Source organism: Callospermophilus lateralis, chromosome 11 (genome assembly GCF_048772815.1).
Source record: "Callospermophilus lateralis isolate mCalLat2 chromosome 11, mCalLat2.hap1, whole genome shotgun sequence".
In the NCBI taxonomy this organism is placed as follows: domain Eukaryota; kingdom Metazoa; phylum Chordata; class Mammalia; order Rodentia; family Sciuridae; genus Callospermophilus; species Callospermophilus lateralis.
Genome location: NC_135315.1, coordinates 24597123 through 24666887, shown reverse-complemented (window position 1 = coordinate 24666887; position 69765 = coordinate 24597123). Strand labels below are relative to the sequence as shown.

The 69765-nt window shown below is 43.0% G+C and overlaps 4 protein-coding genes across 9 annotated transcripts; 2 read left to right on the top strand and 2 right to left on the bottom strand.

Annotated features, from left to right (window-relative positions):
- Positions 1 to 769: 769 nt before the first annotated feature.
- Positions 770 to 5960, top strand: Gip (gastric inhibitory polypeptide). The gene is made up of 4 exons (XM_076871655.1): positions 770 to 855; positions 2608 to 2754; positions 3821 to 3910; positions 5855 to 5960. The coding sequence occupies exons 1-4, from the start codon at positions 770 to 772 to the stop codon at positions 5958 to 5960; spliced, it is 429 nt and encodes a 142-aa protein (XP_076727770.1).
- A 10105-nt stretch (positions 5961 to 16065) lies between these two features.
- Snf8 (SNF8 subunit of ESCRT-II) lies at positions 16066 to 27583 on the top strand. 2 transcript variants are annotated; one of them, XM_076870928.2, is made up of 8 exons: positions 16066 to 16214; positions 16582 to 16632; positions 19822 to 19960; positions 21532 to 21636; positions 22694 to 22766; positions 25325 to 25466; positions 26310 to 26384; positions 27356 to 27582. In XM_076870928.2, exons 1-8 carry the CDS (start codon positions 16161 to 16163, stop codon positions 27491 to 27493), a joined length of 777 nt encoding a protein of 258 aa, XP_076727043.1. In that variant the 5' UTR covers positions 16066 to 16160; the 3' UTR covers positions 27494 to 27582. The 2 variants fall into 2 exon arrangements, with proteins under 2 accessions (XP_076727043.1, XP_076727044.1); XM_076870929.1 differs by lacking the exon at positions 21532 to 21636 and having other exon boundaries at positions 27356 to 27583.
- Positions 27584 to 28861: 1278 nt separating this feature from the next.
- Positions 28862 to 46259, bottom strand: Ube2z (ubiquitin conjugating enzyme E2 Z). Of its 2 annotated transcripts, XM_076870927.2 has the most exons (8): positions 45841 to 46259; positions 43816 to 43888; positions 41423 to 41610; positions 38811 to 38922; positions 34394 to 34506; positions 33269 to 33359; positions 33070 to 33175; positions 30874 to 32345 (listed from the first exon to the last, which is right to left on the bottom strand). In XM_076870927.2, the coding sequence occupies exons 1-7, from the start codon at positions 46161 to 46163 to the stop codon at positions 33083 to 33085; spliced, it is 993 nt and encodes a 330-aa protein (XP_076727042.1). In that variant the 5' UTR covers positions 46164 to 46259; the 3' UTR covers positions 30874 to 32345; positions 33070 to 33082. The 2 variants fall into 2 exon arrangements, with proteins under 2 accessions (XP_076727041.1, XP_076727042.1); XM_076870926.2 differs by lacking the exons at positions 30874 to 32345; positions 33070 to 33175 and adding an exon at positions 28862 to 30866.
- Positions 46260 to 54827: 8568 nt separating this feature from the next.
- Atp5mc1 (ATP synthase membrane subunit c locus 1) lies at positions 54828 to 57866 on the bottom strand. Of its 4 annotated transcripts, none has more exons than XM_076870350.2 (5): positions 57622 to 57866; positions 56985 to 57032; positions 55917 to 55991; positions 55378 to 55559; positions 54828 to 55039 (listed from the first exon to the last, which is right to left on the bottom strand). In XM_076870350.2, exons 2-5 carry the CDS (start codon positions 57021 to 57023, stop codon positions 54925 to 54927), a joined length of 411 nt encoding a protein of 136 aa, XP_076726465.1. In that variant the 5' UTR covers positions 57024 to 57032; positions 57622 to 57866; the 3' UTR covers positions 54828 to 54924. The 4 variants fall into 4 exon arrangements, with proteins under 4 accessions (XP_076726465.1, XP_076726464.1, XP_076726466.1 ...); XM_076870349.2 differs by having other exon boundaries at positions 57552 to 57631; XM_076870351.2 differs by lacking the exon at positions 57622 to 57866 and adding an exon at positions 57392 to 57539.
- Positions 57867 to 69765: the final 11899 nt, after the last annotated feature.

The following is a 69765-nucleotide window of genomic DNA, read 5'->3' as shown; positions in this document are numbered from 1 at the left end:
GTAAGAGAGAGGCTGGAATGGGGATGGAAGATGGAATGACCTGAGAGGAGGTGGATTCTGGCTACTTGAAATGCAGGGCTACCGGGCATCTCACTCTCCTCCTCTGAGAAATAGGAAGGCAGCTCCTATGGTTTCTAAGGAAGGTCAGCTCTTGCAGTCCACACCTCTCCAGATCTAGCTTTGGTTTTCAGGCCATGGGAGAGTGTGACAAGTTCCTCATTGTTCATTCTCTCAACTGAAGAACCACCATAAAATGAATCAAACCCCTACAAGAAGGGGACAGGTCAGATTGACTTTAGGATGAGGTTTTTTGAGTCACAATAGTTAAGCCTGAGAAGGGAGATGGTTCTGTGCATGGTTTTCATTTAGGGCAAGGGGGCCACAATGATTTGGGTGGCTGTTAATTAGAACTCAGGAACTCTGGCTCTCATGAACTTGGGAGGTTCTAAGCAAAGAAACTTGACTAACCCCACATTTGTGATGACTGGCCCCTGGAGCCAGGGAAGAGAGGTATCCAGGCACACAGGCCTCCACTGCTTTACTCTGCCAAGGTTTCTCTACCATTGCTCTTCTCCACCCCTTTCAGAGTCCACTTAAGACTGAGCATATTCATCTCTTGGTCAGGCCCCAAGGACCCTTCTTGTCACTACCTCTAATCCCCAGCAACTCCTAGCACCTGCCCAGGCCCTGGCATTTCATGGCCTCCTGGCTGTACCCTCATTCTCTTGTCCTGGCCCTTTTCTTTCTCAGAGTGGAAACCCCTTGGAAGATGATGGCCATGAAGACCTGCTCTCTGCTGTTGGTGCTCTTGTTCCTGGCAGTGGGGCTGGGAGAGAAGGAAGAGGCTTTCTCCAGGTAGGAAGGTAGAAGCCTGAGGGATAACCACATTCAGGACTTGGTTCAAGGGGAAGGTGAGAAAGGGAGGAACCCCAAACTAAGAGGAAAGAAGTTAGGAGAAAAGTCTGCCAGAAACCCGAGTGCAGAATAAGAATGGAACCAGAGATTAATGAGTTACAGCTGCAGTGGGAAAGCCCAGTTAGACGGTTAGATTTCTGGAAGGATTTCTCAATGTCTGAGTTCTCAAGAAGATGGCATCATCTCCTGTTTTTGTTTTTGTTTTTTGTTGTTGTTATCAGGGATTAAACCCTAGAGTGGAGAAGAGCAATGGTAGATTGACTACTGAGCTATATCCCCAGTCCTTTTTATTTTTATCTTTATTTTGAGACAGGTCTCACTGAGTTGCTTAGGACCTCACTAAGTTGCTGAAGTTGACCTTGAACTTGCAATCCTCCTGCCTCAGCCTCCAGAGTTGCTGGGATGACAGGCATGCACCACCTCACCCAGCCATCTTCTTCCTTTCTGATAAAAGCTTCAGCCACTCACTGATGCATGCCTTCACTCAGCTCTTACAGAGAGCCTCCAGTGCTCAGGCACAGGGGGTATGTGAACAGGGACCCACCATTGCCTCCTGTCTTCCAGGAGACAGAAAAGAAGCCCTTAGGTCTATTGCAGATTGTCTTGAGAACTGGGATGAAGAGCCAACAATATGGTGAATATAGCAGGAGGCTCTGGTGGTCTTTCAAGGACTAAGAGAGATTATTCTAAGTAGAGTTGGATCTTCTCAGATGCAAGGACACACCATGAGTCCCTGTCAATTTGGCAAATGTAAAGTTGTCAATGTGAGGGAAGCTGTCAGAAACACATATAAGGAGAATGGCATCATGTAGATGTTAAGACAATAGACCAGGGCTCAGGTTGCCTGTGGTGAGTCCTGGATCTCACACCTTGGTTTCTTCACTCACACAATGCGGGTAGGGGTTGGGGTGTAGCCCAGTAGTAGAGCACATGCCTACCATGTGCAAGACCCTGGGTTCCATCCCCAGTACTGAATGAATAAAAAAAGGGGGGGCAGGAAGGGGGGATATTTCCTAGAAATGTTGTAAAGGTTAGATGATTTTATGTGCTAAAGTGCTTATAGAGAACCTGAGTCATAGTAAGTGATCTTCTGTGAGTTGTTGTTGTTGTTGTTATTATTATAAAATGTGAGCCAAAGACCTGAATCAGACAGGGTCAGGGCAAGAGAAAGAAATCAGAGAACTGAGCTGGGTGGGTAGTGCATGCCTATAATACCAACAACTCTGGAGGCTGAGGTGGGAGGATGCAAGTTTGAGTCCAGCCTCAGCAATTTAGCAAGACGCTGTTTCCAAAGGAAAAGAAAAAGAGTCAGAGATGTAGCTCAATGGTAGAGTGAACTCTTTGGTTCAATCACCAGTACCAAAAAAAAGAAAGAAAGAAAACGTGTGATTCAGTCCTTTGCCCAGAATTTAAACACACACACACACACACACACACACACACACACACAATGTAGGAAGAAGGTCCTTGAACTGGGCAAAAAGCCCCAGGGAGCCGAGGACTTTATCTTCAGTTGTCAATGAATGAATTGACAACAGGGTGTCTCCATTAAAAACTGGCTCCCAAGAAATGGGGCTGGCTTGTTTTCATGTCTGCCTTTTGTTAGTAGCAATGCAATCCTTTACCTCTAAATTATGACCTCTGGTCCCTGTCCCTTCCCTGGCATCCTGGCTTCCATCTCTCCTCCCTCAGATCCCATGCAAAGGTTCCTGGCTCCCGACCTCTAGGACCAAGGTATGCAGAGGGAACTTTCATCAGTGACTACAGCATTGCCATGGACAAGATCCACCAGCAAGACTTTGTGAACTGGCTGCTGGCCCAGAAGGGGAAGAAGAACAAGTGAGTCATTTTGTACACCCACTCCTCTTCTGCCTGCCCGGGCCCTTCTGTGTTCAGATCAGGTCACCATATGTAGTAACATAGGCAGGAGGTCACAAATCCAGTGGCACCTTTCACTAGATAAGGGTGGGGAGTTGGAAATGGAGATTCCCGACTTTGGCAGAAGTCCAGTCTAGGGGCTGATAAGAGGCAGGGCCGGTCACCAATCCTTTACAACTACTCCTTTTTCCCCTTCCTCCTCCTCCTCCTCCTTCTCCTCCTCCTCCTCCTCCTCCTCCTCCTCCTCTTCTCCTCCTCCTCCTCTTCTCCTCCTCCTCCTCTTCTCCTCCTCCTCCTCTTCTCCTCCTCTTTCTTTTTCTTCTTCCAACCCTTTACTATTACTACTTCCTGTTCTTTCTCTTTCTCCTCTTCTTTTTCCAATCCTTGTCTTCTTCCTTCTCCTCCTCTTCTTCTTTTCCTCTGCCTCCTCCTTTTTTCTTCTTCCTCCTCCTCTTCCTTTTCTTCTTTTTCCTTCTTTCTGTCTCCTTCTCCTCCTCCTCCTCCTTCTCCCTCCACCTCTTCTTCCTTCTCCTCCTTTTCCTTCTTTCTCCTCTGCCTCCTCCTATGTCTTCTTCCTTTTTGTTAGAAGGATAATTTGTGGCATTGATTACTATAGCAAGGTGGCTACCCCATAGGCAGAGTTCCAACCCTTTACTTCCAAGAGAAGGAACTGGGGAAATATGTGGAAGCTCAGAGAGGATCCCCAGGGGGCCAGGGATGCAGTCAGGAGGCTGAAAGGCTGCCAATGACTGTCTGGTGGTGACCACTTCAGACTTTGGAAATAAGCCGCCCTGTACTTTCTTACTACAACAAATCTCTTTCCATGCTCTTGCTGTTTGGTCAGCCTGGTAAATTTTGAAGAGGTGCCACTGGTGGAAGCAACTAAACATGAATGGTGGGGAGGCTGAGCGGAGAAAGAGGTACCCTTGCTCCCAGGACTGAGGTGCCAAAAGATTCAAGTGTCCTTGGGTCGGGAGCAACTGCAGTCTCCCCTAGCCTATCCACTTCCTAATCTTCTGCTTACTAGCTGGAAACACAACATCACCCAGAGGGAGGCCCAGGCCCTGGAACTGGCTGGGCAATCTCAAGGGAATAAGGAGGCACCAGAGCAGCAGAGGTGAGTCTCCATGTGGAAAGGGAGGGAATAGAACCTCCCGGGCCACCCCACCTCACTTTTAACTCTCCCACACTCCAGAGCATAAGAATTCTCTTCCTCCCAGAGTTCAAAGAGGAATCTCCATCCAGGCACAGTGGTACACACATGTAATTCCAGTGATTCAGGAGGCTGAGGCAGGAGGATTGCAAGCTGGAGGCCACCCTGGGAAAATAAGTGAGACCCTGTCTCAAAATGAAAAATAAAAAGGGTGGACAGGGGTTATAGCTTAGTGGCAAAGTACTTGCCTAGCATGTATGAGGCACTGGGTTCAATCCTTAGCACTACATAAAAATAAACTAGTAAAATAAAGACATTCTATCCAAACACAACTACAAAAAAGTTTAAAAATGCATAATGTTAAAGTAAAAGACATTGTCTTCAAAAATAAAAATAAATAAAAGGGCTAAGGAGGACTGGGGTTGTGGCTCAGTGGTAGAGCACTTGCCTCATATGTGTGAGGCACTGGGTTTAATCTCAGCATCACATATAAATAAATGAATAAAAAATATAAAAGTCCATCAACAACTAAAAAAAAAAATTTAAAGGGCTAGGGATGTAGTTCAGCAGTAAAGCACCTCTGGGTTCAATCCTCAGTACCACAAAAAACTCCTGGGGTCAGGGCACAGTACTTCATGCCTCCAGAGGCTGAGGCAGGAGGATTGTGAGTTCAAAGCCAGCCTCAGCAAAAGTGAGACACTAAGCAACTCAGTGAGACCTTGTTTCTAAATAAAATAGAAAATAGGACTAGGGATGTGACTCAGTTGTCGAGTACCCTTGTGTTCAATCCCTGGTACAAAACAAACAAACAAACAAACAACAAACTCCTGGGGTCAGACCAAATTCACAGAGGAGAGAGGTTCTGCAAGTTTTGGGGCTAGAATTTCTTTTTCTTTCTTTCTTTCTTTTTTTTTTTTTTTTTTTTTGTAGTGCTAGAGATCAAATCAAGGGTCTTGTGCATACTAGATCAGTGTTCTACCACTGGGCTATACTCCCAGCTCCTGGGCACAGTTTCTAAACATTGATGGGCCTTTATTTTGTTCATTTATTTATATGCAGTGTTGAAAATTGAACCCAGTGCCTCACACACGCTAGGCAAGCCCTCTACCACTGAGCCACAACCCCAGCTCCTCTTTCTTTCTTTTTTAGTACCAGGGATGCTTATCCAGACAGGGTCTTGCTAAGTTGCCTAGGATCTTGCTAAATTGCTAAAATTGGCTTTGAACTTGAAATCATCCGGCCTCTGCCTCAGCCTCCTGAGCCACTGGGATTACAGGGGTTCACCACCATGCCTGGTTTGCACCAGCAAGTTTCTTCTCTTGGTACTGGGAATTAAACTCAGGGATGCTTTACCACCAAGCTACATCCCATCTTTTTATATTTTATTTTCAGACAGGGTCTTGCTAAATTGCTGAGGCTGTTCTTTTTTTTTTTTTTTTTTTTTTTTTGAGTAAGAAAAACTTTAAATGATAGGGCAGATGGTAAGAAAAATGGGGCAAATACCTTGAAAGTCTTAGGAACTAAGGTAGATTAAAAGAGGAAATCGCGGTGGAAACGTGACAATGGAACACACCCGCTCCGCCCCGCTTCGCCCCGCTCCGCCCCCGGCTCGAGGTCCCATCATTGAGGCTGTTCTTGAGTTTGGGATTCTCCTGCCTCAGCCTTCCAAGTAGCTAGGATTACAAGCATGCACCGCCATGCCTGGCCTTGTAGTAGATTCCTGTTTGACCTTGCCTGTACTGAAGAGTGAAAAGGAAGCTCAGGATCTGAGAGCAGAGATAACCAAGAGGCAGCTGTGTTGGCTCTGTCCCCACTTCAAGGGCTCCTTCTGAGTCCTAGGTCCTGTATTTGCTTTCTCTGGGTGAGGCCCAAACTAAAGCAGGCTCCCACAGGATGTATTCTTTGCAGCTCCCTACCCAAGAACCCTGGTGATGAAGATCTACTAAAGGAGTTGTTGATTCAAAAGCTGCTGGCCTGGATGGTGGACCAGACAGAGCTTTGCACACTCAGGTGAGGGAGTACAGTGGTTTTGGGCATGTTGCACAAAGGTTAGAAGCTTGAGCTTCTGGGTTATACATGAATTCAGATCTCCCCACCCCACAGTGCTAGGGATGGAATCCGGGGCCTGGGGCAGGCTAAGCAAGCTGAACTATACCCCAGCCCTTATTCAAATCTCTGCCCCAATATACACTGGCAAGTTACTTAGCCTTTCTGGACCTCGGTGTTTTCATTAAAATGAGACCTATTTAAACCATTTCATGGCGGGCTGATGTGTACCTCTGTGGTAGAGCACTTTGCCTAGCATGTCATTCTCAGCATAGGTTTGGGGAGTGGAATGGGAGGATCATTTAATGGCATGGTGATGAAGTTTATATAAGATAATGCAAGTAATGAGCTGAGGGCCACACCTGTGGAGGAATAAGAGCTGAGAAGTATCAAGTATCAGCAGTTGTCATTACTACTGGGATTTCCCTCTCATCCTCCTCAAGTCGAAATTCTCTTACCGAGCTCAGCTGCCCATCCCTATTCTCAGATTTCCCTCTGGACCCTGGGGCTATGACACCTTCCAGTGATGGAAACTTCTGTAGTTGGAGGCTGTTTGCCCTGTTGTGTAGACACTGATGATCTCAGTGATTACCAGCTAGAAAATCTTTCAGTCTATGTATTGGGTCCTAGAGAAAGGGACTAAAGATTATGGACTCAGGCACCTAAGGATGAGACAGGACACCTATCCGATAGGCAGACACCAAGCTAGATACAGAAACTGAATCACATCCAGACTTTAATACTGGGAAACTGGGAAGGAATGGAAGGGACAAATCTGGGAAGGCGTCTGCCAGAGAGTAAAAAGGGAAAAGGGAATGTATCCAAGCTAATAGAAAAGAGATAGGAGAGAATCTCCATAGGAAGGTGGGTAACTGTCTCTGTAGTTTAGTGAATTATTTTGATTATTTATAATTAAAACGGTCATTTGAAGGTAGGAGCAGTTTGGCTCCTGCTGGGCAATAGGATAAATAAACTTGCTGAGCTGACTCCCAGTTGATAACAACCCCACCCCACCGCACCCGCCTCCTCTTGTTTCTCCACTTTCCCAGGTCTCAGTGACTGACCAAACCCAGTTTCAAGATTGGACTCTGCCCTTCACTTACTCAGCTCTTGCCTCCGCCCTACTCCAGAGTCCCCAAGAGAAACCAAACCAATAAAGTATAAGCTGAAATAAATCATTGTGCACATTGTGAAAATTTATTCAAATGTCAACTGAGGGCTGAGGATATAGCTTGGTTGGTAGAGTGCTTGCCTCGAATGCACAAAGCCCTGGGTTCAATCCCCAGCACCACAAAAAGGGGGGAGAAAAAAGTCAACTGAGCACTAACAGGTTGTGTTTGTGGGTATCTGTGTGTTTATGCCTCCCAATGAAAAGGGACACACATCTGTTCATTCATTCATTCATTCTATATACATTTATTAGAAACAAGGTGAGGACTATGCTAAGTACTATGTACTAAGTACTACTATGCAGCAGTGAAGAAAACAGACACAATACTTGTTCCTGAGGATTTTCAAGTCTAGCAACAGACAGATGCCTTAATCCCCATCCCCACACACCCACCCCATAAGGTGATAGAATCCAGGAGTGTTCTACCATTGAACTACATCCCCAGTCCTTTTATTCTGAGACAGAGTCTAGTTAAATTTCCAAGGCTGGTCTTAAACGTGGGATCCTTCTTCCTTAGCCTCCCCTAGTTGCTGAGATCTTGGAATTCTGCCATGGTGCCTGGGTTTGTTGTTGTTGTTTTTGTTTGTAGTGGGGAATTCAATAAACCAGGGGTGCTTTACCATTGAGCCACATCCCCTGTACTTTTTATTGTCTTGCTAAAATTTCTTAGGGCCTTGCTAAATGGCTGAGGCTGCCTTTGAACTTGTGATTCTCCTGCTTCAGCCTCCCAAGTCACCGAGATTACAGGTATGTGCCACCGTACCTGGCACCCAGTACTTTTTTTTTTTTTTTAAGAGAGAGACAGAGAGAATTTTTAATATTTATTTTTTAGTTTTTTGGTGGATACAATATCTTTATTTTACTTTTATGTGGTGCTAAGGATCGAACCCAGTGCCCTGCGCATGCCAGGCGAGCACACTACCGCTTGAGCCACATCCCCAGCCCCAGTACTTTTTATTTATTTTTTATTCTGAGTCAGGGTCTTGCTAAATTGTCTAAGCCAGCCTCAAACTTGTGATCCTCCTGTCTCAGTATCCTGAGTCACTGAGATTACAGGTGTTCACCACCATACTTGGCTCTGGTATTTTAGGGTCTCCCTATGTTGCTTGGGTGGGCCTAGATCTCCTGGGTTCAAGTGATCCTCCTGCCTCAGTCTTCAGAGCAACTGGAACTACAGGCATGTGCCACCACACCCAACAGACCTTGACTTTCTTTTTTCTTTTTGGTAGTAATACTAGGAATTGAACCCAGAAGCTCTACTGTGCTAGCTAGGCAAGCATTCTACCACCAAACTACATGCCCCCTTCCTCAACCCTCTGTATTTTGAGACAGGGTCTGGCTAAAATTGTCCAGGCAAGCCTTAAGTTTGGGATCCTCCCACCTTAGCCCAAATTGCTGGGATTATAGGTGGTGCCATCATGCCCAGCAAATTTAAAGTTCTTGAAAGATTTCAAGGAAAGGAATGTCAAGTCAAAGAGGACCATTTACATTATAGAATAATCACTCCTAAAACAAAGAGGATTATATTGAGATGAGTGGGGAATGAAGTGGAAGAGGAAGAAAAATTCAGAAGCTTTTGCACATTTTCGGGAAGAAATGATAATGGCACAGATCATGGTAGTGGTAGTCAAGGTGAAGGGAAGTGGCCAAATTGTTAAGAATTCATAAGGAGGGACTGGGTTCCTGGCTCAGTGGTAGAGCGCTTGCCTAGCATGTCATGTGTGAGACACTGGGTTTGATTCTTAGCATTGCATATAAATAAATAAATAAAATAAGGGTCCATCAACATCTAAAAAAATTAAAAAGAAAAAAGAATCCACACACTTATCCTCCAGCAGTTAAAGCTTTCCCCATTGCAGTCCACTGCCCTCTCTCAATGCTTTCCACTCACAAAGGGCAGGAAATTCTCCTTTTCTCCTTTGGTTAATCTTGGGACTAGAGAGGAAGAGGAGAGGGAAGGATTGCTTACATTGCCTGGAATCCCTCCCCTTTCCTCTTACTCTAGTCCAATGTTAGCCTGCTAGAATAAAACATACCTAGAGATTCCAATCATTTCATAGGTCTCAAATTCTTTTTATGAACATTAATCTCCATCTGTGGTGGCACATTCCTGTAATCCCAGCAACTAGGGAGGCTAAGGCAGAGAATCACAAGTTTGAGGCCCAGCTCAGCAATTTAGTGAGATCTTGTCTCAAGATTTAAAAACAGGGCTGGGATTATAGCTAACTGGTAAAGGACCTCTGGGTTTAATCCTCCAGTACTGGGGGGAAAATCCTGTCTGTAAAAACATGAATATGTTCCAACATATAGCTGGAATTACAGTGGCACACACCTGTAATTCCAGCTATTTGTGAGGCTGAGGCAGGAGGATTGCATCCTCAGCAATTTAGCAAGGCTCTGAGCAATTTAGCAAGATCCTCTCTCAAAATAAAAAAAAATAAAAATAAAAAGGAGGTCTGAGAATGTAGTTCAGATGTAATACATACCTGTGTTTAATACCCAGTATAAAAAAAATAGTAATCTTCTTCATAGGGTTGAAATCAAAGATAAAGCCCTGCACAATGTATAACAAGGGTTCACTTGATGCTTTGACTATATCCCTGTGGCTTTGGAACTTACAAGTTTTTTCTTTTTTCCAGTCCTTTTTTTATTTTAAAATATATATATTTTTTAGTTGTAGTTGGACACGATACCTTTATTTATTTTTACTTGGTACTGAGCATCGAACCCGGTGCCTCACACATGCTAGTCGAGCTCTCTACTGAGTCACAACCCCAGCCCTCCAATCTCTTTTTCCATGAACTTCTCCCTGATCTTCTTTTCCTTGATCTCCTGATCTAATTTTCTCTGAATCACCTCTTTAAATGCCCCCTGTGCCCCATGATGGGCAGAATCACAGACTGGGATAGGATCCCCTGTTTCTCCTTTGCTAGCAAAGCAATAAAACCTCTTTTTCCGTTTTCTCAAAACCATGTCCTCATTAATTAATTGGCATTGGGGAAAAGGATCTAGTTTTCGGCAACAAAAGCAGCACAAAGTAAAAAAATAAAGTAGTCAATAACATTGTTTGGTTATTATAATCCTCACAATTTGGCTTGTTTCCTCATTTAAAAAAATAAGAGCAGAGTCAGGCATGGTGGTGCCTGCCTTGTAATCCTAGTGGCTCAGGAAGGTGAGGCTGGAGAATCTCAAGTTCAAAGCCAGCCTCAGCCAAAGTGGGGCTCTAAGTAACTCCATGAGGCCTTGTCTCTAAATGAAATACAAAATAGGGCTGGGGATGTGTATCAGTGGTTGAGTGCCCCAGAGTTCAATCCTTGTACCCACCCCACCCGCCCCCAAAAAGAACATTAGTTTAGAATTAGGTTGTGGCCAATTGGATTAGCTGAAGGGCTGGGTAGGTAGGCAGAGAAAAAGCACTCTGCCACTGAGCTAAATCCCAGCCTTCCAGTCAACTTCTAAAGTTTCTTCCAGCTCTAATATTCTTTTTTTTAAAAAATATTTTCTTATTTTAGATTTTGATGGACCTTTATTTTATTCATTCATTTATATGAGGTGCTGAGAATTGAATCCAGTGCCTCACACATGCTAGGCAAGTGCTCCACCACTGAGCCACCACCCCAGCCCCAGCTCTAATATTCTTGATTTCCTTTCCTCTAAACTACTAGAGCTCCTTATCTGGAGCACATACAATTTAAGACACCCCTCTTCTCAGATGATATATTTTATTTGTACTTATTTAAATTTTTTTTGAGCTGGGGGTCTGGCTTGTTGCCCAGGCTGGCCCCTACTAACAGCTGAGCTGAAGTGATCCTCCCAGCTCAGCCTCCTGAATAGCTAAGACTAACTAGAGGTCTGTACCACCACATAATGCTAAAAATTGGTTTTTAGGGCTGGGGCTGTAGCTTAGAGGCAGAGTGCTTGCCTAGCATGAGTGAGGCACTGAATTTGATCCTCAGCACCACATAAAAATAAAGAAATAAAATAAAGGCATTGTGTCCATCTACAATTACAATTTTTTTTTAAAAAAATTGGTTTTTAGAGGATATTTTACAATGATTCTCCTTGATGGAACTGAATGTCTTGGGGCTGGGTGCGAAGGCACACAACTACAATCCCAGTGACTTGGGAGGCTAAGGCAGGAAGAGGCAAATTCCAGGCCAGTCTGGGAAATTTAGCAAGACCCTGTCTCAAAATTTAAAAAAAGAGCTGAGGATGGGCTGGGGTTGTGTAGCACAGTGGTAAAGTGCTTGTCTAGCATGTTTAAGGCCTTGGGTTCCATGATCCTCTGCACCACATAAAAATAAATAAAATAAAAGCCCATCAACAACTGAAAAAAAAAAAAAAAAAAGGCTGAGGATGTAGCTTAACAGTAAAGTGCCCCTGGATTTATTCCCCAGTACAAGAAAAAAACAAAACAAACAAACAAACAAACAAAAACTTGGGGATAAGTTTGGATCTGCATTTTGGGGTCTTGGGTGTCTGAGGATTATCAGTGAATCAAAAAGGAATAGTTACCCACCTCCCCATTTGTACAATATTCTTATTTATTATGCACCAACCATATATGTATAATTTGTGAGTTTTTTTTTTTTTTTTTTTTTTAAGAAAGGGTCTCACTAAATTGCTCAGGCTGGCCTTTAACTGGTAATCTTTCTGCCTCGGCCTCCCTGAGTAATTGGGATCACAATTACACTCCTGGCTCAAAGAACATTATAAAAAAACATCATATATTTTTTCTTTCTTTCTTTTGGTACTGGGGATTAAACTCAGGGTCACTCAATCACTGAGCCATATCCCCAACCCTATTTTGTATTTTAGGGTCAGGGTCTCTCACTGAGTTGCTAAGTGCCTCCCTTTTGCTGAGGGAGGCTTTGAACTCATGATCCTCATACCTCAGCCTCCGTAGCTGCTGGTATTACAGGCGCGTGCTACTGCGCCTGGCTTCTTTATTTTCTTCTTCCTTTCTCTCTCTCCCTCTTTCTTTAATCAAAATGACCTAACTTAAAGCCTCAGCACAGCTGGGTGTGATATAATTCCAGCCATTTGACACAAGGATTGCAAGTTTGAGGCTGGCCTGAGCAACTTGCTGAGATGGTGTCTCAAAACAGATTGGGCATGTGTTCAATCCACAGTACCTCAAAAAACAAAAAACAAAACAAATAAACAATACCCAGCACCTCATGACAACCTTTTAAGGTAAATAATAGATGTTAACAGTGTACTCCATTGCCATGCAGTCAGCAATCCTGCCACAAGGTCAATGAGTCACTTAAAGCAAGTAAGGAAATCTGGGACAGTCAACATTCAATGGTGTGCTGGAGCAGAGGGTTTGGAAGAGCCAGTGTTAAATCCTCTGGAATTCTGTGAACAGGTTATGAAACCTTTGGTAACTTGAAACTGGCCATGGTCAGGGTATTTACAACATAGGTATTGGCAAAGGCTACTAATCAGATTTCTCCTCTCCCAGCCTCGAGAGGTGGTTGTTAAACATTGACCAGCATATAGTACTGGTCAGTAAACTTTCTCTAACATTATAAAAGGGAAAAATAGGTCTGAATAAAGGGAAGAGCACATCTGCTTAAGGGAAATTAGGAATCACATTTATTGAGGGTGACTATATCTAAGGGAGTGTGCAAGTGTCGAGTTGAGAGCACAGTTAGATGAGGGCATGAATGTGAGCAAGGGAATGAGTGTGTATAATTTTAAAAAATATATATTTTATTTTTTAGTTGTATATGGACACAATATCTTTATTTTATTTTTATGTGGTGCTGAGGATGGAATCCAGGGCCTAGCACTGCTAGGTGAGCAAATTACCACTGAGCCACAACCCTAGCCCAAATAAGTTTAATTGAAGGAGTCATACAATGGGAGTCAGGAAGGAAGGGAGGAAGCAGGTAGTTTAGGTGGTGGTGTTACTGAAAGCTCAGTCTTGTTCCCAATGCCAATCCAATAAAAAGGACATGGCTTTGAGGAAAAGGAAAAAGATAGTTTATTACTTTCTAGTAAAGAAGAAACACAGGGGACTCCTATCCCAAAGGCTGTGATTCTGCCCATCATGGGGAACAGGGTTTTTTTTTAAAAAAGGTGATTCAGAGATAATGAGATGGGGGTGGGGAGAGATCAGGGAGGAGAAGATTAGGGAAAGTTCAGGGAAAAGATGGGAAAAAATTTTTTAAGTTCCAAAGCAACAGGGACATAGTCCAAACATCAAGTGAACTCCTGTTACAGTGTCAGTAAGTAACTGAGGGACTGTGTTTCTGTGTTTGGGGTGATGTAAGAGTATGAGGATATGAAATCAGAGTGTGTAAATGAAGAGGGTTCACTGAAAATTACAGGAGGTCAGACAGGCACTGTGGTACTATAACAGGGGTTCCACTTGATGCTCTGACTATATCCCTTGGGGCTTTGAGACTTACATGTTTTTCCCCTCCAGTCTTCTTTTCCCTAACCTTCTCCTTTATCTTCTCCCTGATCTTCTTTGATATTCTTTTCCCTAAACTTCTTCTCCCTGATCTTCTTTTCCTTGACCTTCTCCTTTCTGATCTCTACCCCCAATCTCATTTTCTCTGAATCACCTCTATAAAAACCCTGTTCCCAATGTTGGGAAGAGTCTCAGCCTTTGGGACAGGAGTCCCTTGTGTTTCTCCTTTGCTAGCAAAGCAATAAACCTTTTTTTCCCTTTTCTCAAAATTGCATCCTAGTTATTGGATTGGCAGGGTAGGGGCTGCATCCCCAGCCGGCTTTTTTCTGGGACAAGGATCAATCCTTCGACAACAGTACATGCCTGTAACTTGGGAACCTGAAGCAGGAAGATCAATAGTTTGGAGGCCAGCCTCAGTCATTTGGCAAGGTCCTGTCTTAATATAAAAAATAAAAAGGCTGGAGAGTAGCTCAGTGGTTAAATGCTCCTGGGCTCAGTCCCTAGTACCCCTCCCTCCCAAATAAAAATTACAGAAGGCCACTGTTTTTGACTAAACTCTTGTATAGGTTATAACAAACCAAGCTAAAAATTAAAATGGAGTTGCTCATGATAAAGTTTTATATTATCAAGGTGAAACTAAGCTGTTTGTCTGACCTGACAAATCAGGTTTAGGTTGATGTTAGCAAAAATTATGTGCAGGCCAGGTTTGATAATGAAGTTCCTTCTGCTTTAATCCTTTTTTCTCTCTTTCTCATTCCCCCTCCTCTCCCTGCCGGCCAATTTACAATCTTGGGTATTAAACCCAGGGGCACTTTACTACCCATCTACATCACCAGCCCTTTCTGTTTTGAGACAGTGTCTCACTAAATTGTCAGGCTGGCCTGAATTTGAGATTCTCCTGCTTCACCCTCCGGAGTTACTGTGCCAGGCTCCCTCTCCGCCTTACCTCTACACTTGGCTACAAGGAGAATACAAAATGACCAATCTGCTTTTTATTTTTGCTTCTCCTTTCTTCAATCCCTTCTGTCTGTAAAACCAACCTCCTTAGTTGTGACCATCAGCAATACTTTTTTTTTTTTTATTATTGGTAGCAATACTTTATTTTACAGGATGAAGAGTTGCCTAAATCTAGAATTGAAAATAGTCATTTACAACCCTTATAATTTTATCCTTTGACTAGGGCCAAGTTTTTTAATTTTTTTTCTTTTTTTGGTTAGCACTGGGGATGGAACCCAGGACTGCAGTACTACTAAGCTACATCCCCAGCCCCTACCCGGCTTTTTTGAGACAGGGGCTCACAAAATTGTTGAGGTTGGACTCAAACCTTTTGACCCTTCTAGAGCTTCAGCCTCCTAGTCGCTGGGTTTACAGGCATTCACAGCAATGTCTGGTTAAAAAAATTGATCTTATTACTCCTTGGCAAGGTAGATTATGCCTGACATTCAGTACTGGAATGAGGCAGGAAAATAACTTGAACCCAGCAGTTCAACACCAGCTTAAGCAACAAAGTGTAACCCTGTTTCAACAGCAACATAAAGCATCTTCCTTGTTAGACACAATAACACTATCAAAATCACTATGCAGCTTTCTAAACACAAAAATGACAGATTCCACCCGAGACGATGAATAATAATAACTCTTTACTTTTGTGCTGGGCATTGTACTTAATACTTTAAATTTCTCACCGTCCTAACTTAGGTGTTATTCTAGTTTTACAACTGTGGATAATGAAACACAAGAAATAATGGAAGTTGCTTTGAGTTACTAAACCTTAGTACTGGAACTGAGCTGTGGGGCAAAGCAATCTGACTCTAGAAGTCAATTTAACTGTAAGGCCCTCCCAAATCAGAATTTCTGCGTGAAATTCTAACAGGTTAATTCCAGTAAAGTGGAATGGCTTCTGGCTTTTGCTCAGAATGGAACCTTGGAAGGTCGACATAGTTCCTGGCATTTAGTAGGTGATTCTGGAGTACTTCTTAATACCAGGGGCACGCCTGTATTCCCAAGCACTCAGAGGGCAGAAGCAGGAGGGTCCCAAGTTGGAGGCCAGCCTGAACAACTGCGCTAGGCAATGCCTCACAAAATAAAACAAAAAGTGGTGGGGATGTAGCTTACTGGTAAAGCATCCCTGGGTTCGACCTCCAGCATCGGGGAAAACAACAACAACAACAAAAAAAACCTGGTTCATTTATAACTTTATCAGCTATTTTTAAAAAGTCAGAGGAAGATTTATCGACCTCCATGCAGTGGAGTGGTAGTTGCGGGAACTCCAGGACCTGAGGCGACAACGCGCGCAGGATGCGGGGAGCAATTCGACAGTAGTCGGGGTTTTCATCGGCGCACGTCAACCCTTCGGTGCCATCGGGGCTTTGCGGATTTTTGCCACCAGAGTAAGGCGGGGCCGGGTCCGTGGCAGGGGGAGACCCTTGGCGCCGAGGAAGGAAGTGGGGCGTCACTTCCGGCGCTCTTGGATGACGCTTTGCCGGGGCTTCCGTGTTGGAGCCGGCGGCAGAACCCGGGACTAGGAGAGCTGGGGTCCCGGTAGCGGGGTGGCCCGCGGGCCCAGGGCGGGGATGCACCGCCGCGGCGTGGGAGCTGGCGCCATCGCCAAGAAGAAGCTTGCGGAGGTGAGGGCGAAGAGGTCGACCCCAGCCCACCCCTATCCCGTGAGAAACTGAGTTCTCCAAGTGCAGAGTTCTGTACCCTTCAGTCGCCTCGCAGCAGATACTAAGACAGGCTTTTGGGGCGCTGGGGAACCGAGTCTCTCCAGCTCCTGGTGGATTGACGTGTCAACATCCCCAGGTCCACTAGTTCTTTCCCGCGTTTCCTCAGTTTGATCACAGACAGAAGCCATTGACTCTATTCCCTCACCCTGTTCTTCCTAAAAACACTTTAGAAAGAGACCTTTCTCTTTTTATACTCCAGCAGGGGCAGCAAAAGTGGGAGTCCCCACAGCCCACTTCCTCAACTCATGTTTGTTTCTTTGTCTGACAGGCCAAGTATAAGGAGCGAGGGACTGTCTTGGCAGAGGACCAGCTGGCTCAGGTGAGTGATTGGAGGGCTTCAGCCAGGGAGGGAGACATAACAGGGCTGGTCAGGACATCATTGATGTGAACTACATTGTTTAGATTGAAATAAAAGTAGAGTGTCTGGCAAATCCGGATTTCTGGGCTGCTATGATCTTTTAGGCGACTTGCTAATAATACTAGCTAACGTTTTTGAGTGATTTAAATGCTTATAATTTTCCAGGCACTTGTCTCTTAATTTTATATATTAATTTTGGTGCTGGGATTGAACTCAGGGCCTTGTAAATGCTAGGTTAGCCCTCTACCACTGAGCTACATCCCCAGCCCTTGTCTACTTTTTACATAAGCCATCTTGTTCAGTCATTAAAATCCTATGTCAAGCTAAAACTAAAAAAAAAAAGAAAAATCGGATTCTCCAAAGACTACTTACTGATACTTATTGGGAGTAGCACTGCATTGGGAATATACATGCCACAGTTAGTTATGTCCATATACAAATAGATTGAGGCAAAGAGAAGTTTATTTATTTTTTCTTTCTTTCCTTCTTTCTTTCTTTCTTTCTTTTTTTTTTTAACCAGGAATTGAACCCAGGGGAACTCAACCACAAGTCACATTCCCAGCCCCCCATTTTTTTTTTAATGCTTTGAGACAGGGTCTTGATAAGTTGCTTAGGGCCTCATTAAGATGCTGAGGCTGGCTTTTATTTTTGATACCAGGAATTGAACTCAGGGGCACTCAACCACATCCCCAGCCCTATTTTGTATTTTTTTTAATATTTATTTTTTAGTTTTCGGTGGACACAACATCTTTATTTATTTGTTTATTTTAATTTTTATGTGGTGCTGAGGTTCAAACCCAGCGCCCCGTGCATGCCAGGCGAGTGTGCTACCACTTGAGCCACATCCCCAGCCCCCCTATTTTGTATTTTTTAAAAATATTTTTTTAGATGTTGATGAAACTTTATTTTATTCATTTATTTATATGTGGTGCTGAGAATTAAACCCAGTGCCTCACACACGCTAGGCAAGTGCTCTACCACTGAGACACAAACCCAGCTCCCCTATTTTGTATTTTATTTAGAGGCAAGGTCTCACTGAGTTGCTTAGTGCCTTGCTAAGGCTGGCTTTGAACTTGGGATCCTCCTTGCCTCAGCCTCACAAGCTGCTGGGATTATAGTGTGCACCACCAAACCCAGCCAAAAGGAAGTTTTTAAAGATGAAAATGAAGAGGATTGCATTGTATATTTTGAAACAATAGTCTTGGTCACAATGATAAATAACAAGAGTGGCATCAGCCTGAGGTTGAATAGATAGCAGATGGGCAGATGTTTTTGTAGAAGTAGTTTTCATAAAAGTTTGTAGTGGACTCTGTGCAAGCTTGTGGTTCTGACAACCTTTTTTGATAGTTTTAATCTTGTAGTCATGTATGAATCTATAGATGAATCTAAGAACTCTTCCTTTATAGGCTCCCAGCTTATTATTTTGGGAGTACAGACACAGTGACTCCATTTTGATTTTGACAACTCAGATTTGATTCACACTTATAAAGAAAGAACTCAATTAGTTTAGAATTAAGAACATTGAGACACTGAGTAATTTATCCAATGTTACATGGGTTGTAAGTGGAAAAGCTATTCATTTTATTTATTTTTTATTTGTTCTAATTAATTATACATGACAGCAGAATGCAATTTATGCACTTTGATATATCATACATAGATGGGATATAATTTCTCATTTTCTGAGTGTATTTTTTTTTTTTTTTTTCTTTTTTTGAGATGAGGTATTGCTCTGTTGCCCAGGCTGGTCTTGTATGCTTGGGCTGAAGTGATCCTTTAATCTTCAGAGTAGCTGGGGCTACAGGTATGTTCCCCAATGCTTGGCTTTAGAATGATTTGATAAAAGTCTTTTGGGGCTTTTAATATATTATTTTTTGTGATGCTGGTCCCCAAGCCAAGACCTTTAATATGCTGAGCCTATGTGCTGTTCCACTAAGTCACATCCCTATTCCTTTTTATTATTGATTGATTGATTGTGCTGCTGGGAATCAAACCCAGGGCCTTGTGCATGCAAGGCAAGCACTCTACCAAATGAGCTGTATCCCCAGCCCCTATTTTTTATTTCATACAAGGTTTTATTAAGTTGCTTAGGGCCTCACTAAGTTGTTTGGCTGGCTTTTGAACTTGGGATTCTCCTGCCTCAGCCTTTGAGTACCTGTGATTACATGTATGTGCCACTGTGCTCAGCTTCTGATAGTTTTATGTTGCAAATGAGGAGATATTGGACCAGGAATGGTTATTTTTGGAAGGATAGAAGATAGTCTTTATGCCAGGTGCAGTGACACATGTAATTCTGGTGGCTTGGGAGGCTGAGTCAGGAGGGTTGTAAGCTGGGATAGATAGTTTTTATTAATTAGGGAAAGTGAAAGAAGGGGTAATATAACTAAAAATTCATAGAATCCACAAACCTTATTGTGTTTGCTCTGATATTCAGCTGCTCCCCACCACAATTTCCTTTTAAAAAAAAAAAAAAAAAAATATATATATATATATATATATATATGTGTGTGTGTGTGTGTGTGTGTGTGTGTGTGTGTGTGTGTTGTAGTTGGACACAATACATTTATTTATTTATATTGGTGCTGAGGATTGAACTCAGTGCTCGCACATGCTAGGTGAGTGCTCTACTGCTGAGCCACAACTCCAATCCCCCATTTCTTTATGTGGAATTGATCCCTAAGGAGATCCATGACTCAGATTAAATAACCACTATAATCCTAAATCATGCCAGACTTCATTTTTTTCCTACCTAGCTTTTCATTAGTGGCTGAAGATTTTCCACTGTCGGAACACTGCATTCCCTATTTCAAAGACAAAATGGATTATTAGCTATACCTTCAATTTATTAACTTTTTTTTGGGGGGGAATATCATGTTAGACATGCTTGTTGATTATTATTGGATGTATCCTGATTTTAGAACAGGGATACATGAAAAAATGTGTAGTTTAGAACTGAGGAAAAAGTACAGCATCTCACTTCTGACAACTGTGCACAAGTAGGAATAAAAAGAGGAGACAATAAACAGCATAATTGTAGGCCTGAAGGAGACATGTTATTTCAGCTTTTTCCTTGCCACGGACCAGGAGCTTATTTTGGGCAGCTAATTATCTCCTGGACTGCTCCTAAGCTACCCCTTGTCCTTCCAACAGATGTCAAAACAATTGGACATGTTCAAGACCAACCTGGAGGAATTTGCCAGCAAACACAAGCAGGAGATAAGGAAGAATCCTGAGTTCCGTGTACAGTTCCAGGACATGTGTGCAACCATTGGAGTGGATCCTCTAGCCTGTAAGAAATTGTAGCGGTCCAGTGTCCTCATAGGGCTGCTAGGGACAGAAGCTTATCTACCCTCTAACCCCTTAGAAGGGCCTGTAAGAAGAGCCAGAGGATGTCATCTTTAGGGAGTACCTAGCAGGATGGCTAGTGCCTATTCTGCTGGGAAGATGGAAAGACTAGAGTGAAGAACAAGTAGCCAGGGCCCATGATTCTCCCTTGAATAATCTGTAGTGGAGGTGTTTTTGTTGTTTTAATGGCATTTCCCCCTGTTTTAAAAAAAAAAAAAAAACTACTTTTGGGGCTGGAGTTGTGGCTCAGTAGTAGAGCACTCACCTAGCAAGTGCAAGGCCCTGGGTTCAACCCTCAGCACTGCCTAAAAATAAATAAATAAATAAATAAATAAATAAATAAAAAGGAATTGTGGCCAATTACAAATAAAAAAATAAATATTAAAAAAATACTATTAATGAAGGTACTTTGTGGTCATATAGTCAACAAAGAGCTATATAAAAAAGGAAGTGGAAGTCTCCTGACTGTCCTATAAATTAGGGGGTAGGGGATGTAGGAGATGAACCCAGAGTCTTAAGACTGATCCTGTCTTGTAATTGCAGAGGTAAATACCACTAATAATTAAACGACATAGATGGTCCCCATTGTAGGATGGTTCACCTTGGTAGTGCTATAAAAGCAATTGGTATTCACCAGAAACCATACTTTGAATTTAGCTTTTTCCTGGGTTAATATTATGTGAGTAAAATACTCTTGGATGCTGGGCAGCATGAGTTTGATCAGAAGGGTAAATAACTGATACTCTACAGTGTAATGTGTTTCTAACCTATGACATTGCATAGGTTAGGTGTATTAAATGTATTTTAGTTTTTTCATATGGAAGATTGAATGCAGGGGTCCTTTACCATTGAGCTACATCTCCAGCCCTTTTTTTGTTTTTTGTTTTGAGACAGGGACTCAACAAATTACTTAAAGCCTCACTAAGTTGCTGAGGCTGGCTCTTCCTTGAACTTAGGATTCTTCTACCCTGCTGGGATGACAGGTCTGCAACCCTGCTCTGGGCTTATTAAATATTATTATTATTTTAAAATGGGGATTGAACTCAGGGTTGTTTTATATCCCCAGCCCTTTTTACTTTTCATTTTGGGACAGTGTCTGTCTAAGTTGCAGAGGCAGCCTCCCAAGTATCTATGATTGAGGGCATGCTTAACCTGCTTGACTTCAGTGGATTTTCCAATGCCAAGTTTGCCTATTTTTTCTCTTAGCCTTGTCTAGATTATATCTCCTACTATATTTCACTGTATGCTTTGGAAAAGGAAAACCACTGAACTGTAACCTCAGCCCCAAAAAGGACTTTGACATTGCCCACCCTTTGGAACTGTCTGAGCCTGTTTTATGAGCAATTCTCAAGAGGCAGGTTGTCTGTCACAGAGGATCTTGAGTAGCAAGTAGAGCAAGACTTAAAGCTAGGCAACAAGATTACTCGCAAAATAGATGTTTCAATCCACTGTTGGAAGAACAGATAGGATGAAGATTATTGAATAACTTAGCTTTTGTATTTTTCTCTCTTATAGCTGGAAAAGGATTTTGGTCTGAGATGCTGGGCGTGGGGGACTTCTATTATGAGTTGGGCGTCCAGATTATCGAAGTGTGCCTGGCTCTAAAGCATCGGAATGGAGGTGAGGGCAGTGGTGAAGTTCGTGGATTGGGCATTGAACTTCTCTGAGTAGAAACCCTCAAAAGATTATCTTTTCCATCCTGTAGTCTGCAAATCTACAAGGTCTTGAGATACATCTTAGCTGTTTTATGCAGCTGAATCCATGGCATGTCTCCACAGCTAAGGGTAACTAGAATTACCTGAATGATCATTTCCCACACCCCCTGCCCTCTTTTCGTTTTTCTAATACATGGGTGATTTACAACTGAGTTACATCCCAAGTGCCTTTTCTTTTTTTGAAACAGGTCTTTAACATTGCTGAAGCTGGCAACAAATTTGTGATCCTCCTATCTCAGTCTTCCAAGTTGCTAGGATTATAGGCTTACACTGCACCTGGCCAGTTGTCTATTCTGGAAAGATCTTTGGCTGGGAATATCCAGTCCTGCCTCATTACAGAAAATAGAAGGGAGGTAGGAAGTAGGTTTTGTCCCATGATGTGTGATGCATCTGGGTTATGATTTTTTCATTAATAACTACAGGCCTGCACTGCCTTTTTGAGGTGTAGGGATGCCAACTGAGTCTGCATTCCTGAAAATGTGATGTTACAAATAGTCATCTGATGGGGCTAGGGTTGTGGCTTAGTGGTAGAGTGCTTGCTTAGCATGTGTGAGGCACTGGGTTTAATTCTCAGTACTGTATATAAATAAACAAATAATAAAATAAAACTTTATCAACAACTAAAAAAAATTTGTAATTAAAGTATTCTAGATTGGGTATGGGGGCACATGTCTGTTATCCAAGCTACTCAAGAGGTTGAAGCTGAGGAACACAAGTTCAGGGTCAGCTTCAGTAATTTAGCAAAGCCCTGAGCAACTTAGACCCTGTCTCAAAATAAAAAATTTTAAAAAGTTGGATTCAAGTGCTCCTGGGTTCAATTAACAGTACCAAAAACAACAACAACAACAACAAAAAAAAACAGTTATAAATTGTTGGCGATAAACAGACACAGCCCTTATATCAAGAACATTGCAGCCATAAAGGTAATCTCTTCGTCTGCTTTCTGTCTCCCTCTCCAACAGGTCTGATAACTCTGGAGGAACTACATCAACAGGTGTTAAAAGGAAGGGGCAAGTTCGCCCAGGATGTCAGCCAGTAGGTGTTGCCTTCCACCCCTTTTAGAGGTCTTTAAAGTCAGATGGAAATCATTTATTTATTCATTTATTTATAATAATTTTTGTTTTGGTACCAGGATTTGAATCCAGGGGAGTTTAACTCCTGAGCCACATCCCTAACCCTTTTTATTTTGAAACAGTGTTTCATTAAATTGCTTAGGGCCTCACTGAGTTGCTGATGCTGGCCTTGAACTTGCCATCTTCCTGCCTCTGTCTCCCTAGTCTCTGGGATTACATGCATGTGCCACTATGTCTAGCCCTAGATGGAAATCTTCTCCCTACTCCTCATATGTGTAGGCTAGCTTAGGTGCTGATTTTTTTTATTTTTAGTTGTCAATAGACATTAATTTTTATAATTTATTTATATGTGGTGCTGAGAATCAAACACAGTGCCTCACACATGCTAGGCAAGCACTCTATCACCGAGCCACATCCCCAGCCCATGATTTTTGTTTCTTAATTTTATTTTTTTCAGTACTAGGGGTTGAACCCAGAGGTGCTTTACCACTAAGTTATATCCCTTTTTATTTTTTGAGACAAAGTCTTGCTAAGTTGCTAAAAGTCTTACTAATATGCTGTGGCTGGCCTCAAAACTTTTCATCCTTATGCCTCAGCCTCCCAAATTGTTGGGATTGTATGCTACACCACCATGCCCAGCTGTGAACTGTTTTTATTGCTCTGTATGGTCAGAAAAAAATATATTTTCATATGAAAAAACTACAGAGACCTATATTTTAAGAAAGGCAGCTGGGGATATGGCTCAGTTTTTGACCATATCCTTGCATGTGTGAGATCCTGTATTTGATCCCTAGCACTGAAAAAAAAGAAGATAAACACACCTCATTTTGTCCAGGCACACTGGTGCATGCCTGAATTTCCCCCAGCTCTGGAGGCTGAGGCAGGGGGATGCTGAATTCAAAGCCAGCCTCAGCAACTTAGACCTTGTCTTCAAGTAAAATACAAAAAAGGGCTGGAAGTATGGTTCAGTCCTTAAACCAGTACTTAATCCAGCTGAAGTACACCTGGGTTTAATCCCCAGTTCCACAAAAAACCAAAAATAAAACAAAACATTTGTCTCTCAACTAAGAGATTACAACTTGTATACATTTTGTGGTATTAGCATTTTTCATACATATGTATTGTTTAAAACTTAGGAGTATGTACATGGATTTTGAGATTATTTGAAGCCAAGGAGACAGATGTAGCCCTTAGAAATGCTGTGCATAGAGGGGCTGGGGATATAGCTCATTTGGTAAGAGTGCTTGCTTCACATGCACAAGGCCCTGGGTTCAATTCCCAGCACCATTAAAAAAAAGAAGAAGAAGAAAAATAAAGAAATTCTGGGCTTAGAGATCAGGGTGATATAATGGGGTATATTGGCCTGGTTCACAAGCCTCTATGTTTGAGTCTAATGGAGAAGAAATTTGTGGTTGTTTTAGATGTAGCTCCCAAAGAGCCATCCCAGAATGAGATCATAAAGACCAGGAATATTCAAAAAGGAAGTTATGACAAGATTATTAGCCATACTCACTGCAAATGAGGTGACCTAGTGCATTTGAGAGAGTATTTCATGGGGTTTACTGGGGATTGAATACAGGGGTGCATTATCACTGAATACATGACCAGTCCTTTTTATTTTTTTCTTATTTTTAGATAGTCTCACTAAGTTGCTGAGGATTTGGTTAAATTTCTGGGTCTGGCTTTGAACTTGCAATCCTCCTGCCTCAGCTTCCCAGGTTGCTGGGATTAAAGGTGTATGCCATCATGCCTGACAAGACAGATTTGAATCTGCTCTTCTAAGGGGTTGGAGAAAGCATTTCAATCTACCTAAAAGTTCTCAATTCCTGGTTGATTAGGTGATAACATTTCTAGGCTTTGGCAGCAGTTATAAACTTCAGTTTGTGGGCTGGATATATGAATTACTCATTTTATGCCTTTCCTGAGTTTGTTGTCAACTGGGAAATCGGAAAATCTGGCAATCCTGGGGTTGAATTTCTAAAGGACTGGGAAAGTAGCTTAGTTTTACAACACTTGCCTATCATGTGAAAGGCCATGGGTTCAATCCTCAACACCAGAAATAAGAAAAAATAATTCTCTACAGTTCACACTACTCCCTGTTGTCTTCAGCTACCTTATCCATATTTCCTGATGAGCTTCAGTATGCTTATTACTTTTTAGGAAAAAAAGTTAGGCATGACAGTAGAATGTATTTTGACATCATACATACATGGAGTATAACTTCCCATTATTGTGGTTGTACATAATGTGGAGTTACACTGGTCATGTATTCTATTTTTTACTTTTATTAGGGTGTTGAAATTCGTGGTTTGCCAAGTGTGCAATCTGACTTCTGTACTATCTTCCTTCAGTGTCCAAGCACTTTTTGGTGCCGTTTAACCTGCCATTTTACTGATGTAGTTGAGTGTTGTGTGCCCTTTGACTCTTCTCTCAGGGTACCCTGCCTCGGGCAGAGCTGAAACTGCATTGTTGTCAGGTCTTATCTGCCAAGGGTCTTTAAGCTGCTCTTCCTCACCTCAGAGACGACCTGATCAGGGCCATCAAGAAACTAAAGGCATTGGGCACTGGCTTCGGCATCATCCCTGTGGGCGGTACTTACCTCATTCAGTCTGTTCCAGCTGAGCTCAATATGGATCACACTGTGGTGCTGCAGCTGGCAGAGGTAATGGTGCACCCCTAGAGTGTGTGTGAGCTGTTATCTCTTTCTCCCCACTGCTCAGGTCTTTTGCAGACTGTCTTATGGATGAACTACTCAGTCCTGTGCTCATTCAGCAGACATTTATTGAGTAGCTACAGTGCAAAGCACTGGGCTAGGCTGTGGGGCAGATATAGAGAGAGGTCCAATGAAGTCCCTGCTCTCGAGGAGCTTACAGTCTAGTCGGGTAGACAGACATGCAGACAACTAACTATATTTCCTGGGGTAGACACTCTCTGATGTCCTCTTAAGCTACTTTGTGGATTCTTCAAAACAAGTTTAAAAATTTTGCTTGCCAGTCCTCTCATTCCTTGCATGCCTGAAGCATATACCATCTTCCCCCAGAACTCCATCATATATTTTAGGAAAGACATGTTCATTTCCTTAATTCTTTAATGCAAAATAAAATTAAGGAATGGGCTTTTTTATTAAAAATTTTTATTTTGGGGAACAGGTAGGATGAAGCAGGGCAAGAACTATTTATAAATATTTTAGATTAACAGGTGATGATGATTATCACCATTGCTTCCTATCAGTTATCATTCTGAATCTTCCCTTGACATGCATTAGAGTTCTCTGCAAGTCTAATATCTTAGTATCTGGGACCCCACATATTAAGATCAAACCCACGAAAGTACCCCTATCATCCTGAAAGTCACTTCTCTAAACATTCTTTTCCCATACTTTCTCAGGATTGGCCCAAGGGCAGCTCTTTCTCCTGTTCAGATACGTGTGCTGCTCCTGAGCAGGTGCTGGGCTCTAGGGGAGTGCACTCTTAACTGACTCAGTTCCCACTGCTCCTTCCTTCAGAAAAATGGGTACGTGACTGTCAGTGAAATCAAAGCCAGTCTTAAATGGGAGACGGAGCGGGCGCGCCAAGTGCTGGTATGTGATTTTGCAATGGCCCAGAAAAGATGGGTTTCTGGTTGGGAGGTGGGTTCCACACAGGCAGGAACTTTAGGCTTGCTCTGCTCACTCTTGCCTTGTAGGCTACAGTTTTCACCCTAGGAGAAGTCCATCATCTCTCTGCTGAGACTGAGAAGGTAGAACTCATTAAGGCAGGCCTCTGACCCTGGGGTACACTAACAGCAGCTGCCCTTGCTACTGGGGAACTACCAATGCCCACTTACTCTCCTGGACATATTCAACCTGGAGTTGCTGGTCAGGAGCTTAATATAGTTTCTGCTGGAAATAACTAGTACAGAGTGAAGGGAATTAATTACTACTTATAATTATGTATCTATAAGTATATACTAAGCAATATATTGCATATTATATAACAACTTTATATATAAACATGTACTGATGTAAGACTGTTGTGAAGAGGAAGCAGCAGCATGAGAATGTAGGAGCTCTGGCTTCAGTAGCTTTTCCCTTACCCAGGCAATTTAGTTTCTAGATTTTTCATCTGTAAAGTGGGAGAATGTAAATATTGAGCATATTTCCTGCATAGGAATAGGAACTGTGAGTCCATCGTAGAATAAATGTGGTCCCTCACATTTGTTCCCAGCAAATCAACTCACGGCTAGAACAGTGATTTCTACTTTTCTCCAGGGAGAATGGAAGCAGTAATTTGCTCAAGGCCATAAAATAAGACCCCTGCATTCTTCCACTACATCTCACTTTACTCAGGCTCTACTATTCACTAGCAGCACAAGTTAAATGTCTTGTTGGTTATTTTCACACTTCAGGCAAATGAGGCCAAGCAGCATCCCAGTTTGGTTGTGTAAGTGTGCAAAGGCACGTAAAGGCTGTTTGAAAACCTTGCTGAAGCCAAAATAGGTTTGGAGATTGCTTCGCTACCACACTTGACCCACAGAACCTCCCCTCTCAAGCATTCTTTCTTTTCCCCCCAGGAACACCTGCTGAAGGAGGGGCTGGCCTGGCTGGACTTGCAGGCCCCAGGGGAGGCCCACTACTGGCTGCCAGCTCTCTTCACTGACCTCTACTCACAGGAGATAACAGCCGAGGAGGCCAGAGAAGCCCTTCCCTGATTCAGTATAGAGGGATGCACAGTAGCAGGCAGTGAGAAAAAGGAGGAACTGTTGGTGAATAAACCTGGACAATTTTGTTTATAAAAGAAAGGTTCTAAGTTTTTCTTTCTTCCCCCAGTATTTTTATTTTTTAAAAGTGCCTTCACATTGCATCTCTTTTGGAGGAAGCTTCCTTTATCCAGTAAGGGAACCTGAGTAACACAAGTACAGCAAGCACATATGACTTGTGCAGGTCATCTATAAGGTCATGGAAGAGCTGGGCCCAGAACACAATATAGTTTTTTTTTTGAAGCCATAAAGTGAATAACCACTCTAATTCAGAACTCTTCATTATTCCATGCTCCTTATCACACACTAGCAGACCCTTGTGAACTAGTCAGTCACTGATTCAGTCTCTCCTAGCTTTCTCTGTAGAGGATCTACATTATGACAGATCCCAGTCTGAGTGTGAAGGAAACTGAAGTCAGTGTTAAATGGTGGCTAAGCTGGAGGAAAGAAAACAGAACTCTGAGGAGAATCAGACAATAGTGAACATTATGTTTTGGTCCTCAAATTCCCTGCTAGTTCTCCCCCTAGACTGATTACCAGGTCCCTCTAACCTCAGTGGTGGGAATCTTACTGAATACCTACCCTGTACTTATATTACACACTTAATCCTTGAAGCATTAATAAAAATAGGTATCCTTAACTTCACAGATGACAAATCAAAGTAATTTACCAGAGGCTATCAGCTTAAGCAGCACCAAAGAACTGGGTCTATTAACCAGAACCCACGCTTTCCCATATCACCGCTTTGCACAGTACAGGCAGGCAGAACATTATGTGTACAATGCCTTCTACACATGTGGCCAACCAAGAGGAAAAGCCCATGTGCCCCAGGAAGCAAGATTCTGCTATAGCAAGGATGGTGATGAGAGACCAAGCCAGAGTTTACAGCTCTCAAAGTAAACGCAAAAATTCTTCAGAAGTGCTCATTTAATACTAGAAAGCTAAAAATCCAGTGGTCTCTCCATGCGGACATCCTTTCCTTATCAGCTGTAGCACAGGCCCATTACTCACTCCTCAATGCTTTTGGAAGTCATTGAGGTCAAACTGGCCTTCTGCTCATTGACAGGTATCCCTGAGCCACAGCCACCCTTGAAAAGCCCCTCCTTCCCTAACAGAGAAATAATCACCAACAGTCCTGCCTATACCACGTTACCCAAGTCTTTTAGCTTCCAGACAATTCACTGAACAGTTCCTTTCCTAACAGATTCAGGCCCAGGTGAGTGTGGTGGTTGAGATGATCCCATTCTTCCTTGACAGAAACCCCCTCCCACACCCATAGGCGCTTCCTCCTTCTGCCAAAACAAACTTTATTGCACCAAAAAAGGAAAAAAAAAATTTCATTTATGTACAGTCAGATATAAAGACATCTCTTTTCACTCCTGTGCATATATTTCCTCAACTCAAGATTAGGGCGTAAAAGTCAGGCCACTATGCCAGACATGCTCTGCCCCATGGCAGGGCCAAGGAGAAGATTGTCACTTCAAAGTGGGAACACTTAGATGGATAACAGACAACACTGGACCCACAAACCAAGGGCATTCTTCTCGGCCCTGGACTAGCTCTGGGAATGGAAGAGGAGGGACATTGGAAGCAGGGTCCCTTTGAGTCTCCATGTTGAGACCTATTCTTCAGACAGCCAAGGTAAACTTCTGTCCTCCAAGTGTACCACTCCCTCCCCAGTTCCTCTTCCTGCCCTTTAGGAAGCTCTTCTTTTGTGCCCCATTTTCCTCCCCCACTGTCCCCCCCAGGGGAGTCCCATGATCCATCAGGCAGAGACCTTAAAAGCAGTGGGTAGGGCAGATACACCTTATCCTCTCTTCTGCCTGTGGCTGGATACTGACTGGGCCCTGTTTCACATGGATCACCAACACTCCATGGGGGTCCATAACAGCAAGAATCTGGAAGTAGGGAAAGAACATATCAAAAAGGGGAAGGAGAAATTCCCTTGATGCCCAGTATTATTGGGCGCCTAGAACACTTTTCTGAGCCAACCAGTTAAAGGATCACTGCAGCTAAAATACAAATAGAGAAGCAACACAGCCAGGCAAACACCCATCAGAGCCAGTGACAAAGAGCAGCTGGGAGGGGGAGAGGAGAGAGGAGAAGGAGTCTCTAAAGTCCCAGCCCAGATCCCCTTCTGCCATTGGCTACTCCTGCTCCCTGGGGGTTGAAGTGAGGTAGGGGACTACAGACTGGGGTGAAAATACACAAGGTCAGCCTAACAAAATGCAATAAGGACTAGCATCAGTCTCCCGTTTACCCCACCCCCAAGAAAAAAATATCCTCATTTTGACTAGTACTTAAGAAAATCTTTAAGAGACTATTCTATGTAGTGGCTCTAATCCCATACACACTGCAGCTGCCTGTGCTGGGAACTTTTCAAATCAGTGATTGCGGGAACACACAGTACTTCCGGCTTCTCACGGTGCCTGTGCAGGCTTCACCAAGACCTGGTTCAGTCCTGGTCCTGTTTACGTTCTGTCTGAAACCTAAAAGAGCAAGGGAACGAGGGGTAGGGGAGAAAGGTGCTCAGGTGCTAGGTAAAGCTTACTGATCAGCAGCCTAGACTCCACCACTGTTCCTTCTCTTTGGTCTGTCTAGAACAGTGACTATAAATTAGGAAAAACAAAATTATGCTGGCCCGTGGGAGATAAAGGGGCAGGGGGGCAGGGAGGAAAAGAGCAATGGGAAGCCCTGCTTCAAGACTGAAGACAGACACAGACAACCACCCAGACTGCTTAAGTGTCACAAACAGCCCCCTACCCCAAAGCTTCCTTCCAGATACCCCCATAAATCATTTGGGCACATTCCCTCTTGGAACTGAAATTTCTGTCTTTAAACCCTAAGGAGCTGGCCTTGCAGAGAGGTGTGTTTGTTGTTTTGTTTTGCCAGAGGCCCTTGTCATAGATGATCCTGTAAAGGTACCTTGGCCCTGATCCAAGATGAACACAGCCCCAGGTTCTCCAGCGCCAAGGAGGTCAGATTGGAATAGCCCCCCACTCCCACACCCTGGGATCCAAGCTTGCTTCTTGCCATCTTGCAGAATGACGTCACCACGTTTGGAGGGAGATACACAGTGCCTCTCCATCCCTGGGGTGGGGGGAAGGGACTCTGCTGGGACTCTCGAGTGGGGGGAGGGGAGGGGGAGCAGGGTCTAAACCCTCAGGCTCCCGTGCAGATCTGTCTCTGTCCCAGAAGAGCTGCTATCAGAGTCCATTTCGGCGTTCTCATTATGGAGCCTCTCCAGCACTTTCTGACGAATCAGTCCCAGGCGCATCAAGAGGGACTGGTAGTCAAAGTGGCCCCGCTTCTCTCCAAAAGGGTCCTGTGGGGAAAGGAGACGGGGATGGAAGATCCAAGTCTGGGTGGCTCAGCCTGGTGACCAGTTTTGGGCCCATGTGAAATGCAAACTCACCTTCTGAGTCATGGGAACAGAGAAAGGCACTGTGCAGTATAGGGAGACCCAAACAGTCCTAAATGCTATGGCATATTTATTAACCCAAATAGGTCTAGCCTGGGCTGACATTAAAATGTGTTTGCAGGGGGCTGGGGTTGTGGCTCAGAGGTGGAGCACTCTCCTAGCATGAGTGAGGCACTGGGTTTGATCCTCAGCACCACATAAAACCAAAGGGGGAACAACTATCTTTCATTCCCTATAGTCAAAAACCACACTTTGTGGTGGGCACAGTGGCATGCATGCCTGCAATCTCTTGAGGCTAAGGCAGGAGGATCAAGTTCAAGACCAGTTTCAGTAATTTAGACCCTCAGTGGGTAAGCACCCCTAGGGGTGTGTGTGTAAAAGGACTGGTGATGGGCGCAGTGATAAAATATGCCCCTGGGTTCAATCCCCAGTTAAAAATAAAAAATGCAAGTCTAGAATTTAATAATAGTTCTGACTTCCAGATAAGCACAGGTACTCTTCCCCAGAGACTCGTCAGTACATTCCTGTCAAGGTTTCTGGGCATCACTCCAGGGTCACCCAGTCCTTGTCATTCTTATCAAAGATCTCTAAACACTTCATAGAAAGGTTTAACTGTCCTCAAAGTCTCAAAAATAATATGGTTAGAACAAAGGACATAAATGTGTGTGTATACACATACACACACACACACACACACAGGAGTTTAAAATGCTGTAGAGGGACTTTGGCAGCAAAATAGTATGGCTAGGGTTTAAATACTTATCTTCTTTGGTAGTCAAAAAGGTTACAAAATTCCTGTTTTCTCTTCTCCCAAAAATCCTTCCCAATTTTTTTTTTTTTTTTTTGGTGGCACTAGGGATTGAACACAGAGCTTCATACATGCTACTCAAGTGCTCTACCACTGAGTTACACCCCAGGTCCTATTCCCACATTTCTGTCCTATACATTACCCTCACAGCAGGGTACCATTGGGTAATAGTTACAGTAACTATGACCATAGCCCACCTTTACACTCATGAAGGTTATATTACTAAAGGCAAAGTTCCACTCTTATGCTGGATCTGTCAATTCTCCACATCTTTCTTCTTTTGTCATTGATTCCATTTCCCCCTATTCCCTTCCTCCCCAGATACGGGCCCTCCTATCCCATTCCTCATCAAAAGCTGTTTTTCCTTCAGAGACTGAAGGTTGGTAATGTTGCTGGACATCAGTAATGAGAACTCCTAATGGGGAACAAACTAGGGCAGACATCATAGTATATTCTCAAAAAAGGTTCAAGAGGGCTGGGGATGTGGCTCAAGCGGTAGCGCGCTCGCCTGGCATGCGTGTGGCCCGGGTTCGATCCTCAGCACCACATACAAACAGAGATGTGTCCGCCGAAAACTAAAAAAAAAATAAATATTAAAAAAATTCTCTCTCTCTCTCTCTCTCTAAAAAAAAAAAAAAAAAAAAAAAGAAAAAAAGGTTCAAGAAATGTGTTAACTCTGAACCTGCTTTGTCCTTTGCACTTAAGTAAGGTAGGTGAGTGGGAAGACCTTGAAAGCAGAATAGGGGAGCTACAATCTATGAGCAGCACTGAGGAAACAAGACATCTACTTCTACTGTTGATGGTGTAGTGGGTAGAAACAGCACAAAGCTGGAGAAAGCCTAAGAGATCTTAGTTACCCAAGTCATCCATTTCTAAGCAAGGCCACTATTGAATGACCCAAAGACACAAGAAATGCTCCTACAGGCACGAGGGTTCTCACTCTCTTACCAACCAGGTGACTGCATCTATTATTTGATCAGTAAGAATCTCTTCATTAAAACAAGCCTGAATCTGCATTCTTACTGGAAGCCAGAGCACATTTTCCCAGTAAGGCAGAGAATGAATAACTGGCTACCATTTTTGGAACAGGAACCTTAATATATGACACTGCACAGCCACTGTTTCTCTAAGCTTTCTGTGATTCCTTAGGGCTTGGGATAAAATTCCAATAATGATTTTTATCGTCCCTAAAATTCTGAGAGGGTTGAATGTTCTTGGGTTGAAAAATCTATCGACCAAGAAGGGAAGAAGTTTCAGCCTAGAAGGTAGGACAATGAAGATCCTACCCTGAGTACCTACTTTATGCCAGGAACTAGGAACCAACTCCACATGACTTTAAGCAAATCAGTCTCCTCTCTGGGCCAAGGTTCCTCAAATGACACAGGTTCCTTTTAGCTGTGACATTCTACGAGAGAAGTGAATGTCACCTTTGGGGAGGGGGGTGTCCATGGTCTGCTGTGGGTGGGGCTTCTAGAATTAGCAGCAGAGGCTGTGTTACCTGCATAGTCTGGCCTTGAAGGTGAAGGCGATCTTTGCAGGCCACCTCATAAAAGTCATAATACTCCAGGAAGGACTTCTCCATCACCCCTCTAGAAAACAAGTACAGAAGTTAGAAACCTAGAGGTATAGGTCCCCTTTTGTGGCCTAATCTTTTTTGTACCAGTAACTGAATCCAGGGATACTTAACCTTTGAGCTACATCCCCAACCCTCTTCTGAGACAGGGTCTTAATAAATTACTCAGAACCTTGCTAAATTGCTAAGGCTAGCTTTGAACTTGTGATCCTCCTGCCTCAGCCTCCCAAGCTGCTGGGACTTCAGATGTGCAGCATTGCACCTGGTTCACCATCTAATCTTAATACCAAATTAAATACCTAGAATTCCCAAGACTGGGTTTGATTTCCCACATAGATCTTAGTGCCTTGATGTTGCTGAGGCTGGCTTTTTTCGACCCTCCTGCCTCAGCCTCCTGAGCCATTGGTATATCAAGGATGTGCCACCATGCCCAGAACAACTTGTTACATTTTTAATCTTTATGTTTCCATAGGCCAGACCCAATCCCAAACCTTACTCAAAATCCTCTCAAAAATTAACTTTGTTCGTTTAGTTTTAGCACTTAGGAATAAACTTGAACACTAAAAGATAGCTTTACTATGAAGTGTTTTACAACCATACCTCTCTTGCTTATAGAACAGTTATATGTTCAAGCCTTCATTAAAATTGGGCTCCTTGGTCTGGGGGGGCTGTGGCTCAGTGGTAGAGCGCTTGTCTAGCATGCGTGAGGCACTGGGTTCGATCCTCAGCACCACATAAAAATAAACAAATAAAATAAAATAAAGGCATTCTGTATATCTACAACTACAAAAAAAAAAAAAAAAAAAAAAAAAAGGCTCCTTGAAGGCACAGACTGCCTTTCCTACCCAACTTGGCACTCTAGAAGAACTGAGAAACTCTGAACTTTCTCATGGGTAACTTGCAACTAGTTTTTTAAAAGCATGAGCCCCATCTTTTCTTCCTTTTCCTCTCTCTCTCAACATGGACTCTGCCCCAAAGGTCCTCAAATGTACAAACCATCTAAATACCCAAAAGAGGAATGAATGCCCAGTCAGCCCTTTTGACACATACCTTAGGGGTTCAGGGCAGGGACACTTTCCTTCCATCATGTCACAGACTGCAACTCTGATGGTCTCGTGTCGGATACATTCATTGTAGTTTTTGCTGTCTCCTGGATGTCTCTCCTGTAATTTGACAAATATCAGTAACCAAATACAAATTTTAGGCATAATCAATGAGAAGAGATATCGGGATTAGTATGGGTAAATGAACCAAGCAAGTGAACTAAGAAGATATCTTTTTAAATGCAGGTCCATGAAGAACTAAACTTTTGTTTGTATTTTTATTTTTTCGCATTAGGGATCAAACCCAGGAGTGTGCTACCACTGAGCTACACCCCAAGTCCTTTTTAATTTGTTTTTCTTTTCTCTTTTTTTGGTACTGGGGATTGAACCCAGGGGCACTCAACCATTGAGCCATATCCCCAGCCCTATTTTGCATTTTATTTAGAGACAGGGTCTCACTGAGTTGCTTAGCAGTGTTGCTGAGGCTGGCTTTGTACTTGCAATCCTCCTGCCTCAGCCTCCTGAGCTACTAGGATTACAGGTGTAATTTTTCAGGCAGGGTCTCCCTAAATTTCCAAGACCAGCCTCAATCTTGTGATCCTCCTAATTCAAGCTCCAGAATTGCTGGGATTATAGGTACACACCACTGTGCCTGGCTTAACCCTTTGAGATATTCCCCATGTATACCAATAACCATCCTGATAAAGAAAACTAGGTCCTATAATCAGTAAACTAGATCTATCAAATTTTCCTAAACCCAAAGCAAAAAGACCATGAGGAAAGAATTAAGTGAGAAATAACCACAAATAGTAATAACAGTGATTGTTGGATTGAGTGGCTCAGGGTTGAATACTTGCTTAGCATGTTTAAGTCCGTGCTTAGCATGTTTAAGTTCATACTTAGCATGTTTAAGTCAGTACACCACCAAAACAACAAACAAACCTTCCTATGCCCCACCCAGCCAAAAGCCAGACATGGTATAATCCCAGCAGCTTGGGAAGCTGAGGATGGTATTAAGCCAGCCTAGCAACTTAGCAAGGTTCTACACTACTTAGTGAGACCCTTTCTCAAAATTAAAAAGGGCTAGAGATGCTTAACTGCCCACATTAGGACTCAACCAGCTTTAATGCCTGATCCTCTCCCATAAAAGTCTGGAACCCCAAGCCTGTGTTGCCTCTCTCTGTCTATGGAGAGATGGCCTTTATTTGTTAGCTCTGACAAATGAACTCTTGTGTGTATCTCTAAAGGGGGGGGGGGGGGCTGTAGATGTGGTTCAGTGGTTAAATGCCCTTAGGTTCAATCCCTGATACCAAATAAATAAATAATAGAAATGAAATAATGGTGGGACAGAAAGGATGACATTAGGAGTCTCAGTGTGGAAAACCTTTAGGGATTAACCAGTGAAGGATACTTCTGATTAACTCCTTTCCATGTCTGTAGGGTTCCACCATCATTGAACCCTCTATTATAATAAATGTATCAGGAATAAAATTGAGATTTTGAAAAACTCCAAATTTGGCCCAGAAAGCTTCTATAAATGTCTAAGTGCTAATGAAAGGGAACAGGGCCTCTTTTCCTTTAATTCTTTTTGGTACCTGGGATTGAACCAGGGGCACTCCACTACTGAGCCAATCTCTTTTTATGTTGAGTCGGGATCTCGATAAGTTGCTGAGGCTGACTTTGAATTTGTAATCCTCCTGCCTCAGCCTCCTGGGGCCACTGGGATTACAGGCATGTACACCACTGTGCTTGGCTCTTTGATTTTCAAGACTTTTCCCTGTCCCTTCCTAATTAGAGTCTAGGACTCTGATAAAAACATGATGACTAGGAAAGTGACATATACCTTCAGCCTACTATGGTGGTTTCTAAAGTGCTCTACTGCAAAATCAAAGGGGCAAAGATTTTTTTTTTTTTGGTGTTGGGGATTGAACCCAGGGGCACTCAACCACTGAGCCACATCCCCAGCTCTTTTTATATTTTATTTAGAGATGGGGTCTTCATTTTATTTATTTTTATGTGATGCTGAGGATCGAACCCAGCGCCCTGCTAGCCAAACGTTCTATTGCTGAGCCACAACCCTAGCCCCAATTTTTCTTCATTCTTAAAGGGAATTTATTCCTTTTTGTTCAGGTCTCTGTGATCTCTATTTTAATGGCTGGGGTGTAGATCAGTTGTAGAGGACATGCTACAAATTCGAGGCTCTGGGTTTGATTTCCAGCACTAAAAATAGTTATTAAAAAAAACGTCAAAAACTATTTTAATCACTGAAATGGAATTATTTTCTTTTAAGAACATAACTGGAATTTTTTTCCTGTGTTCATGAGTAATTGAACAGAGACAGAATTTGGGCTCGAGTGTAAATTTTGAGTCCTACACTCATTTGTGTCCTTGTGATAGTTAAATGCTCTCTCTGAGCCACTATTACTTGACTTGAAATGGAAAGAATACATGCCTCAGAGTTACCACGAAATTTAAACAACTACTTGCCTAAAATGCACAAGGCCCTGGGTTAGATCCCCAGCTCCAAATACACACGTGCATACACATGCACATGTACACACACACACACACACACACACAGAAATAAAAAACAAAAGCTATAAACAAGAAATTATATAAAAAATCTTGGGAATGTCTAGCAAACAGCAAACCCTTGGAAAATGTGTTTTCTGCCTTCTCTTTAGCAGTGCTGCAAAAATTTTTGTCCTTTTTTTTTTTTTTTTTTTTTTTTGGTGGGGGTGGGGGTGCAGTGGGTAGTACCAGGGATTGAACTCAGGAGCATGACCACTGAGCCACAGACCCAGCCCTATTTTGTATTTTATTTAAAGATAGGATTTCACTGAGTGGCTTAGCACCTCCCCATTGATGAGGCTGGCTTTAAACTCGTGATATTTCTGTTTCAGCCTTCCGAGCTGCTGGAATTATAGACTTGTGCCACCACGCCTGGCTAAAATTCTTGTCTTAACTAATGATTAGCTCTTTTGGCCCCACAGGTAATAGTACTTCAAAATTCCAGAATAATATCTGGTCTGGCAATAGTCACTCAGGAGTACCTTAAGGGGATGCTGCAGAATTAGGTATACTGAATAATCCACTGGCTTTAACAGCCCCCAAAGTAGGCTCAGAATTAATTCTAAACGACTCCTCTGACTTCCACTGTGTAAGTCAAATACTTAACAGTATCACAGTAATTTTTTTTAAAAAAGGTTTGTGGTTCTTTATTAAATCCCTGATAATCTCCAATTTCTTTTTCTTTTTTTGAGAGAGAGAGAGAGAGAGAGAGAGAGAGAGAATTTTTTAAAAAATATTTTTTAATTTTCAGCAGACACAACATCTTTGTTTGTATGTGGTGCTGAGGATCGAACCTGGGCCGCACGCATGCCAGGCAAGCACGCTACCACTTGAGCCACATCCCCAGCCCCAACAGTAATTTTTTTAAAGTACTTTTTAGTTATAGATGGACATAATATATTTATTTTGTTTACTGATTTTTATGTGGTACCAAGGATCAAACCCACTGCCTCACATGTGAAAGGCAGGCGCTCTGCCACTGAGCCCCAAACCCCAGCCCCTATCACTGTAATTCTTACAAATGAAATAATTCATTCTTAAGGAACAAACTTGTTAATTCCCTTTTTCTCTTTCCATGACAAGTACAATTCATAGAGTCATGCCAGGTAAAGAGAGAGGGAAAAGACAAGATTTCTCAAATAACTTATTTTTTCTGGTACTAGGGATTAAACCCTGGGCTTTTACATGCTAGGCAAGTGCTCTCCCATTGACCAACATTCCTAGTCTTTTACATTTTTAGGTACTAGAGATTGAACCGATGGGTGCTTAACCACTAAGCCATATCCTCAGTATTTTTTTTTTATTTACTTATTCATTTTAGTTGTTGATGGACCTTTTTTTAAATTTACAAGTGGTATTTAGAATCGAACCCAGTGCCTCACATATTCAAGGCAAGTGCTCTACCACTAAGCCACAACTCCAGCCCATCCTCAGAATTTTTTTTTAATATTTATTTTTTAGCTGTAGTTGGACACAATCCCTTTGTTTTATTTATTATTATGTGGTGCTAAGGATTGAACCCAGGGTCTTGCACATGCTAGGTGAGCGCTCTACCCCTGAGCCACAACCCCAGCCCCATCCTCAGAATTTTTTATGTTTAATTTTGAGACAGGGTCTCACTAAGTTACTTAAGGCCCTGCTAAATTGCTGAGGCTAGCCTTAAACTTCCAATCCTCCTGCCTCAGCCTCACAACTACGATTATAGTCCTGTTTCACCATGCCTGGCTATATTTTTAATTTTAGACAAAGTCTCACCAGTTCCCTCAGATGGGATAACAGGTGTGTTCCACCATGCCTGGTTTCTCAGAACATCCAATATAGTATACCCCAGGGTTGGGCCCACCTAGTCTTACCTGTTCAAACCCAGGTTCATTGTGGTAGGGGTTCTCAGTCATCAAGGACTGGATAGAGATGAGCACAGAAGAGATGCTCTGGGCTGGGCTCCAGGCAGGGCCAGTCCATGTACTGCAAACACAGCAGAGGAAAAGGGTAAGGCAGAGAATAACCAGGGAACACTGATGACAGCAGCAGCACCATGGTAGTGACTCACCATAAGTTTCTGTTTCACTATCAATATTCTGGAAATTCCTAGCCTCTTTCTCAACCTCATTCACTAAAAATCAGTGAACTGTCTAATCCTCATATCAAGTGAGACAGAAGAAGAGGGTAAAAAAGCAAGAAGGTAACTTTGGGCTAGAAAGGAAACTGTAGCCAGGAAAAGCTACCATATCAAAATGAAAGAAGTTAAGAAAATAACTCTAAAGGTGTCTAAATGCTAATCTCTGTGGACCACAAAAAGCTTGCTTATTTATTTATTTATAGGTAATGGCTGTGTCAGTGAGGGGAAAGCAACTGAGCAAAGAAGCACACAGGTGACTAAAACCATCTGGTTAGAGGCCATATGGTAGGACTGATGATCAGGGATAGAGTTCTGTACCAAGCCCTCAATGAGTGTTCTGAAGACCACATGAGACTGCCAGAGGAGGAAGAGAAAAGGGATATATGTAGAAAACAACTTGAACATGAAGATAAATGCCAAAGCTGCTCCTTTTATAAACCTAATCAAGTATTAAGAAGTCAGTTAATAACATTTAATTTTAGCTCTATTGACAAGATGGCACTGGAGCTGAAAGCTGAACAAAACCTCAGCCAGGACTGGCTTATTCAAGTTAACCAGCCACTGTCCTTTCCCTGCTACAACCAAAGAAGGCCTAAGTTACTTACAAGCAATTGTAAGTTCATTGGAGGCTGCTCTTAAGTGCTTCCAACCTGCTCTCTTCTAGCTCTGCTCCCCCAGGAACTCTACCCCTGCTCTCCATGACTTTACATTTTGGGAATTCAAATCAATAGGATCAACTCTCACTCCCCCCTTTTTTTGGTTGGCCCAGTATTTTTTCTAGGTAGGGAGGGAAGCAATGAGGCTGATGATAATATAGTCAATTAAGAACATGTAGGGATTTTTGACTCTGATTCTTCATAGCAAAATTTCTTTAAAAAAAAAAATACATATATATATATAGTTGTAAATGGACACAATGCCTTTATTTACTTATTTATTTTTTATGTGGTGCCGAGAATCAAACCCAGTGCTGCACATGTGCCAGGCAAGCACTCTGCAAGAGCCACAACCCAAGTCCCCTCTTTCTTTCTTAACAGTAAAGGGGTTGAACTTAGTGGTGCTCTACCACTGAACTATACCCTCCCTCAGACCTTTTAAAATTTTTTAAACTTTTGAAACAGGTTCTAAGTTGCCAAGGCTGGCCTTGAACTCATGATCCTCCAGCCTCAGCCTCTGCCTTCTGAGGATCTGGAATTACAGGTGTGTACCACCGTGTCTGGCTTAGCAAAATTTCAATTTCAGGGTAACTTCTCTTTTTCCACACAACACAACTCTGCTGCTTTCACCCTACCACTTTACTTTCCTTGTTTCTCTTGTGAGCTGGTGTCTGCCCAAGGAGCTTCATATTGGCCTAATGAGGGAGAACTTATTACAACACATTTTCATGAACAAATTTCATGACTAAATTTCTTTTCCACCATGGGGGAGATACATAGACACACACACACACGCTCAACCACTCCGCAAGTGCAGACAATTATGTACTTTAATAAAATAAATAACTTCTTTAAGGACAACCTCATTTAAAGGACTGCCACACTGCCATAATCACAGCAGAACATATCCCTGGAGTTGGGAAAGTTCTAACTAGAAAAACGAATCATATCTTCAGTATGCTTCAGCTTCCTTTTAAACCCCACAAAAACTTGGAATTGTCTTGACAGGAATAAAGAAAACAGGATCACCAGTTTAGACAACTTTCTCATCCTTCAACCTATATTTGTTGTCCACTCCAGAAAAGTTCAGACCACAACAAAAAGACCAACCCACAGTATGCTAGAATTCATTTTCATTCAGAGCTTTTAACTCACAAAGGCAATAAGGTGAAATAAATGGGAACTCCATGAAGCAAAATCTTCAGGAAGATAGTTTTATTTCATATCTGACATGAGTTTCAATGTCAGACATTTTCATTCAATTGTTAAATTATAACCATTATCACCACCACTGCTGTCTCCAAAGCCACTCATTGAAAGACTCAAGAAAGACATCCACAATCATGAATGGCACAGATCTGCAGCCTTTCTCAGAATAGGGCCCTAGTCCCCTAAGGAGTGGTTCTCAAACTAGAGGATGCAACAGTGTGCTAGCCCCACCCAAGAGTTCTTGATAAGAGTAGATCTGGGGTGGGGCCCTGAATCTGCAGATGCTGTTGCTGTGGCTCAGGGACCATGCTTTGAGAACCACTTCATAAGAAATCCCTTTTGTATGTAATAATTTAACTTCCCTCCTTTGTATCTGGTATAACACCAGTGATGTTACCACTCTTGGGAGAATTGATAAAGGGTGTCCCTACAGTAATTATTTTCTAACAACCAACTTGGCCACTTAGAAGTCTCCTCTTACCCTAGAATACTCAAGCAGACTTTCCCATTGCGGTAGAAGTTGGGGTTAAACCTCACTGTGTTATTGCCCGTTGTCATCAGTTTGACCCGAGGTGGGTGGATGGGATAGTCGGGCGGACACCGAAACACGAACAGGAAGAAACCCCCTTCATAAGGAGTGTCAAATGGGCCTGTGATCAATGCATGAATCTGCAAAATAAAACCCCATCTCAAAATTGTGAGGTGATGCCCGACCCCAACCCCTCCTGGCTTCCACCTGCTACCCCTGGCAGAAGCAGGGCTCATAGTCTGGTGTCCATATTCCATATCCTCACTATGCAGAATGAACATCCTGTACTCACATACAGATTGAAAATTTTAAAAAATCACATTATAATGGAGCAGCATCTGAGTCAGTGGTCATGTTCTAAAGTTAAGAGCCCAAGGTGAAAACTGAATCTATTCAAAAACCACCCCTAGTATCCCTCCCTTAAAGCACAGTTTTTGTTACCAGGGACTGAACCTAGGGGGACTTAACCACTGAGCCATATCCCCAGGCCTTTTTTTTTTTTTGGGGGGGGGGGTTACCAGGGATTGAACTCAGGGGCACTCTACCACTGAGTTACATCCCTAGTCCTATTTTGTATTTTATTTAGAGACTGCTTAGTGCCTCACCATTGCTGAGGCTGGCTTTAAACTTGCAATCATTTTGCCTCAGCGCCCAAGCCATTGGAATTACAGGCTTGTACCACCATGCCCAGCAAAACATGGTTTTTCTATGGACATCCCTTATCAATTTTACATACAACAAATGGACAGAATATCAATGTAAAAAAATATAATATGGGTCTGTAAAATGTAATGTTAGCATTTTTAAGAAAGCCATACATATTTTTATTGAGTATGTATGTTTGCATTTACCTAGATTAAATATGCATATGATGCAACTCCACCCCACATGTATGTTGCATGAAGGGGAGGTGATGAATGGAAAAGAGGAAAGGAATTAGAGGCCACAGCACCAGTGCCAGTGTAAACCTGAGGATTACAATGATATCTAAGTTGTCTGTCCACTTGCTTCCTCCACAGAGGATCAAACTTATTTTGAAGGATGTGACTGAGGCAGCATAAACCTGAGAAAAATGGGAAAAACTCAGCTTCCACTCAGGACCATTAGACCATTCCCAGAACTTTCCCTAACACTGCTGGTTAAAAAATAAATAAATAAATAAAATTAGCATTCCTTAAACAGAACACTAATTCTCTTCTTCCTTAAGCCCTAATTGTTGAACATGATTTTCTTTCTTAAAGGCAGTAAAACCTAAACTGACTCAGTTACATTTCAATTTCAAAAGTTCCTAAAGTCTGCTCAGAATTCAAACAGCAAAGAGGAAAAGGACCTTGCAATCAATCCCATGCCTCAAGCTGTAGTCCCTATCTTTCCCTGGTAACACCTTGGGTTATATTCTAGCCCCCAATCATTTGGAATAGCAAACTCAACTGATTTCAACATAGCATCAATTCTGGGACCCCCAGGAAACAACATATTAACACTAATATTTGACTGGAGACACAAGATGTCCCAGGAAATACATTCCCAATCACATAAAAAGAAAAAAAAAAATCAAGTTAAAGGGAAGCTTATTCAAAATAAGAATATAACAATATAAAAAATGAATTTCTACTTTAAGAAATTTGAAACTGAGTTTTCACTCAACACTAGATTTAAACAATCTAATTTTTCCCCAATACCAGTTTATGTGATATCTAAGTTGTCTGTCCACTTGCTTCCTGAGGTCACTCCTGAGGTCAGAGCATTCCATAAGAGAAACCTGGGTATCTATGCCAGAGGAATTTTAGACATTATGTATTAAGCTTTCTATCTGTGTGGAGGATGAGAGGAATGGTCTTTGGGTAGTAGGGACGTTCAACAACAACCAATAAGGATAGGCATCTAAAAAAGGCCCTTTTTCCACAAACACTTCAGCCAAGCTGACCCTATCCCCAACTTTCCCTGGATCTGATTTACATTACCACAGGTAAGTCAAGAGTGGCAAGATCAGGAAAGAGCTGTGTAGTATGTGTAGTACAATGGATAGGGTGATCATATAATTTATCAGCCCGACTAGAACATTTTAAGAGGGAAAGAGTGGCCTATTAATAGTTAAGCTGGGACAATAGGCATAAACCAGGATTTTGCAAGCCAGCTAGTTTTTATGTGCATCCCGATAACAGATACCTGCTCAAGGATCTGTTCTACCTCATTATATGTCCTCAGATAACCCACCTATCTTCTTGGGGTCTTGATTTCTTCATTTATAACCAGAGGGGTAATTTGAATAATCTCTTTTAGGTTCTTCCAACATCATGGGCCCCATTTCCCAATAACCCCCAACCCCCCATCAAGTTACATACCTTAGTCATGTCAACAGTATCAGGTACAACGAACATTCCTGGAGGAGGCTCCTTATAAATGGACATGATATCCCTGTATAACACCAAGAGGAGGTAGGGGAAGGAGTGAGGGAAGAGGGAAAAAGGAAATCCCCTGAGCAGGACAGCTGTTATCACCTCACTGAAGCCCAGGTTGGAGAAAGTGGTACTGGTTACCACAAATGTTTGTACTGCCTTGTTGGCTGAGAAATTTCAGTACTTGTCAGGCAGGCAGACAGCAAATTATTATCAAAGGGGCATTGTTTCTTTAGGGGGAGGGTAGGAAGAGTTGGGGGGAAAATCAGAGATCCCAATGGCATCAGATATCACCCTGGAAAAACCACATCCCATTTACTCTCACTTCCTCCCACATGGCAACTCATTCACTTCCCACCTCCAAGATTCCCAGGTACTATACCGAATACAAAATAAGGATCATTTTTAGTAACTGGGAAGGCATAATTAACTCCACTAAAAAACTAATTCCATAAACCATACAGTGGACCCCTCATTGGCAAGGTAATTTTATGAACAAGCAAGCCACAGAAAGCAAGATTATCAGTGATCTTCTTGCCCAAGAGACTAATAGGGTAGAGATCTTTTCAGGCTGGGGAGGGGGACCCTCTGATATCGTTAGAATCTCACATCTGGAAGATAACACATGGTGACTACTACAGATGAGAGAACTTCTAGGTCATACCCCAATAGGAACGGAACAGTTGAGACCAACAGGCCGAAGGAAAAAAAAGACCATTCTATATGAGGAAATATCTAGGGAGTTGCTAGGGTGAGTAGGGGCATAAAAAGTGTAAAAAGATGACAGATCAGAGCCAAAGAAGTATGAGCTAAACTCAAAGGTGTACCAGGAATGAAATGGCTGAAGAAATGTCAAAGTTGAGTGCTGAGTTTGAGTTAGAGATGGCAATAGTTGGCATCCTGTGTCAGGCACTGTGCCAGGTACTTTACACACATTGTAATGTTTAATTTTCATTACAACCTTGAAAAGTAGGTAGAGAGACATATTAAGAAACTTGAAACGTGGGAGATAATACCTAGATGAGGAGTCTGTCATGGGGGAATGGGATCAGTCTGGTCATGAGGAAACAGATTTTAATACTGGTAGTACTACTCTTTTCCCATTTGATAACTACTATACTAAATATTTTTGCAAAACGTATTACCTACTAAATGATATGATCTAAGATCAGTCACCCAACAAGTAAGTACAGAAAGGACTTAGGCCTTTGTTCCTATATTTAAATTGAGTACATCCACTTCACAAAAGTTAACCAGAAGACGCCGGCAGAGTGTGGGGGAATACAAGAAAGAAGGTTCTGAATGGGCTATTACAATCCAGAGTGACACTGAGGGAAAGGGAACCTTAGTTTCGGGAACAGGTGAGAGAGTGGACAGCTTTGGAATACCAGAAAAGGGGTTAAAGGGAAGATCTGGGTAAGTGAGGGCAGCGATTTAGCCCAAGGAAAGGGACTTTGTGGTGGGGATTTGAGGAAACGGAGGGTAAAACCAAGGCTAGCTCGAGTGTACCGCAGGGCAAAGCAAGCAGAGTGTGCCTTACAAACCGGGCTCTAAAAGAGACCAGGGGGGACCGATGGGTGGGGCCTGCGGGCTGCATCTAGGTAGTGTGAGGAGGGGAAGAGGGAAGAGGGGCGGCGCGGAGGGCGGGAGGGGGTGTTACTGAAGCGCGAAGGGGTCGGGTTTCGGGCGGGAGGTAGGGGTGTGGGGGAGGGTGTCCGGAACAGAGCCTGAGGGCTCACCGGAGGTTGCCGAGGGGCGGGGTCGACCTGGGCTAGCGAGAAGGGGTTTAGGGCTTGTGGTGCTGGGGGCGGGGTGGGAAGGGGAAGAAGTGACTAGGACCCCGCCGCACTGGGCTGGCAAGATTTGGGCTGGGAACTGGGCCGCGGGGGTGAGCTGTAGTGAGGAAGAGTGGGGGGCAGGGAAGGTCGAGCCCCGGAACTCGGGGCTGGGGGAGGAAAAACCCCGGCTCACCGCTTGATTCGGAGTAGACACTGCGGCGCGGTTCGTTCGCCGTCCCAGTCAGAGCTGAGCGTGGGGTCCCAGTGGCTAAGCAGCGCGGCCCCGTGGGCAGCGGCAGAGGGCGGGAGCCCGGGCAGCGGAGCCAGGCCGCTCCCCGGCCCCCCGGCCCCGCCCGCCGCCGCCGCCGCCGCCCACACATCCGGCAGGAAAGGCGGCCCGAACCCGCCGCCGCTACCGCTAACACCGACCACACCAGCAACGCCGCTTGCCCCGGGGCCCGCCGCTCCGGCACCCGCCGTCGCCGTCGCCGCCTCTTCAGTCGGACTCTCCGCCATCGCTGCTTCGCTTCCGGGACTGCTCGGCAGCACGTCCGCCGACCAGAGCGGCCGCTGCTCCCGCCCGCTCCCGCACCACCGAGAGCCGGGCCAGAGTGTCCCCACCCTCTGCTTCCCTAGCCTGGGCGGCGCTGGCTCCTCCCACCCCCGCCCCGACCAGCGAGAGGCGCTCTGCAAGAGCGTCCACCTACGGTCCTCCAGTAGGGGGAGGGGGAACTAGCGGGCCAGCGAGGGTTCTGGGCCCGCGCTAGGACTGCGCCTTGCGGGAGGAGCTGAGAGCCTAGCTCCGTGGAATGTTTCATTTTTGAGTGTGGAAAGGGGAGAAGAAGTTAAAAAGCGAGGGTGGGGAAAGCCATATCCTCCCTTAACTAGAGCGACCCTCCCTCAGACGTGTCCCAGGAGTAGGACTAGGGATCCTGTTATCCTACAGGACTGGAGGCGTTGACTCCCTTAGCGTCCTTCCAGTCCCAGAGGCTCTGTGATTGATCCTCCCTCCCAGCGCGGTCGTCCACCAAGGGCAGGCTACCATTGCCCCCTGCCTGGGGCAGAACCTGGAGAGCACGGAATCAGAACCTACGAATGAAAAGCCACCTCGTTTCAGTTTATTCAACATATATTTATGAAGGACCTACTAAAGGCCACACACTGTTACTAGGCATTGCCCTGGGGATAATGAAACAGACCTAGAGAAGCTTGGTAAAAAGGAAGGAAAATCGGGCCTGACTCCTAAACTCAGCACTTTTTCTTCCCAAGAAATCCTTTAATCTACAGGAATCAAGAACTGAATAAGTCATTCGAGGATTCCTTAAGAAATAATCCTGTGGACTAAGAAAAACAGGCCTTCCAAAAATAAATAAATTAATTAATTCATAATACATACATACTCATAATGTCTGGAAACCAGAAGTGCCAGATGTTGTTTCAGAAATTTAAAGTGAGATACTTAGGAGACGTGGGGCAGCACCCAGTAAACAAATACACTGATATTTCTGCAGTGAAGTGTAGAAAGGTCATACTTGTTTGGGTACATATTCGAATGTTAAGATTATTAGCCTCATTTTGGAGTTTGCTGCCAATTTTTTTTAATCTGCTTTTCAGAGTATTGCTAATTTCCAATAATGGACTGTGGACCAGAATATTAATGGCTGATATTTACTAAGGGGTAAAAAATTGTTTTTTACATTTGAATGCTTAATGTCAGGTTTTCATTTATTTATTTATTTTTAGATGTTGATGGACCTTTATTTTATTCATTTTTTCATATGAGATGCTGAGAATCGAACCCAGTGCCTCACACATGCTAGGCAAGTTCTCTGCCACTGAGCCACAACCCCAGCCCAATGTCAGGTTCTTTATCTGCTTTGTCTTATTTCTTTCACCAACTCTATGATGTAAGGACTATTATTAGTCTGTTCTGACAGATGGAAAAACAGAGGCTTACTGAAGTTCAGTCACTTACACAGGTTACTCTGAGAGCAAGTGGCATAATGACTGGGGCTCTAGGCCAAATTTGTCTGACTCCAGAAAACAAATTCAAACTGCTATGTGACATCGTCACTACTTGGAACTCTTCCACATTTACTATATTTTACATTGTGCTACTTATGGTCCTTTGGTGTTCTTTGCCTCATATCACTCTCCACCCCCATCATATACACACATCTTTTTTTTTTAATATTTATTTTTTTTAATATTTATTTAGTATTTAGTATTATTTGCGGACACAACATCTTTGTTTGTATGTGGTGCTGAGAATTGAACCCAGGCCGCACGCATGCCAGACGAGCGCGCTACCGCTTGAGCCACATCCCCAGCCCCAATATACACACATCTTTGAGGCTCTAAGCCATGTGTTTGTTATCCATGAACCCAGTACCAGGCTTGAAATAGCTTAGGTAATTAATCTAAGTACCTAATGAAGTAAAATGAACCAATATACTAGTTTATACAGATTTTATGTTTTGTTGGTTTAACATTTTATCACTGTAATAAAGATGTCAGAATATTAGTGAAAAAATACAAAAGAAACTACCAACAGTGGTTGCCTCTGAATGGTGTGGTTGCTGACAAATTGGGACAAAGGAAATATACTTTCTCATACCTTTTGAATGTTGTGCTGTGCATCTATGCCTATTGAAATGATATGGTTTATTCACTTTTTTTTTTTTTTTTTGGTCGTGGTAATGAGGACTGAACCTCAGGGGTCCTCTATCACAGAGCTACATCTACTTCCCCTGCCCTTTTTATTTTTTATTTTGAAACAGTTCTCACTAAATTGCCCAGGTTGGCCTCAAGTTTGTAATCCTTCTTCTTCTTCTTCTTTTTTTTTTTTTTTTTAATGGTACTGGGGATTGCACTCAGGGGCACTCAACCTCTGAGCCACTTCCCCAGACCTGTTTTGTATTTTACTTACAGACAGGGTCTCACTGAATTGCTTAGCGACTTTCCATTGCCGAGGCTGGCTTTGAACTCTTGATCTTCCTGCCTCAGCCTCCAGAACCCCTGGGATTACACACTGCACTTTGGCAGACTTGGAATTCTTCTGCCTCAGCCTCCAAAATCATTGGGATTACAGGTATGTGCCACTGCTCAGTTCTGAACTCCTTTAAAAGTGAATAAAACCAGTTGGGTACAGTGGTGCAAACCTGTAATCCCTGTATTTGGGAGGCTGGAACAGGAGGATCATAAATTTTGTGTCCAGTATTAGCATCTTAGCCAGACTCTGTGTCAAAATAAAAAAAAAATTAAAAGGGCTGGGGATGTAGCCCCAGCGATGAACGCCCCTGGGTTCAATCACTAGTGCCACAAAAAAACGCTCTGTAGCAGGCACAGTGGTGCATGCTTGTAATGCCAGTGATTTGGGAGGTTGAGGCAGGAGGATCTCAAGTTCAAAGCCAGCCTCATCAGTTTAGCAAGGTCCTAAGCAGTTTAGCAAAACCCTGTCTCAAAAAGGGCTGGAGACTGTCTTTGTGGTTAAGCGCCCCAGGGTTCAATCCCTGGTACAAAATAGAAAGAAAACAAATAAAAATACACCATAGCTCTTTCATGGCTACAGACTGCAGATGCCCAAAGATGGCCTGTAGTGTGAGAGGATCCCTCAGTGTGTCTCCTCACTGTTGCACCATTGTTTTCAACTGCAAGGTTTGGTAGTGATAAGGCATAACAAACAGATTCAGAAAAAAGAGGTTCAAGTTTTTAATCTGAACCATACTCTTTCCTTCTTTGCAGCCTACAATGGTGATAATTCCTACCTCTCAAGGTTTTCCTAACAATTAAGTGTGACATTTCCAGAAGTGCTTTGACAAGTGGCAAGCACTACACAAATAACTGACACCTTCACCTGTCCAGCTCTTTTCTCTTTACTGAGCCTTTGTTTCTTTTTTTTTTTTTTTTTTTTGGTACCAGAGATTGAACCTTAGGGCGCTTAACCACTGAGCCACATCCCCAGCCCTCCACCCTTTTTTTAAAAGAGAGAGAGAGCGAGAGAGAGATAATTTTTTAATACTTATTTTTTAGTTTTTGGCGGACACAACATCTTTGTTTGTATGTGGTGCTGAGGATTGAACCTGGGCCGCACACATACCAGGCGAGTGTGCTACCACTTGAGCCACATCCCCAGGCCCCCAGCTCTTTTTTATATTTTATTTAGAGACAGGGTCTCGCTGAGTTACTTAGGGCCTTGCTAAATTGCTGAGGCTGGCCTTGAACTTGTGGCCCTCCTGCCTCAGCCTCTTGAGCCACTGGGATTATAGGTGTGCACCATCGTGCCGGCCCTTTGTTCCTGTTTTTTTTTTTTTCCTACTTGGAATAATCTTCCCTTTACTGTACAAAGAAAATCCTAGTTATTTAACCTCTCTGAACCTCAGTTCCTCTTTAGTAAAACTGGGAAAATAACAGTAGCTACTAAAAAGGGATAATGTGATAATGAATGGGCATAGTGACTGGCCAAGGTAAATGCTCTATAACTGTTTACTCTTATTATTCTTATTTATCCTTCAAGGCTGGCTGGAATAAATTAATGTTAATATGCCTTTAACACTTCTAGGCATATTATTATTAATTAGTCATTTTTAATTACTCCCTCCTTTGGTTCTTAGAGCTGATTACTCATACCTTTCTTATAGCATATACCACTTTTTTTATTTTAGTAGTTTGGTTACTCATCTGTCTGGCCACTCAATGACCTCCTCTAGGACTGGAAGCAGTGGTACCTATCTTTGTATCTTTAGGGCCTGCCATTCAGTGAAATAAGGACATAGTTGCCAGTTGTCCTTCCCTTGGCCACAGGTCTTTTTAGGATTTTTCCTCTACTTCCTCTTCCTCAGGGATTCCCATTTTCTTTTTGAAGGGCTGAGCTGAAATTGCACAAAAAAACTGCGAGTCAAGGCCTGAGAAGGACTACAGGGGATCACAGCTGCTTAAAGGACCAGCTCACCACCTACCATAGGAGTTTTAATCTGGGGCCTTGAAGCTGAGGGAGAAGAAGGGCCAGAGAGTGAGGGCAAGGTAAGCTGGCAGCGCTTCTAGTGCTCACTGACTTTTCCAAGGCAACACCTGGCTGCTCTCCATTGGCAACTTGGCCAGAGGGCAGTAGTGTGCTTCCTAGAGCAACTCCTGTGGCCTCTGAAGGTTGATGTCTGAGCAGTCTTCCCCGAAGAAGCTGGATCAAACCCTCCTTTTACTCCCCAGCTTGAGCCTACCCTGCATTGAGCCATCTCTTGGTGCCACAGTATTTGGTAGCACCTTGCTCATGGCAAGTGCTCTCCCCCAAAGGATAGATTGACAAGTGTCCTGGAGTTCAGATCACTGCTGTCCCTCAATACTCTTACTTTTTTGTTGTTGCAGTATTGAGCCCAGGGATTCTCTACCACTAAGCTACATTCTGTACGACTAAGCTACATTTTTTTTTTGTACCAGGGATTGAACTCAGGGGCACTCTGCTACCGAGCCACATCCCGTCTTGTTTTTTATTTTATTTAGAGACAGGATCTCATTGAGTTGCTTAGTGCTTCGCTGTAGCTGAGTCTGGCTTTGAACTCGAGATCCTCCTGTCTCAGCCTCCTGAGCTGCTGGGATTACAGATGTGTGCCACCATGCCTGGCCCCAGTCCTTTTTTATTTTTGAGAAAATGTCTAAGTTGTCCAGACTTAGCAGCATCCCAATTCTCTACCTACTAGATGTACAGACTAGCTTTGAATTTGTGATCCTCCTGCCTCAGCATCACAAGTTGTTGGGATCACAGGTGTGACTATGTGGTGGTTTCTAATTATTATTATTATTTTTTAAATTTTCTTTTAGTTGTAGAAGGACAATACCTTTATTTTACTTATTTTTATTTTTATGTGGTGCTGAGAATCGAACCCAGTGCCTCACACATGCTAGGAAAATACTCTACCACTGAGCTACATCCTAGCCCCGGTTTCTAATTGGTTTTTGTCCTCTAAGAATAAAAATAAGACCCTCTCCCAAGAACAAAACATTTCTGTATTCACTTACAAATATTTTGTACTAAGGAAAATGGTCCCATCCATGTACCAACCTGTAGATCATAGAAGCTACATAAAGAACCTATATTATGGATATGGGAGTATCCTCTCTGACCCCCAAGGACTCCTTGATCCTACCAACCACACTTCCATTTTTTTTTTTTTTTTGTACTGTGAATTGAACCCAGGGACACTTTCACTTTATACTGGGCTACATCCCCAGACCTTCTTATTTTTCATTTATTTTATTTTTTTGGTATGGGGGATTGAACCCAGGGGAACTTAACCACTGAGCCACATCCCCAGCCTTTTTTATTTTTTATTTTTGAGACAGGGTGTCACTAAGTCGCTTAGACTGAGGCGGACCTGAACTTGTGATCCTCCTTGCTTAGTCTCCCAAGTCGCTGGGATTACAGACATGGGACAATGCACATGGCCCAATTTGGGTTTTATATCTAGGAATTCCAGGACTGTTTGGAATCCCAAAGGGAGATTTTTGCTGGACTCTTGGTAAAAATAGGTTCCTGGCACTCCACAGTAACAAAAAGGCAGTTGCCTTCCCTGGGGGCTGTTCCTTGATTACCTCCAGAGCAAGTGACCTCGCAATGATGCCAATGTAATATCTCAAAGGGTTATGGTGTTCCATTTGTGTAACAGCATTACCAGTTCATCCATTGCTCCCTTGGTGACACATCAGCTGCCACTCTAACCTCAGTCCCATACCTTCTCTTTGGCCTTGAGATTCCTGGGCTCTGTAGGCAAACTTGAGTAACTTAAGGTGAAGAAGCCAACAGAATCGGTAGATTGATAGACTACTAGTTCTCACTGGGTATGAATTTGCCTCTTAGCCAGGGGACATCTGTTAATATCTGACATTTGTTAATTGGTTGCACAACCTGGGGGTGGGGTTAGTTGCTACTGATATCTAGTAGGTAGAGAACTGGGATGCTGCTAAACATACATTGTGTAGGAGACTACTTCCCCTTCAAAAGTGAATTTTCTGGCCCTAAATATGCCAAGATTGAGAAATCTTAAAGTGGAAAGGCCATAATTGTTGATTAAATGTCAGATGGACTTGGAATGGAATTGCTGGCCTGCTGTATGACCTTGGACATGTCACTTGGGCAAATGTCAAATGAGTCAAGACAGTGATAAGAAAACAGGTTCTGGAGTTTGAATCCTAGCTTTACTAGCCAGCTGTGTGACTTTAGGCAGGATGCCTCACCTCTCTGAGCTTTCCCTCCATTTTTCTATTTTTCATTGGAATGTGAAGTTAATCATGGAAAGTGCTCAAATGTCAGCCCATGTTATTACACCTAATGCAGACCTCCTTGATTTCTCCTTTTGAAAGTTCCATAGGCACGTAGCTTCCTGTACTCACATATTTGATAATGTAGGGCATTGTTTCCAGTCTGTTAATGACCCCAGATTCTTGGGAGCAAGAACCTTTTAGATTTCTTTGCCTCCCCCAAATCCCCTAGGAAGCAGCTTAGTGCCTAAGTACCTGTAGGACCATCTTTAAATTGCATGTACATTAAATCCACTTTTTTTCTTTTTTGGCAGGGAGGTGGGGGTTCTAGGGATTGAACCCAGGGCCCTGTAACATGCTACAAACATGCAAGCAAGATCTACCACTGAGCTACACCCCTATCCAGTCTTTTTTTTTTGGGGGGGGAGGCAGGGGGATGGGTACTGGGGATTGAACCCAGGGGCACTCGACTGCTGAGACATATCCCCAGGCCTATTTTGCATTTTATTTAGAGACAGGGTCTCACTGACTTGCTTAGCACACTGTTTTTGTTAAGGTTGGCTTAGAACTCCCAATCCTTCTGCCTCAGCCTGCTGAGTTGCTAGGATTACAGGGGTGTGCCACAGCACCTGGTTATCCCTAGTCTATGTATTTTAACTCTTTGGGTACTGGGAATTAAACCTAGAGGCACTCTACCACTTTACCCTAGTCCTTTTTATTTTGAGACAGGGTCTAAGTTGCTAAAGCTGGCCTCAAATTTGCAATCCTTCTGCTTCAGTCCCCTGAGTCACTGGGATTACAGGCATGCACCACTGTGCCCAGTTTGGAAGGTGTTCTTAACATTACTAAAAAAGTTCTTGGTTTTACTATTTCACAGAAGTTTTGCAGTAAATTGAGGTAAAATTCCCTTTGAAACCATCCAATTGAACACAAATCATGTCCCCAAGCACCTCTGCATTATTTTGTCCATGGCTTACTCCTGCTAGGGCTTAAAAGAGCTAGCTGGGCATGGAAGAGTGTACCTATAGCCCTAGTTAATTCCAAGGCTGAGTCCAGGCTAGCCTGGGCAAGAGTGGGATTCTGTCTCAAACAATCCAGTTTAGTTATATCTTACTTGCTGGGTGCAGAGGTGTATGCCTGTGATTCCAGCAACTTGGGAAGCTAAGGCAGAAGGATCACCACCTCAAGGCAACTTAGTGGGACCCAATTTCATAAAATATTTAGGGCTGGGGATATGGCTCAGTGGTAAAATAGCCCTGAGTTCAATCCCCAGCACCACCTCCCACCTACCCCCAAAAGCAAAGTTAACCAATTAATAATGAAAGAGTCAGGCTGGCCTAGGGAGAACTGGGGATTCTGCCTCTCATCAGCCCCGTGACACTGGACAAGTTATTTTGCTTCTCTAAGCATGGGTCTCTCATTTATGAAACTGGTTTAATGGGTGTGCTTATAATTCATAAAACTGTTGTTGTAACACTTAGTACAAGCTGGGCGTGGTGGCATTTACCTATAACCCCAGGGGCTTGGCAGACTGAGGCAGGAGGATCACAAGTTCAAAGCCAGTCTCAGTGAGATCCTCTCTCTAAATATAAAATGGGCTAGGGATGTGGCTCAGTGGTTAAGCACCCTGAGTTCAATCTCTGGTACAAAAACAAAAAGAAACAGACAAAACTACTTGCTATAGAGCTTGATGCAAATTAAGTCCCTCAAAAATGTTACATATTAATATATTAATTTGAAGAAAAGGTACAATTATTATTTGGATAAATTCACATTCCTCTGTGAGATGAGAATTTTCCATGTTGCCACTGTTGTGGCAGTGGTTTCTCTAGCCCCAAGGACTTCCTAATTACCAACAGCTGACCCAAGTCCCTTTTCCCACCTTTCCACCAAGGTTCTCTCCAAGGTCAAAGGACAGAGACAAAGGCATGGGTTTAGAGAAATATCGTTTAATGGTACAGCTCAGCACACTCCAGCACCAGTGGAGTCGAAGCAGCAGGGACCTGTGGGTGACCCCCACGGAGCCTCACATGGCGAAGAGGATGAGGAAGGCGACCATCAAACAGAAGAGCCCCATGGCTTCAGACAGGGCAAAGCCCAGAATGGCATAGGAGAAGAGCTGTTGCTTGAGAGACGGGTTCCTGCCAGGGACAGACATAGATGCCAACCCAGGGAGAGGAAAAAAATGAGTGTGGGTAGGGGTAGAGGGCACAGGAGGGTGAGGTGAAGAGTGTGCTATGACTGGGAGGGCCTAGCCTGCAGGGATCTCAGGAATTTGGTAGGCAAGTAAAGCAACAATTTGGAGAGTCCAAGTCAACCTGGCTGGACACATATTTAGATTCTGGTTTAGAGGTCACTGGAAAAATGGGAGGTAGATGAAATCAAACTGAGGGCTCTAGTAGGGAGCACCTCTTATTGAAGATTTGCCTAAACAGGGTGAAACTTACAGTGGGAGATGCTTTGGGCCCCTCAAACTTACCTAGCATAGCCAATGATCAAGCTGCCAAACACAGTTCCAATGCCAGCCCCTGATCCGGCTACACCAACTGTGGCAGCCCCAGCACCAATGAACTTGGCTGCTGTGTCAATGTCCCGGGAGACAACACTGGTCTGGAACTCCCGTCTGGCCACCTGGAGTGGGGAGCTGCTGCTGTAGGAAGTCTACAAGGAGGAGAAAGAAAGGAAAGTATGGCATTGGGACAGATGGCTGATTCTACTCCACACCCCACCCACCTGAGATCTGAAAACTGCTGGCAAACTGTCTGACAAGTATAGAATCTTGAATGCAGAAGTACACTGGGAATTAGCCTTAGGGTCTGTATTCAGATAGGGCCAGTGAAGTTTTGTGGTTAAGCACACCCCACTGTTCCAAGTTTCTAACCTACAATGCTCATTTTTGGTGCAACATAACTATTAAGAGCATCATAGTCCTTTAATTGTCCTCCTTAGGCCTAAAAGCAAACCAAACTGAAAGACCTCTGCCTGGGGAGATCTCTAAAAGGGGCCTTATTTCCTTACCTGTTTAGATGAGTCCTCTAGTCTACTCAGGAAGGAGGCAGACACAGGCCTGATCAGACCCCTACTACAGCGGATCTGTAAAATCAGAAAGACATATGTCTCCAAATCAGGCAAGAAAAAAAAAAAATCCTCATTGATAAGCTTCTCTAAACATGACTACAAAGTCATAAACAGATAAAATCCAATGTACTTCAAGGTCAAGTAATTTATTCCTGTTTCTACCAGGCAAGCCCACACCAGAGCTGCCCCAGAGCCTGGTGTAGTTGGCAGTGGCAACCATCACAATTTGAAACCATGTACTAGGCTAAGGTGCAGCTCAGTCGTTTGACACATGGTTAGCATGTACAGGGTTCTGGGTTCCATCCCCAGCACTAAAACTCAAACCAAAACAATACAATACATATGCCAAAGTTCACTTCTATATGTACAATCTCAGTTTCCCAGAATATAATGAGAATGCACAGTTATTTCAAACCAGGTCCAAGAAGGGTTTGTACCCAGATCACCAAAGGAATCAGAGGAAGAAATTTTGTCAAAATCTACCCATTGCTACCACTTCCAATGGTGTGGCACCTGTACAGCCATCTAAGGAGAACCCTCTGTAACACCACTTCTTAAAAAATATTCTTTAGTGCAATGGTTCTCAGACTTGGCTGGACATTGAAATCACCTGGGAAGTTCTAAAAAAAAATCCTGGATTTCTACCCCCCTCCCAGAGTCTGTGCAATTGGTCTAAGGTGCAGTTTGAGCATTAAGATTTTTAAAAGCCCCCAGGAGATTCTAATTCGCAAAGTGAAGAATCATTAATTAGTAGACTGGCTATGGCTATGGCTATGGCTGAGCCAGACTGAGGGTAAAGGTCGGATCTAAACTCTGAGAAGACACTTCAAAGCCAAGATAGCTTGGTTTACAGGCCCAAATAAACAGGGGTTACCTGTTTCACATCCTACAGCCTCCCCAAGGAGCCAACATCATCAGAACGCCATGCTCCTCTCAGTCCATTCATTAAACACCGATGACTCCCACACCACACATGGCACTACAGGGCACCCCGGAGCCGCAGCTTACCAGAGCCGGTGAAATGAGCAGTGCCCCGGTGGTCTGCATTTTTTCAGTCTGCATAGATTAAAAAAAAAAAAAAAAAAAGGAAAAATTGAGAGCCAGGTTGTTTGGATATAGCGGAGGCCTTCTTGTCGTCTCCTTCACCTCCCACCCCGTCTTCTCCGTACCCTTTCTTCCATGCACCATGCCCCAGCTGAGGGCATTAGAGGTCAGAAGGCTGATTCCGGGTCCACCACTTTCTGCACAGCGGCTTTGCAGAGAGAAAGTGAGGGAGCACCGAAAAAAATAAAAGATCAAGGCCCCAAGAGAGAAATGTTGAGAAAGGGGACTGTCTCCCGGGAAGACTGGAGGCGGAAACTGGACAGATGCCGAACAAGGTCCTGCTTGCCCATGATACACAGATGTCTACTCACCCCACCAGTGGCCGTTTATCGCTCATTACCGTTGGTAATTAACATTAATTGACAAAGCTATAGATTTCCCCATCGTCTCTCCCAGCCCTGGGGACAAATATCCCTCCTTAGGGTCCGGCCTACAACCCTACAAATCACTCGACTCCCGGCCCCAAGTCACCTGCACTCCCACTGCCCTACGGCCTCTCCTTGGCCCACAGCGCTCGCCCTGCTCAAGGTGACTGACTCACCTCTCTGCTTTAGCCCTTGGTCTCAGCGCTCAGCTCCCCCACCCACGTGTCCTGGGGTCCCTCCGCTTTCATTGGTCCCAATCCCCCGAATTCTCATTGGTTGACGTAATCGACTCCTCCTTTCTTATTGGTTTTCTGCAGCTTCTTCCTCTCTCTCCACAGGAGCTTCGTGGCAATTCCCGCCTCTATGCGGGTAAAGGCGGGGCTTTCCCTTTAGATCTGGGTTAGATTGGTCGATCCCCGAAACGCTAGACCATAGAGTCGGCGGGACTCGGAGTTTCCAGAACCTCTCACACAAAATGGCGACCAAGATGGAAGCTGAAGAAAAAGGCGTGGGAGAGATGATCAGACGCTTGACGCAGAGAACACGTGACCTTGGTTCCGCGCCTTCATTTGGTCACTCGGGCCTCACGTCGCGATTTATATCGGGACTTGTAGTCAGGCCGGAGACCCCCCGAGGAGTACTGAAATCCCGCGAGATGTTGCTCCCGATACTCGGAGAGCCGACGCCTTTGCAGCAATTCCCACTCTGGGAACCTCTGTTTCCGCCTTGGGGATTGAAGGCAGTCTGCAAAGTTCCCCGGTGGTGATGTGCGCCTCTGCAGTTATGGACTAAACCCGAGATTTTTTTTTTTTCCCAAAATAAATGAAGCTTATATTGTAAAACCAGCTTTCTAGGAATAAAATCACCCCGGTAGAAAGATGAGAGCAAAGGAGTTAGCGGCAATCCACTAAAGAAGAAATATATATTGCAGGAAAGAACGTTCAGCCTTACTAACCAAAGAAATAGAAGTTTAAACGCACCATTTCTTATTTATCAAAAGAGCAGATTTTGAAAGGGGATATCCAAATTATAGTGTTATATTGTATGCATGTGCGAATATGTAACAATGAATTCCACTATAATATTCATAATGTGCCAATTTTTTAAAAATGGGAAAAAAGCTGCTTTGTTTTAAATTCCTGTGAGCCAGGCACTCTCCCAAACTACTGATGAATTAGCAATGCTTCCTTGAAAGCAGTTTGGCAATGTTTATTTTTATTTGAAAAACTTTGAATGGGCTATCCTCTTTGACCCAGTATTTCTTGAGTAACTGAGAGCCTTTAAGCGCTCCATTCTCTTTGACCCAGTAATATCACTTCTAGGAACATATCCTGAAGAAATAATCAGAAGCACAAAGATTCTATTAAAAGAATGAACACTGCAGAGGTTATAAAAAATGAAAACAGCGGAGTAAAGTGTTGCATGCCTCTAATACCAACAACTGAGAGGCTGAGGCAGGAGGATCTGAAGTTCGATGCCGGACTTGGCAATTTAGCGACATCCTCTCTGGAAATAAAACATAGAAAGGACTGGGGATATAGCTCAGTGGTAAAGTGCCCCTGGGTTCAATCTCTAGTCCAAAAAAAAAAAAAAAAAAAGGAAACACAATTCATGCCTTAATTTATTTTTTAAAATTTTTTATTTGGTACTGGTGTTGAGCTCAGGGCGCACTATGGGGCTACATCCTCAATCCCCAATCCTTTTATTTTTTTATTTTGAGTCAGGGTCTCACTAGGTTGCCAAGGCTCACCTAAAACTTGTGATCCCTACTGCTTCAGCCTCCCCAGTTGATGGCCACCGTGTTCAACTGTTTTTGTTTCTCCTTGAGTGCTGTGGATTGAACCCAAGGTGCTTTACCACTGAGCCACTCTCCCAATCTTTTTTTTTTTTTTTTTCTAGTTGTAGATAGACCTTTATTTTATTTATTTATATGTGGTGCTGAGAATCGAACCCAGTGCCTCACACATGCCAGGCAAATGTGCTACGGATGAGCCCCAGCCCCGGCCCCTCCCAGTCCTTTTTATTTATTTATTTTTTATTTTGAGACAGAGCTCCCTAAATCCTCTAGAGTGACCCTGACTCAAAATGAAAATAAATACCTGGTCATATAGCTCAGTGGTAAAGGGTCCCTGGATTAAATAAATTCCCAATACAAAAAAAAAAAAAAAAAAAACTGAAATATAATATATAAAGCTAATAGTTAATTCTGGATGATAATAAGTTGATTTATATTTATATTTCATCAAAATCTATATTATTATTATTTTTAATTTTTTATTTATTTATATTTTTGTACCAGGGATTGAATCCAGCAGTGCTTAACAACTGAGCCACATCTCCAGCCCTTTTTAAATATTTCATTAGAGACAGGGTCTCACTGAGTTTCTTGGGGCCTCGACAAATTGCTAAATTGCTAAGTCTGGCTTTGAACTCATGATCCTCCTGCTTTAGCCTCCTGAGCCACTGGGTTTACAGGTGTGTGTCACCACTCCCAGCTGAGTATGACTATATTTCTGTATTATTAAGTTTATAACAGGAAAAATATTAAAATTTGCACTGATCTGGAAAGTTAGAACTCTGGTCTAGCTGGGCGTGGTGGCACACTTCTGTAATCCCAGAATCGTGGGAAGCTGAGGCAGAAGGATGATAAATTCAAGGGCAGCCTCAGCAATTTAGTGAGACCTCATTTCAAAATAAAAAGGGTTTCCTGGCATGGTGGTACATACCAATAATCCCAGAAGTTCAGGAAGCTGAGGCAGGAGGATCATGAGTTCAAAGCCAGCCTCATCAAAATCTAGGTGCTAAGCAACTCAGTGAGACCCTGTCTCTAAATAAAGTACAAAATAGGGCTGAGGATGTGACTCAGTGGTGGACTGCCCCTGAGTTCAATCCCTGGTACCAAAAAAAAAAAAAAAAAAAGAAAGAAAAAAAAAGAAAAGAAAAAGAAAGGAAAAGAATTTAGGGAATGGAGCTCATTGGTGAAGAGCAAAAAATAATATACAGAGAGAGACTTAAAATATTCTCAAAAATCACACAAAAAGGACTGAGGATGTAATTCAGTAGTAGAACACTCCTGGGTTTAATCCCCAGTAACACACACACACACACACACACACACACAAAAAAAAAAAAAAAACTAAACTAAATAAATGCAACTTTATCCCATGGTTATGAATTAGAAGACTTAATATTGTTAGGATGACAGTATTCCCCAATTTGATCTATAAATTTAATGCAATCTCCTTCATGAGATCCCAGCTGGATTCTTTGCAGAAATTAAACAGCTGATAACGAAAATTCATATGAAAATTTAAGGGATCCAGAATACACAAAATAATCTTGAAAGAAGAGTTGAAAGATTCACACTCCCAATTTCAAAACTTATTACAAACTGTAGTAACGAAGACAGAAGTGTGATATTGGCATACGCATAGGCACATACATAGGTCATAGAGGTGGGAGTCCAGAAACTAACTCTCATGTTTACAGTCAAGTCATCTTTCTTCCTTACTTCCATACTAGGGATTCAATCCAGGACTCTGCACATGCTAGGCAAGCACTCTACCACTCAACTAAATCCCCCAACTCTTCAAGGGTTCCAAGACCAACTCAATAGGGTAAATAATAGTCACTTTGTCACTTCAACAAGTGATACAAAAGGATGGGGTTAGACCCCAACCTCAGACCATATACAAAAACTAACTCAAAATGAGTCACAGACTAAATATGAGCCAAAACTATATAATACTCTTAGAAGAAAATATAAATGTATACATTTTTGTGACCTTGGACTAGACTATGCTTTCTTTTTTTGGTATATTTTATTGTAATTTGTTATATATGACAGCAGACTGCATTATGATTCATATTATACATATACAGCACAATTTTTCATATTTCTGGTTGTATATAAAGTAGAGACATAACATTCTTTTTTTTTTACATTTGAATCAAATGGGGTATAATTTCTCATTTTTCCAAGTGTACAGGTTGCAGAATCACATAGGTTATACAGACACATATATACATTCAGCAATTCTAGTGTCTATTTTATTCTGCTGTCCTTCCTATCCCCACCTTCCCCTCCCCTCCCCTCCCATCACTTCTAGACTATGTTTTCTTAAATATAACACCAAAGCACAAGCAAAAAGAGAAAGAAAAGAGAAAAATGGCCATCATCAACATTACAGACTTTTGTGCTGGCAGCTATGGTGCACACCTGTCATTCCAGCTCTCAGGAGGCTGAGACAGGAGGATCACAAGTTTGAGGCAGACTTGGGCAATTTAGGGAGACCTAGCTCAGAAGTATTAGGGCTGAGATGTAGTGTGTGCAAAACTCTGGGTTCAGTCCCCAGTACTGCAACAAAGAGAAAAAAATCACCGAGAAAGTAAAAAGACAAAGCGAAAGACAGCCGAGTCGAGTACAGGAAGGGTGGGGTGAGAGGGAAAAGGGGCAATCATGAACTGAAATCGATTTCCATGCATGTCTTGAGTTTGTCGGGATGACCCTAACTACTGTGTCCATAAAGATCTGAGAGAGAGAGAGAAAACAGAATGAGAAATATTTTGCAAATTGTATATCTGAACAGGGAGTTTTATCTTGATTATGTGAAGAACCACCATAACTCAATAATATACTAAAAAACATATAATACAATTTTAGAAATGGATAAAGGGCTAGGGGTGTAGCTCAGTGGTAGACAATTTGCCTGGCATAGCATATGTTCTGTCCCCACTGCTGACAAAACTGAAAAATAAAAAGCAAAAAATCTGCATAGATAGGCACAGGAAAAGATATTCAAAGTCAGCCTTCTGGGAAATGCAATCAAAATTTCAATAAGATACCACTTCACACTCACTAGGGTGACTGTACTTAAAAAGACAGTTAAGTCAGCTTGGTGGCACATGCCTGCAGTCCCAGCAACTCAAGAGGCTAAAGCTGGAGGAATGCAAGTTTGAGGCTAATTTAGCAAGGCCCTAAGTAACTTTGCAAGACCTTGTCTCAAAATAAAAACATCATAAAGGAGCTGGGGTTCTGGCTCAGTGGTAGAGCACTTGCCTAGCATATGTGAGGCACTGGGTTTGATTCTCAGCACCTATAAATAAATGAACAAAATAAAGGCCCACTGATGTCTAAAACAATATTAAAAAATATCATAAAAAGGGTTGGGGCTATTGTAATGCAAAATTAGTAAATAAATAAAATCAATAAAAAAGGGCTGCTTTCAAAATACATGCAGGATCTGACCAAGTTTCCACACCTCCAACCCTATGGCTCCTGCCTGATGCCCCTTCATTTTCTCACCTGGCTTACTGCAGAAACCTTCCATGGCCTGCCTTACTTTTACTTATTTCCTTCTCATCCATTCTCAGAGCAGTCAGAGAGTTCCCTTTAAGATATATACTATATCACTCTTGTGCTTAAAATCCTGCAATGGCCTCCCATTTCTCTAGGAGTAAAAGTCAAAATCCTTCTTGCTCCCCATTGCCTCTTGACCTCCTCTCCTTCAACTTTCCACTGGATACTCTGCTTCTGCCCCCCCCCCACCTGTTAACTGTGAATGGAATGCCCCAGGTCTGTTCTTGCTCTTTCTCTTCATATCTGTGTGGCTCACTGCCTGGTTGCTTTCACATCTTGATCCAATCTTGCCCTTTCAATAAGGCCGGTCCAACCTCCCATATTTAAAACTGCAATCACCACTTCCCTACTCTCCCTAAACTTCTTACCCTGCTGTAGTTTTCCTCCAGAGCACTTTACTTAGCACTTTTTAGCATAGTGTTCTATTCCACTATAACTAACAAATATAAGTATTTGTTATGTTTCTTGTTTATCCTTTTTATACCTTCTACGATATACATTCCTTGAGGAATCTTTTCTGTTTTGTTCTCTGTGCTTAAAAGAGTTCCTGGCACGTGGGTGCTTGCTCAATAAATATCTGTTGAATGAATGAATCAATAACTCATTCCACCAACTAAGATCTTACAGCTTTCTGATCAATACTCTAACTTTATTCTTGGGCACGGGGAAGCTTTGACTTGGAAGTTTTTTTCACCAGCTGGACCCAGCAGCCCCCTAGATGAGTCTTGATTGTGGGGTACTATGACTTCTCCAGATTTACCATACCTCTTATTATCCACTCCCCTCCACAAGCCTGCCCTTCTACAGTGCTGCCCCCCCCCCCCAATGCCTTTTCTCTCCAACACTGCCTGGAAAACGCATACAATCCTTCACAGCCCAGCTTGAATGTCACCTTCCCGTGAGGCTTCCCCTATTTTCCCAAATTCAGTCTCTTTTCCCCAGTGATCCTGTAGGTCTTGGTGCACACATCTATTTCAGAGGTCATTGAACTGAGCTGTAATCAAGTACTTAAGTGTCACTGTTGCTTCTCTCAAATGATGACCTCCTAGAGGTATTTACCTGTTGATCCCAGAGCATGTATGTGGTTCTGAGAATAGGTAGATGTTCAAGAAATGTGAGCTGGGTGCAGTGGTACACACCTGTAATCCTAACAGCTTGGGAGGCTGAGGCAGGAGGATCACAAGTTCAAAGCCAGCCTCAGCAATTTAGCGAAGCTCTAAGCAATTTAGTGAGACCCTGTCTCAAAATATAAAAAGGACTGGGGATTTGGTTCAGTGGTTAAGCACTCCTGGTTTTCACCATAATCTCTAGGTCTTGAAGCTCTGTGTCTAAGAGCTGGGCCAGCAGTGTGTTGTTCAGTCTCTGCTACAAAAAAAAAGAAAGAACGAAAAAAAAAAAAAGGAAATGTGGGTGAGTAGTAGGGCGTTCATCTTAGCCTGAGGGCCTCCTCCTGCCTGCACGTTCACAGAGCAATCTCTAGAGGGCAGTCTCACCCCATGCTTGGCTCCTCTAGCCTCCACCCAACTTGCTTTTTTTCTACCCAAGCAGTTTGGTTGGTTGGATGGATGGATGGATGGATGGATGGATGGAGGACGATTAGTTGGATGGATGAAAGGATGGAAGGATGGAAAGTTGGATGGATGGACAGACAGTAGCATGGACAGACAGTGGGCACAGTCCAGTTGGGCTCTGGAGTTGGCAAGCTCTAGAACTGTGGCTACCAAAGATGCCTTAAGCATTAGAGGCACACTGCTGGCCCAGCTCTTAGACACAGAGCTTCAGGACCTAGGGATGATGGTGAAAACCTGTAGAAATGTTATTTGTTTCAAAAAAAAAAAAAAGAAAATTGCAATATGGAATTATATAAATATTAAAATAAATAACCACAGAACAAAATATCATCCAATCAACTACAACTCAACTTGTATATAGCTTAAGTATAAATTACATTTCATGTGGGATGTGAGTGCATTTTAATATTTTTCAACATGATGAGGGCACCCCTAAAGCCTTGAAAAGGCTCGAGAGGGAGTAAAAAGAATGGAGTTTTAAGTTGAACCGCAGATTCCCCACCAGAGGGCTCAAGGCACCGCTCTGGATTAGCTCAAGCATGTGAGTCTAGGGCTGACATCCTTCTCCTCCTGACCGGTGCCAGGAGCCGAGTTCAGGAGGCTGCCCTTGCTGCTGTCTTCCTTGATCTCAAGGTAAGATGGGAGGGGAGAGGTGTTTCATTCATTAAAGCTCCTATGCTGGAGAGACACCGAATGTCTTCTGGAACTCCTGGTTCAGGGGATGGGATAGAGAGGAGATGACTGCAGACTCAGTGAAGTCTGAATTCAATCACAACCAGTCAGGGACACATTAGAGTCCCTGACACCCAGGGAGACTCCTGGGAAGAGTCAGCATTTTGAGGGAGCCTTGTGAACTGAGTCGGTGTGGCATAGGGGGCAGAGTAGGTGGCGTATCCTAAAAGAGTAGGAAAAAAGGAAAAAGAAAGTAGATGGCATGTGCTTCCAGCCTTACAGAATTCCTGGGGTATTACTGTCTCCTGTTTACACATAAAGGGCCTCGTTCAGAGAGTTGATCATAATAACATCAAGGGCCACTAACTGAGTGCCCACATGGGGCCAGACATTATGCTAAGCCCTTTATGTGTATTGTCTCATTTCATCCTCTTAGTAACCTTAATCAGCAGTCAATGTTATTAGGCTCATTTTACAGACGAGGAGACTGAGGTTCAGAGAGGTTAGGCAAGTTATTGAATGACAGTCAGGATTGAAGGGCAAGGCTGTCTGACTTTGAACTCAGTGCTCCTAATTACATCATCATACCCTCTTTGAAAATGGCTTGCCCAATTTCACAGCGATGTTAAGTGGCCAAGGGTTAGGCATTGTTCTAAATGCTTTATATATTTTAACTCATCTGGCTGAAGTGGGGACTATAATGATCACTTCGATTTTATAAAGAGGGAAGCCAAGGTCAAGAGAAGCTTATCTATGGTTAACATCAGATAGTCTAGTTCTAGGCTTTGGGATATTGACCAGGATAACTTATTACTAGCCTGTCTACTCTATGGAAAAGACAAGATGGAACATGGAAGAAAACCTAACCGAGGTTCATAGTATTTCCTCTGATGTTTCCTTAGTAGAAATTCAATGTTGAGTCCCTACCAATATTACTGAAAGCATAATAGAACACTTAATTTTTTTTTTGGTCTGTGGCAGGGATTGAACCCAGGGCTTCCTGCATGCTAGGCAAGTGTTCCACCACTGAATGACACTCTAGCCAACTTAAAAGATATTTTGTCAAAGTGTTTTTGCAAATAATGGTACCTCCTTTTTTTCTGTGACCAGCACCACTGGTCTGCTAGACTGCTGTTCAGTCCTCCAGTTAGGATTCGTAACCACTTTGTTGAGAAAAACATGAGCAAGACAAGGTTGAGGTCCAGTGTAGACTTGGTCAGAATTTAGATTAAGTGATGAAAAGGTCACCTTCTATGGCTCTGGTCCCTAAAAGAATTTAGGGCCTTTTGGACCAGTCTAGGAAGGATTGTGGAAGTAAAATTAGCCCTTTTGGAGAAAGGAAACCTGTAAGGGGACACATTTATATCTAAGCACATGAACTCTGAAACTGAACTGCGTGAAATTGAATTAGAACTCTGTAACTATATGACATTGAGTAATTTACTCAACTTCTAAATCTTGGTCTTCTACCTATATAATGGAAATATTAATGATGCCTTTAATGGTTACTCACAATTCAGTGATTAATGTTTGTTACAAGGACCAAAATGAACAAAGTACTTAGCTACCCAAGCACTTAATGTCTATTATTTTATCCAAATTAAAGAATATGTTAAGCTTATAATTTTAAGACAGTAGATCTTGTTAAATGTTCTTATCACAATAAAAAAAGTTAACTCAGAAAAATAATAATACAATAGAAGGCGATTTTATGCAGTAGTTGGGGAATAACCACAAAAATAATCCTGTTGTTCAGGATGAATTAAGAGACTGAGTTGGCTACCGGAGAATTTCCCAACCACAAAGGGTGTGGAAACTTGAGCACACTGTGAAAGCGTCTCACTCTCTTCCCGAGAGAGGCTTTCATCTGGGGTAGGGGGTCATTTCTGGAAGAGGGTCCTGGGTGAGACGCCCTGGCCACAGGGTGGTCTGTCTGCTTTCTTGTAATCATGACAGTTGATGAACACCACCAGGTAAAAGCGCCTGCCTTTTCAAGATCTCCACTTACAGTTGTTTCCTAGACTTGAGTACATTTGTTTTAAAGGTATCTCCTGGACCTGACTCAACTCTCCCTACTGCTTAACACAAACAGTTGCTTCTGTAGCTGAGCAAGAGCTGAACTGCAGAAAACCCTGGAAGGACAGAAGGAAGAAGAGGAAGGAGAGAGGAGGGGCTGAGTGTGGCAGTAGGTATGACTTGACTGGGTGGTGGGGGTTGGTCTTGGGTCCTCTTTAATATGTCCTGGCCTGAGGGTAGGATGGCCAGGACACTGGTAAAGAAAGAGTTACTAAACATCAGTGGAAGAGATGGCAAGTGGTGAGGGAGGCTCTAGCTAAGCAATTCTTATCTTCAGGGAAGTGTAAGAGTCATTGTCACTTGCAGGGAATTTCCTGGACTAAGAACTTTACTGCATTCAGGACAGAATGGCTGAGTGGGTGGAAGCTAGCCTCAGGCTCCACACCCATCCTTTCCATTCTTTCACAGCTGGGATTGCCCTTTCCCCATATGGTACAGTGCTACCCTCTGCATGCTGGTCCCTGCCTCTAGTAGCTGTGCAACCTCCACTGAGTCCTTAGCTTGCTCAACTGTGGCTCCCTCATCTATAAAAGGGAGTAATACTTATAAGAAGCACTTACTTATAGTAAGCTATCTATTTATATTGGGTTTAAATAATCATTGATAATTCCAGGGCCAGAGATTCATATTGAGGGGATGAAACAGAGAACAAAGTCTGTTCCTATTTTTGGGAAATGGTTAAAGGAGCAAGATGGGCAAACATTATAAAAAATAAATACTGCTGGGTGTGGTGGCTCATGCCTGTAATTCTAGTGATTTGGGAGGCTGAGGTAGGAGAAATGAAAGTTGGAGGCCAGCCTGGAGCAGCTTAGCAAGACTCTTGTCTCAAAAATAATAAAAAATAAAGGACTGGGGATGTAACTCAGTGGTAAAGTGCTCCTGAGTTCAACTCTCAGTACCAAAATAAATAAAAATAAGCAGTTGGTTGCCTTGATCAGTCAGTGGTGATGAGTAAAAACACCAATCTTGGGAACAATGTCTAGTTACCCTTTGTGGTATATTTTGTCATCCTTTTGTATTGGTTTTCTCTTCCTGGTCTGTTGAGATGATATGCAAATACATGTGTGTCCCCAGGGATCCACAGGCTGACAGCAGGAAGCAGGAGTTGGGTAACACAGGGTGGTAGCATGACATTCTGACCCCACTGGCAGATCCTGAGTAACTGGTCATTCATTATGAAAGCACAGAAGGGAATGGCAGGGACAGGACTGTGGTGGCTGAAGACCAGGCCAGGGGCACTGAATTTAGGGCAAGACAGCCAGGTTTACCAGGCTCTTGTATGTTCAGGAGCCAGGGAAGAAGGATTCCAACGGAAAGAGGCTTCCACATGTAACTTGAGATTATTTATTGGCTCAAGTAAAGGTGAAAGGATTTAAAAAGGAGAAATGGAAAAGCACCAAGAAGGGTCAAGGCAGAAAAAGCGCCAGGAGCCTGCAGAGCTTTTTTTTTTTTTAGGCAAAGAACACATCTCAGGGAGCAGATGTGGAAGATGGATCAGACCCTGACAACGGATGTGAAATATTGACCCAGTGAAAAGAGCCTGGTGTTTGCACAGGCCAAATGGGTGCAGCAGCTTCCGAGGGAGGTGCCATAGGACATGCCCTAGATCTAGAGGTCGCCCTCCACACATGCTTGCTCTCCACAACTCAGTCTCCCTAACTGGTAACAGAGCCTCAGGGACGTTTTAGGGAAGAAAGTTTGTGATAGAAATTAAGGCAGACGCTGGTGCGCGCGCACACACACACACACACACACACACACACACACTCACACTCTGTTTTTTCTCTGAAGGTGCTGGGGATTTGTATATATATATATATATATTTTTTTTAAGCTCACCTATTTTTTTTTCTTTTGTCATTTTCCCCCTTGATATAACTAAACTTAATTTTTTCTACTTCATGTAATTCAAATGTTCATTATTGAGTATAAATTAGTTTTTAAAAATAGACTAATTTTTCTACAATAACTTCCTAAAACCAGATATTTTTCCTTTGTAGCCCTACCCTGCTAGTTTTGACACGACTAACCTCATTTTCTGAAGTTATTTTCTTGCTTGGCTTTCTGAATGTCATTTTTAAAAAAAATTTATGTTTATTTATTTTTATGTGTGCCTCATGCATGTGAGGCAAGCGCTCTACCATTGAGCTACAACCCCAGCCCATTTTTTTTGTTTTGCTTTGTTTTCCCCTGCCCCATGGCTTCAGCTATTCCACTTTTGTCAATGAAACTTGCAGCTCCAGACCAGCCCTTTGCTGAAACATTTATCCAGTTACCTACTATCCATCCCATCCCTGCAATTCCCTCAAATTCGACATGCTGCAAACTTCTAAAATCTCTTCCCATTGTGTCTACCTTGGTTGCCTGAGTCAGAATCCTAGTCTTATCTTTTCTTTTTTCTTTTTCTTTTTGAGTGGGATTCTTGCTGAGTTGCCCAGGTAGTCTCAAACTCTTGGGCCCAACTGATCCTCTTGCATAAGCTTCCTGAGTAGTTGTGATTATAGGTGCATGCCACCATGTCCAGTTAGTAATCATCTATTCTTCCCTACATCTCCGTAGTGGGCTGAATGGTGGTCCCCAAAAAGTGATATCCCAGTCTTAATCTTCAGAACCTGTAATCATTACCTTATGTGGCTAAAGAG

What these genes read in the sequence shown, in the direction of transcription:
- Gip (XM_076871655.1), top strand. Translation starts at nt 770, where the DNA reads ATGATGGCCATGAAGACCTGCTCTCTGCTGTTGGTGCTCTTGTTCCTG. An exon ending in CAGAAGGGGAAGAAGAACAA is followed by an intron (nt 2,755 to 3,820) that starts GTGAGTCATTTT and finishes TCTGCTTACTAG; the next exon opens with CTGGAAACACAACATCACCC. An exon ending in GAGGCACCAGAGCAGCAGAG is followed by an intron (nt 3,911 to 5,854) that starts GTGAGTCTCCAT and finishes TATTCTTTGCAG; the next exon opens with CTCCCTACCCAAGAACCCTG.
- Snf8 (XM_076870928.2), top strand. Translation starts at nt 16,161, where the DNA reads ATGCACCGCCGCGGCGTGGGAGCTGGCGCCATCGCCAAGAAGAAGCTT. An exon ending in TGGAGTGGATCCTCTAGCCT is followed by an intron (nt 19,961 to 21,531) that starts GTAAGAAATTGT and finishes TCTCTCTTATAG; the next exon opens with CTGGAAAAGGATTTTGGTCT. An exon ending in TGGTGCTGCAGCTGGCAGAG is followed by an intron (nt 25,467 to 26,309) that starts GTAATGGTGCAC and finishes TCCTTCCTTCAG; the next exon opens with AAAAATGGGTACGTGACTGT.
- Ube2z (XM_076870926.2), bottom strand. Translation starts at nt 46,163, where the DNA reads ATGGCGGAGAGTCCGACTGAAGAGGCGGCGACGGCGACGGCGGGTGCC. An exon ending in ATGAACCTGGGTTTGAACAG is followed by an intron (nt 34,507 to 38,810) that starts GTAAGACTAGGT and finishes GTCAAATTACAG; the next exon opens with GAGAGACATCCAGGAGACAG. An exon ending in TTCAAGGCCAGACTATGCAG is followed by an intron (nt 30,867 to 33,268) that starts GTAACACAGCCT and finishes CTTTCCCCACAG; the next exon opens with GACCCTTTTGGAGAGAAGCG.
- Atp5mc1 (XM_076870348.2), bottom strand. Translation starts at nt 57,181, where the DNA reads ATGCCCTCAGCTGGGGCATGGTGCATGGAAGAAAGG. An exon ending in CATGGTGCATGGAAGAAAGG is followed by an intron (nt 57,033 to 57,145) that starts GTACGGAGAAGA and finishes TAATCTATGCAG; the next exon opens with ACTGAAAAAATGCAGACCAC. An exon ending in TGCTCATTTCACCGGCTCTG is followed by an intron (nt 55,992 to 56,984) that starts GTAAGCTGCGGC and finishes CTGATTTTACAG; the next exon opens with ATCCGCTGTAGTAGGGGTCT.